Below are 60,948 nucleotides of genomic sequence, written 5' to 3'. Positions count from 1 at the left end.
CCACTTTTTGCTCAGATGTCATCTTGGGTGTGCAAAGTGGGGTCAAAGGTCATATTGTATACTGTACTTCATTCTGTATCTTCGTTACTGTATACGAAATTCGGTACCAAAGATGGCAGGTCTGACTCCCTTTTCTAAATGAGAATCCAAACATCACACAGCCAATGTCCCCTCAACACCGATAAAACATGTATGGTCATGCCTATTTGGATCAGGACTCACATCATTGATTTCCAAACAGATCGGATCACCTAATTTGTCAGTGTTGACAAATTCTAAGTCTAGTTGTTTTTAGGTCTATTTGAAACGTACAATATTTTACATTTGATGTAAGTATGTATTGAGAATGCAAAGCATACAATGTTTTGCATTTATAACGTAAGTAGGGATTGAAAATGCATAATTGTCAAGTAAGAGCAAATCTGCATATGTATGATGTGTATCAACCTCCCCATACCCCTTCCCCACAAGCACACAATATTACTACTGTTGTATCAGACACTACACTCTGTAACCAGCAGAGCCCAACACCATTCTTTTAAAATCGTGCTTAGTTCACTCGAGATATAAATGATTGTGTGTTCTTATGTATTTCTGGTTGTCATGCACCTTAAAATCAGCATTAGAATAAGCATTGAATTAATTAAAAGTGTGCACAAGCAAACTTGCCCATGGCCTAACAAGGTCTGCCTATTTGCCGATAATGCAATTTCCTACATGAAAAACGACGATCAACACCAAACGCAAAATAATGAACAAGAGCTCAGCAGATGTTTTCCAACACAGACAAATGCAAGGTACTGGCTGAGCAACGTCCCCTCGAGGAAAATCCATGAAGTAGGCCTACTTGGTGTAACTACCAAGAAGTGGACCCAATACATCAACAATACTATCAACAAACTATAACCTCAGCCCTAAAGTGGAAATGGTCCACAGAGGAGCTGCGAGATTCATTCTATGAATCGCTACCATAAAACATCCAGTGCCACCAAAATGCTGCAAGAACTTGATTGGACCACTCTACAACAGAATGACAGGCTAGTAATCAACGCGACCATGTAATTCAACATACACAATAATTTTATTCATCTCTCGACACGAAACAATAATATCAAGTCAGAGCTACCAAGTCTCACGCATTCTGAGTGAGACTCAAGCATTTAGGGACCATCTCACGATCTCACGCATGGCACCCATTTTTCTCACGCATAGGGGGAAGTATGCAACTTGGGCCTACAATAATGAGCACAGCCTAAAGGATCAAAGTGATATTTGCAATTGAAGGTATATTTCCCATTTGTCTTTCAAAATAAGTAAAAACAGTCACTTAAATATGAAACTGATTGCACCATTAAGAGCTAAAAATTGAAAAAGCTCCCTTCCGCGATACCGAGGGACGGGTAAAAACCCCTCCCACCCTCACTCGTGCGCCGAGATGCTGAGTCATGAAAATCTCACCCATAAAATTCTTTTGCACTTGGCATCCCTGTCAAATACGTTACCAAGTCGGCGAGAACCACCAGCATCTCATCATCATTCGTTCTTTCCGAGAAAAGTAAGGAGTTGGAATTCCCGGTCCTCGGGATTTGTTGCAGCGTCATCTGTAAGAGCTTTTCGTAACCGAATGACGGTTGATAACAGTCGTTAGTCTTTGTTCTTGGTATTTGCTATCTATGTGCGGGAGTGTGCTTGTAAATATTATTTTGTGGATAAACTGTATCGTAATGTAAATAACACACCAATGGACATAAATTGCAGTAAACGCACACAGTCTGAACGTTCAGTTAATTGAAGATGGCAGACTTAACTAGAAGAAGAAGAAAAGAAAAAGAAAAGAAAAAGAAGAAATAGAAAAAGAAGAATAAGAAGAGGAAGAAGCCATTACATGTAGCCCGGTGGCCCGTAGTCCCCAAATACAAATGGGAGGCTTGCACCTTAAACCCTTTCTGTACCAAAGAGTCTAATGTGCACTCATTTCTCACACATATGTCCAAAAATTAATGTGGCAAACAAAGGGTTAATAAGGAAAGATTCATTTTGTGTCAATGTTCCGCCACCAAAGGAAAGGGTAAGTTCATGCGTTGTAGCGAACCTTAATCCTATAGTATAATGAACGAGTACAATTACACATAATAATCCAGCTTTACCATAAACGACGACATTTCGAGCATGTATCTCAGTCATTGGGGTTTCAGCTATTATGAACCCACTTGCGAGCAGTTGCGTCCGCACAATTGCTTCTCGCTCCGCTGCACACTTTGGCTCACGAATTGTCCGCTCCATGGAAGGGAGTGGTTTTTAAAGTATTATTCAGGGTTCTTACAATACTTGCAAAATGCACTAGTAACGTGCGATGTTCAAGGGAATCACACATTTACGGTATGAATACATATTCTTTCTATACATGTGTACATTACGCTAGTACGTTGTACATGTACCTATTAGTGAATGCAGACACAAACCAGACAAAACCTCACCGTGAGCAGCGAGTCTTTTCCCGTCTTGTTTCCGGATGCGGACTCATTGATCAACGTGGATCGAAACTGTCGTGCCAGATTTCAACATTCACTATTGATACCAGCATATATTCGAAATGTTTCACCACATACTGGATGCGCTCGTATTGCTGGCGAAGATAATGTGGGCGAATTTGAAAGCGATATATCGCCTCTTCGTTCAGCCACCAAAAGTTTCTGTCGAGGGGAAGGTGGTACTGATCACGGGAGCCGGTAGTGGACTGGGCAGGGAGCTGGCTCTACGGTTTGCTGCTGCAGGAGCCCGCCTGGTGCTGTGGGACATCTCGGATTCAGGTTGGCCAATAATAAAGGACTTTTCTATGTTTCTGTGACTCAAATGAACAATGTGGTATACAATTGTATCTACCAAACACGGCTCAAACGTTGTTCAACCTCGTGGTTTAATTCTGCCTAATGAAATACTTTAGGAATTCATTACTCTTAGATACAAGCTGTTGATCATTTTTTTTTCTCCTGTCAAATTACCTTGATTCTCAAGAAGGTACGTTTAGGGGGGGGGGGGGAGAGTTATTTGGTTCAATGCTCTGTTCACTGACAGTATATAATTTACACCATTATTGTGTTAATTTAGATATTATATCTACTTTCAGAATCATATACTGTAAAATCGTTATTAATCGTCCAGTAATGATAAGTCCCCTGTTCTTTCCTTTCCCTATTCATCTGTAAGCCTATATACTTTTGATCTCTTTGTTTCTTCATGTCATTACATGATGCTGCTCTTGTGCTCAGTTATCCCTTTCCAACTTTCTGACGGGTTAAGGTAATCAAGCCACTGCAGATCTGATCAAACAGGCCCACCCCGACAAGGAAGTTCACCTTTACCAAGTTGATGTCTCCGACAAGGAGGGGGTTAAATCAACGGCTCTCAGGTGAATTCTTCAATGTCCTTCTATTGTTGATGCATTTCATACTAGTGCACCATAAGGCGTTTTCACATCAGCCCGATGTTTCGAAATAGCGCGCTATTTTCTGACGTTGGAAATAAAAAAAAAATCTCGAGCTTGGATTTTTATCGGGCTGATGTGAAAACGCCTATAGACAATATAAAATTCAAATTCAAATTCTTGAAATTCTTCAGTCGAAAAGTATTTATTGCAATTGACTGACAAGTTGCCCTACATCGACCTAGATAAGCACTGAATTGATCAGTGTTTTAGTTTTAGTAGCCATGATAAAAGAAATAATGGGGGGTACGTACTCGAGGAGGATTCGAACGTACGACCTCCAGATCTCAGGACAGGCGTCATCTCCTGGACCACTAAACCCCCGAGCTTCCGCGTCACAGCAAGTGTTGGTTCTAATCTTTATCACAAGCAGTGGGTACTGCGTAATTATTCAAAATCGCTAAATAATGAAATTCATGAAACACACCACTGCATCTGTTTTTTTTTTACTTTGACAACTATTTCATGCAAGAATGAAACAATAACTATTTTAATTCAATCCAAAAAAAAAAAAATGATTTTGCTGACATCCTTGCAGATATTGCATACAATGTATTCCTACTCTATTAAATGTTTGTAATGACCTTTGGAAAAGATATAAAGAAAGAACAAACCAACAAATGGTAGATAACCAAGAAAATTGTGAAACATGTTGTTGAATGCGGTACAGTTCTAACGTGCTTTAGAAATTCATTGGATCCAAGGGCATGTTTTCCCTGTTTATTTAATGGAAATAGAAATAAAATTGAAATTGAAATTGAAATTGAATTTGAATTTGAAATGCAGGTGGATTATAGTGTCGTTATGTCAATCAATTCTCAATGGTGTTTACAAAACAATTTAATTCAAATACCTTATACAAAATGGTAAATGGTGTGGCAAGTGCATGATGCTGTTGGGACAGATTTCACAAATAGAGAAAAGAGTTGTGTTCAGTAAAATGAGGTGGGTTAAACTGAGCATCTCGTCTTCCGAGAAATGTATGTAAGGTTAATAGTACGGAAGATTTTCGTCTTCGTCGCAGGCGTTGAAGGAATACGATTAAAGGAGACATCCATATGATTTTCAGACTTTTACATTTGGACAACTATTGATTGACTTTACTGAGTACAGAGTTTTAGAATTCATATTAATTGGGAAGAGGAATAAAAATAATGTTTTCAAAATCTATAACAAACTGCAATGAACAAGGATACTAACATGGCAGCCTCTCTATAAGAATGCATGAGTTAGAGCTCAAGGAAGCAGAGCAAAAGAAGACATGCATAGATTCTACACAGGTAAACTTGTAAAGCAAGCGGTATTGTAATTAAATTACATTGCTTCATTTCTGAAATAATGTAACTCTTGCTTCTTTTTTTTTGCTCAAGGACTACAATAAATTCCACAAATCTGTATTACATGGATCTGCCTATTAATATGTCCTACATGATGAAAAATTATGAACATCGTCTGGAAGGCCCTTTAATCTTTTGTAACACGAAGCGGGATAAAACAAAGAGGACTTGCGAAATTTCGACCACAACCCCTTCTGGCCCTCGCCGTCTGGCAAAGTAACAGTTTTCGAGCGCTGCAGTGAACCGTTTAGTAGCGTTAGGAAAATTGTACTCGGAGTTACGCCATTGTTCCCCTTCGCTGGAGCGGAGGACGCGATATAATAATTGGTCTACGCGTTAGCACTTCAGTCAATCATTGACGTTCCCGCCAGAGAGATGGGCTACATCTATTGTTCTCGGACATGTGTTAGAGGCTGTTGCGGTAATGACGTAGAGGGTGATGCTAATGAAGAAGAGGTATATGAACAAAACGGAGTAAACAATGCGGCATGGCGAGAGCCACAGTATAATATTCTGTCGCTATGGAGGCTGAACAACCTTGTTTCATCGCATCAATAAAGACCATAACGTCATTATTTGTTTTATAAAACACCTAGGTGTATAATTCCATCCACTGTCGTCAATCAAATAATATGACAAACGCTTTTCAGGCCATTGCGACCGGGATATGGGATAGAAAGAGAGCCCGCTGGCGAAGCATTGTACATGGGCCTATATAGTTGGTGGCGCTATGAATTATCATAACCAATCCGAAACACTTTATTCCCATAAATGGATAGACCGATAAGCGTTAGCAATACCTTCTGTCATAAATGTGATGTGATATTCATACCTCTGTCTCTCGGCATACGAGATAACGCAAGAAGCGATTAATAGAGGTTCACATAATGTGCAGCGTGTGTTCATAGTGACGTAAGAAAGAAACTGCTATTAGCTTCTGAGGTCCTGATATCAAAAGGAAAAGGTCAGAGGGTCAAAAAGACTAAAAACAAGCTTAAACTTCCAGGGACTCCATAGATGATCAGATTTTCACTTAATGTGCACGGTGTGTTTATAAGAAAGTCCAAAAGATACTTTTTAATGTGTGTGTGTGGGGGGGGGGGGTCAAAGGACAAAGGTCATGTGGTCATTAAGGACATAAAACGAGCTTGATTTTCCAGTAACTCAAGAATTGGTTATCTGATTTTCATCAAGCCTCAGGGTGTGTTAAAAATGTAGTAAGAAAAATGTTAGGGGGTTATAAGGTCAAAGGTCATAAGAGATATATAATAAGCTTGATTTTCCAAATGCCCGGATGATCAACAGATTTCCACAAAACATGCATGATACGCTTATTATGAAATGCAAAATTAAGATTCAATTTGGAGGTCATGAGGTCAAAGGGCAAAGACCATGGGTCAAAAAGGACACAAAATAGGTTTAATCTAACAAATAACTCCAGAACAGATATTCGGATTTTAATCAAACTTGCAGCGTGTCTTTATAAGGAAGTAAAAAAAGAAACTGTTAAATTTGGGGTCATAAGTCAAAAGACAAAAGTCATAGGTCTTGCGATCTTGTCCTTGTAAAGGACATGAAAAAGTGAGATTAAATGTCAAAGGTTATAGGGTCATAAACGATATGGAATAATAAGCTTATGATCTCCCTATAACTCAACAATGGAAGATTGAATTTTCACTAAACTTGCCTCCGAAATGTATTATGCTCCTATACCTCTTTGTTTGTGCTGAGGAGTGACACAACAATTGCTGCGGTCTTATTTTGCGCCAAGGACTTAGGGTTCATGATAGGGTTGTGATTAGGTTTAAGGTTAATTTTGATGTGAGGATTACGATTAGGGTTAGGCTTCTTTGTAGAAAGTATAGTTGCTTGGCGTACACATATTTCATTGGAACAACTGTCGCGGGAGCAATTGTCATGGAACCGTGTTGAGTGCCTCTGAAATAACAATAATATTTCAGTCAGGTCTTCTTTCTCCGAGTGCTCCTCTAGATTTATAATCATTGTCATACCTGATCAGACTTATCTAACTTACTTTGAAATCAAATTTGTTAATCTAAATGTTAACAAAATACTTTTACAAGGTGCGACGTTATTATGCAAGAAAAAATAAAAATATGATAGTATACAACATGCACGAGAGAAAGGTTTAGAAGGGAACAGAAGTGGAGATGTGCATAGCATAGAGATGTATACTAAGAACACTAGAGGGCGGACTCCGTAAAATCCCTGTGACCGATAGAAGGAGGCGTTCGCCATTTTGGTCCGGGCAAATTTCGACTAGCGACCGTACCGATAACGTGTAGCGCTACGGAGCATTCAGGGAGATCGACGACGGGATGCAACGGCAGTAGGCTGGCATCTATGCCAAGGTCTCCATCGGAGTTTGGAAATCGAAAAATGTTCTTAAATTCGCAAATTCTACTTAAAGTAGCATAGATCTATGTTGCAAAATGCCTGGTTCATGTGCTGCTTTTGGATGTAGAAACAGGAGAAAAGAAGGGGAGCGGAGATTCCTTTCACAAGTAGGCCTAACTAAAATTACATTTATAGTGTGTGTTAAACAGATTGATTCAAGGCAAAAAAAAAGAAGGAAAACGAAAAGAAAAGGTCTTGCAAAATTCGTCAGGGGCACTCCGCCCTCCCTCAGCTATTCTCGATTTATTGCTACTATAATATAGATAGCTAATACAGTACATAACTATATGCAAGGTCGGCGGAACGGGGGAGGGGGCATTTGCCCCATTTCAAAAAAAAAAAAAACCTCCCCTTTTTAAGTTAAAAAAGTGCTCATTTCTAAGTGCCCTATTTGGCCATTGAGCCCCCCCCCCCCCAAAAAAAAAAAAAAAAAAAAAAATCGTTCCTCCACCCTTTGCTATACCAGCAGTTAATTTCACTAAGATAGTGTGAGAAAAGCTCAGAATACGTAATATATGCCTGGTGACAGGACATATGCTCCGGCATTGATATCTTTCTGAAAGTAGAATTACCATCATGGGTCTGATTGCATGGGCTTTTGGTTCTTGTAAGAAAGGCAGGGTGAGGATTAGGATTAGGGTCACCGTGGGTGTTATGATTTGGGTTAGGGTTTATGTAAGCTTCAACATTAGCATTTCGAGCTTGAACATCAATATGTCATGGAACCAATATGCCTACACGTACTTATAAAACTTTATTTCATTTCCACCACCACCAGAAAAAAAAAAGAAATACAATGAAACACTCGTATACACAGATAGGACTATAGAATGCAGTCCCCTCATACAGAAAAAAAAATATAACTGCAAAAAAAAAAATGCAAAAATTGACGCAGTATACTGTATCACAAGGGGCATCCGGCAGTCTAGAGACCAAGAGAACCCTTTGTATTGCATGGACCATGGTCGTGTTGGTCGGCTTGAAAGTATTACCTCGTTGAGAATAAAGTAATTTTTTTATATTTTCATTTTCTTTACCACTCACAATAAGAGATTGCTAGCAACTTAAATTTTTGAGTTGTTTCCTTCTCTCATCTCCGACCCCCTAATCTTTTTGCTGAAAGGCAATACGTGTTTGAGCGCTTGTTGTATACGTGTTCACGTGTCCACCACTACTGCGCTGCCCGGACCGATGCTTGTTTTTGCCCGGACAAAGATGGCGCGCGGCCTCTTCATCTCGGCACACGAGCACTGCGTACGCGCCACACGCAGTCCGCGCTCTAGTATATTATTAGTATACATCTCTATGGTGCATAGTAACACTTTGAGTAACACTCCACTTATCTTTCTGAAGGGCGCAGAATGAAGTTGGACAAGTGTACATGCTCATCAACAACGCCGGGGTCTTGGTGGGTGAGACTATCTTGGAACTGACGGAGAAGGAGATCGAGAGAACAATACACGTCAATGCAATATCTCAATTTTGGGTGAGAATTTAGGACTATCCCTTTTTGTTGTATTATAATGTTTTTTCTTTAGGTTTTATAATATCCACTGGCTTTTTCGTGTCACCTGCATGGGGTTATAAGAACAACTAAAAGGATTATTGTCGTTGTTGTTGTTGTTTTATTTCAACGAGATAAAATACCACTAAGCGACAAAAAGAGGTACAGTACAAAGATAATATTCACAACGAGGGAAAGAACAAGTACGCTTTATCCATCTGTTTCACCCTGAAGTTGTGTGAACTAGCTCACCTGACGAGATTTTCACCTTGTTCTATGTGAGAAGTGAAGTAGGTCTTTTCCATGATGTGGTGTTAGTTGGGATTATAAAATGGGTTCAAGAATGTAGCCAATTGGAAGCGCTGAATTGAGTCACGTGTGCGTGCATTAATTTCTCACTAACATACACGGCCTGACGTCACAATGTTTACACTAGCAGTGAGCACTCAATCAGTTGTTACAAGTGCGTCGCCCGCTACTATACGCGCTGTCAATCCTGTAAACAACTTCTAGTTCGGGCTGCCGGCCGGCCTTTCTTGAGCATAACATGTGGCGTGCGCGTACGTATACTCTTATACGTACAGTACTTATATGTGCGGGATTTCCGAGTGCGACGTGCGTAAATGTTTGGGACGAACATCTTCGGACATCTTGACTCTTGAGCGAATGCTACATGTAGCTGACTGGTATTGACCCACAAAGGTACGTGAAAAATGCTCTTAGTTTTCGACCCATTTCATAAAACAAATGAAGCACAGGATTATTTCGTGGCGTTAGGTGCGCCGAGTGCATGTTGCACCATTGTCAATACTCGAGAGTGCGCCGCACCTTCACTAACGCACTCTAACCTGTGCATCATTTGTATACTATCGCACACATAGAAAGTCCATTTTACACCGTATATCTGAATATCTGTATGATTTGCATGTCTTCAGCAAAAGAGACATCTCTTAAAAGGTAGATAGACGTATGTGAATGATACAAAAATGACACAAACAGGTACACAAGCAATTGCTAAACACAAATACTGAGTAAAAGGAGTAGAGACTGACAAAACAGTAAAGACAGCTAGCCGGCGGAACCGGAGAAGGGGGGGGGGGGGGGGGAAGGTGCCGGCGCCGGGACCCCCACTGATTTTTTTTTATAACACACAGAAATAGGAATGCATAGGGTCTAACTAATTCAACTTATACCCCTCCCCACCTTTTGTGTGTGTGTGTGTGTGTGTGTATGTGTGTGTGTGTGTGTGTGTGTGTTGTGCCAGAGGTGGCTCGAGCTGATCAGTAAACTCACATTGGGTAAGACTTTTTTTTTTAATTTGCTTGTATTAGATGAAACCCGGAAGTGGCACCAGAAATATAAACTTGACCCCCCACCCGTATCATAACAATCATAACAATTTGGTAACTCAAAAGACAAACAGATAAAAAAAGATAAAGATATCTAATGGAGACACTTAGAAAGACATGCAGGAGAAATAAAGTTTGAAACTATGGCAAAATAAAGGCCTGGGGGTGGTATGATAAGAATCAGATAGGAATAAAAACGATGTACTGGCAAAATGATGGTCATGAAAGTGAAAAATAGCTTTGCTTTACCAGTAAGGGTTCGAATGATGTGAGCCCCAATATGGTTTATTTCCATGTATCACATGGTGAGTAACGGACTCGAGAATCAATCGTGCCCCTTAACTTCTCTTTTCAAAGGTTTCATTTTAGTGAACTGCTGCAGTTAAAGTCACTTTTTACAAAGACTGTAAGTTTTGCATTAACGAGTTCTCTTCTGTTGTATAAAAAAAGGGGGGACAAAGGGGATAACAATATGAGGAATGTGTAATCCTGTTGATTATAGTTTAATAACATTGGCTATCATTTAGGGCTGAGGGTCATGAGTAGTACTTGTACGTGAGAAAAACCCCTCCCAATCAACCGTTTGCTTCATTTATTATTTCCACAAACAAGTTTACAAAGTCAAATCAGAACAAACCAAATAAAATACCACCGAATGTTTCATCTATCATTTTAAAACCACTGATAGGGAAAGAGATCCTCATCCCTGGTTTAACCCTCTGCATACAATGCTAATTGTTTTGTTATTCGAAGTTTGCGTATTGATATTTCATCCTTACCACTTCAGCTCTCATTGCAACGTATAATTATAACAAGGTTCCACAATATTATTTTATACTCTTTTCAGTTACTTTGTCTTGCTTATGGAACCTCATTCTCTGTTCCCAAGGAAAGTAAAATGTCTATGGTCTTTTCGAGAAATGAAATAAAATTTGAATAGGTTTCTGTTGTGAAATAGGTGCACCTTTGATTCATTCACTTGGCACATATATATAATACAGGATATATATATATATATATATATCCTCCTTAGAAGATCTTCTTATCTTCCATATATATATATATATATATATATATATATATCTTCCTTAGATGGTGCGAGCTTTTCTGCCAGCCATGTTGGAGGCGGACAGCGGTCACATCGTCACCACCTGTTCCACAGGTGGTGAAGGTGGGATGCATCGAGAGACGGATTACTGCGCGTCCAAGTTTGCCGTCTTCGGATTCGACGAATCGCTGGAGCGTGAGCTGAAGGATGTGTACAAGAAGTCTGGCATCAAACAGACCCTTGTTTGCCCACACACCATGGATACGGGATTGATACATTCTATAGAGCAAAGGTTCGTGACATAGTTTTATGGCTTACGATTCGAGTAGCGAAGTGATATACTCATTTTCTTATTTTCTTCACAAAGATCCACAAACTGTACAAACAAATTTGAATGATTAATCATTTGTCTTAGATAGTTGGATGTAGAAAAACTGCTGAAAAAGACACTTTCTCATTCATGTTGTGACCTCAGACTAAAGAATAATGTAGAAGGAAAGCTGTTTCAGAAAATATGAAAAACTCAGGATTGACTCGCTTGACCCAATCCACCTTTTTTAGTCCTCACGTGAAATCAAGGGGTGCGACTTTTTGTTCGTTTTGTGATGCACGGTCACATATTTATTCTGACACCAAAACTGTCAATCAATCAGATTCCTAGGCTGGAGCAGTGTCACTGAGGCAGCAGATTTTATCGTCGATCAGGTTCTGAGGCAGGCCCGCTTCGTCTACTTCCCTCGGATCTACCGTTACGTCTCCTTGGGGAGAGGGTATGTATCATTGTAGATCGTTGGTCACATGCCGGGACAAAGATTGGTCATGTGACTGACAGACCCTTTCACATTCGATAAAGCAGTAGCTGCATTTTGATTGAAAATCACACGAAAGAAAAACTGTTTCCGTTCTTGTCAATGACCGTTTCACATTTGCAATCTTAGCTGCATATTCATGTTTGAAAACCAAAACATATTATACCAAAGTCAGTAAACAGGGACAGCTTGTTGAACAGTGTCGTGTGGCATTTTGCGCACAGGAGCAAGAGCTTTCCACAAGTGTATATAGGGCAGTTAATCCGCTGACAGACATTTAATTCGTCTTGTCTGCCATTTGCCTCTTTACATTCATGCAACAACACAATTGGATAGTTCCTTGGATTCCAATTGCATGATGTCATAGTCTTCATTCAGTTTCTCCACCAACAGCAGGCAACTTTGTTATCTTCGAAAAACCTAATCAGAGTTTGCAGCCAGAGCAATCAAAGAGACCGTTAGTTATTTTGTTTATTGAAAAAAGAGGGGAATGGAAGAGTTCGCAAAAAAACCGATAAGTCCATCTTTGAAGATTTTGAAGTACGGTCTCTGTCAATAGAGATACAAAATAATTACCTTCTGTATGATATATTGGTCACTACATATAAAGGTACGTTTTTGAAGTTCTGGTCAAAAGAAGCAAAAATTTCCTTATTCTCTCTATTTTTTCTTGATCTTTCCAATATCTCCATTTTGGCAAATATGGACTAATCGGTTTTTGCTAACTCTTTCAATTACTACACTCGATGCACTTATTCACTTTCCTTAAGCATTGCTTGGAGGCAGTATTCAGGCTTGTGGAAATATTTCTTTTCTTTCTTAACTTATTAATTCAATTATTTATGCAGTATTTCATTCATTTGTATTCATATCTTTATTAATATATTTGATGTGAAAGGAACATAATTATTATTGTATTATTGACATTACATTGAAGACGTTGTCATCATCAAGGTATTATGATTGCTATTTTCATCGTGATGTCATAATTATGATGATGATCATGATTCACATCATTTGTACAGCGCCATATATATGTTAGAACATGTATGAACATTCACAGGCCCAGACTCCTCCAAGACAGTTAGCAATTGAACGCCTGATGAAAAATGTGAGTTTTGAGTGAGGCTTTGTCAATTTCACAAAGAAAATATGGGAGGAAGTTCCAATGGCGAGGACCGATAGAGGAAAATGCCCATTCTCCGTATCCCTTGAGATGTGTGATGGGCACCTGGAGAGTAAGGCCAGATGAACGAAGGCCAGTATCACAGTAATCATCGCTTTTCTTATCATCATCATCATCATCATCATCATTTCTAACGTTAATAGGCATCTTTGATAATACTTCATAATCATCATTAGGTTCTTTTGCATGATAGCGGTAGCAATTTCGTCATTTTTCCCCCGTACAGACTTCTTCCCTACGAAGCTCGCATGGCAGTGATGGAATTCATTAACATTCAAGTCTCGTCTCAGAAGGCATCCAAGCCACACAAAGAATGACTAAAAGTATAGCAGGATGAGGAGGGTATAAATAGAAATTTTTCGATCTCACGTTATGGATGTGGACGTCGACGTGATGACGTAATTTTAAGGAACTATTTCCAAGTTCTCCAGCATGTCCAACGCCAGGACCAAGAACACGTGTTCAGATGATTTCACGTCCTCCTAGATTCAGTACGGGCGGGGTTGACGGGAATGACGTCATCGCTTGGCACGCCAATCGTCAGCCCGCTAGAGGAGACGGGGCCATGACATCATAACACTTTTGCCCTACTATCACTCGACTACAACCCTGAGGCAAGATAGACGGAGCTGCACCTTGTCACATGATATGCTTTTCACCAATCAGCGATAAAAATCTCACTTATGAGGTATATAATTGCAGGAATACGCTAAGCTAATACCGTGTACTGAGTACTGTATCCAGTGATGTGCGCCGCACACGTACACACGAGCAAGGTAACCGTATACTCTGCATTGTTGAATGCCTTACGGGTTGTCGCAAAAAAAAAAAAAAAAATAGAGCATGCAATTATCCGATATATAAAAAAAAAAGAACACAAAAAACCGGTTAAACAATTGACAGTCCAGGAAAGTCACACTCATGTGGCTGTGTGGCTGAGTTTCTTCTTCCACTGGGGGCACCATGGTGGGGCTTGACCCAAGATTAAACTAAACCTCGCTATCACTAGTATTAGAATACAAAATTAAACTTCATGTCTAGCTAAACCATAGATGAGTATAAAATGAAGAGCTCAGTTGCAACAGGTACTACATCAATTTTTAATGAAAATTTACTTTTTTGTCTTTATGTACTCATTTTTATGACCTCTTTACACTTATACTAACAAAGAACTGAATTTCCAACCAGAAAGTGTTTAAAAATTACATTAAAAAATCACTTAGGTTTCAAAAGGTACTACATCCACTACGATGACATCTTCGGGAAATTGACCAATCAGAGAGCAGTATTGACTTGACCCTCTACCATTGTCTCCTGACTTAATCTGTAAACAATAGAAGTTGGCTTTTGGCTTTTGGCTTTCTGTTAAAATCACTATGCAAATCTGACAAATATCTAGAAAAAACTCGTCACATTTTGATCAAGAAATGGAGGAAAATGAAGGTGACAGCAACGTAGTCATGTTTGAGAAAACATTCTGATTTTTTTTTTCAGCATAGATTTTGACACTTTATTCTCTATCATGAACTATTTTTTCTGATTGATGATTATTATTTTTTGGTACTGAAAAATATCACTGTAATGTTTAAAATTCTCATAAGATCCTTTGTGGGGATATTTTTGAAAGAGCTCCCTTTGGAGACTTCCGATATGAGCTGCCTCCTGGAGACATTATATGTTAGGCCCCTATATCTAATATCCGTGTGATATCTTTAAGATCTATATTATGTGTGATTTTATGTCAGTGTTGTCTTGGGCAAATAATTTGTTTTATAGGGCCCCCTTTTTCTCTCTCTTCTTTTCTCTAAATATAACAGAACAAACTATAGATTGTATGACAAATTTATAAGTACTTTTCTTTCAAAAGACCAGTAACTGCTGCATCATTGTACAGACATGACAATTGCACACAAAGCTGTGACAGAAACCAAAAATTTACTCGGCTCGCAAACCCAGTGGGGAATATCGCTATTGTCAATCACCACGTAAAATGCGAAGGTACATGTAACAAAATGGAATTGCAACAAACACTTTCATTGTGCTATGGCATTCGGCAATTTTTAATCAGTTTGGGCGGTTTCATGCGCCTTTTACCAGAATATGAGAACTTGGCACCGTTCCTTCGAATGAGTCGGGCGTACGAACAGCTCGGGCACATAACTAGTGATGTTTTAATGGAAATGTAATTCTTTTTTTTTTTGTAATTTTATATTCTGTCTTGTGTAATTGTGCCTTGCGTATGATATATTGTTTGTAAGTTGTTGATGTGTAAGTTTATTAAGAATGATTAAGAAATATAAAGAATAATCTGTTCTCTATAGAGGATAGAACAGATAATGTGTTCTGCTATCAGCAATTCCATACAATTGTATATGTCACTTTCTCGTCGCTTTCAACGCTCTACACTTCTAATATGGCTAATAGTCTCTGTTGGTTTGATCTTGAATGTACCGATTGATCTAGGCTTTTTGTTCTTAGTTGTCTCGTCTCTTTACTTGTATTTCTGCTTCTTCCCTTTCCCCCTTTCCACTTCTTTTTTCATCCCGCATACTTGTAGTTAAGTTTTCACCATTTTTTTCCTTTTATGAGGTGCCCACGTTGTACAAGCATAGTCTTTTGAGTGGATACCTCCACTTTTTTTTTTTCGCAGAATGTATAAATATGTCTGTATGAAAAATGCCTAATTTTGTAATGATTATTGACAAATGTTATTCTTTGCTATCTATGTATCATTCCTTCAAACGCATGTCGAATCTATATTTTTTGTACATTCTGTTGAAAGAAGTGAAAATAAAACCTTTGAATTGAATTGAATTGAATACATCATGGTATGTACTTGTTTTGATTGCACGGGTTAACTGAAAGACAGCCGTAGCTGATGTCTGTACAGTGACTAAATAAATTTAATGAATGAATGAATGAATGAATGAATGAATGAATGAATGAATGAAAGAATGAAGTCTGACATAAATGAAAAAATGTATGTCTTTTTTTTTCGCTTTTACATAGTAAAAGCTATGTTTACAAGGTCATACCGGCTACCACGGAAATTACAATTCAGATAGGTGCGTGTAGGTGATTGAGAGGGAAAGTGAAACATGTGTGTGTCTAATTCAGTCAGACAGACGGCATGCGAGGGGAGTCTTAGCTGTATTTCTGGCAAACGGGGCTATCGTGATGAAGGAGACCATTATTGTAAATCGAAATGTCAATAGAAATTATGGTGTTGGTCTTGTCCGCAAAACTACTAATCAAAGGTCTCCAAAGACAATAGCCAAATTCGAACGTGGGTCGTTTTTGTATTCAAGTTTTCTTATTTACTTTAGAAGGTTACATGTAAAGACATGCAAAGTGATTGAGCGTTTCACTCAATCAAAGTCACGTGCTCATGAAGTTTTTATAAGTTCCTGGCCACCATCAGATCGGCTTTGAAAACAAAACATGGTAAACATGTATCATAGTTGCAACAGGACGCAAACATGCGTTAACAGTAATGATGATAATGAATTTAAAAAAAAAAATACCAAGTTTTGCTTTATACAGGAACTTGTGGAAATCACAGTGTTGGTCTTGTCCGCAAATTTACAATCACATTGAGGAAACAGTGGAGTTCCACTTTGAGAAATCTGAACACCATCCGGAGGCAAACAAGTACAAACACTTTGCTGACACGTTCTAATGGCATTACACGGAGAAACTTCTTGGCAACTTCACGCGCTCATGAAGTGCTAATGAGAAATGACTGGCGCCTTTCAGGTCGGCGGTGAATGCAAAAAATCAACGAAAAAAAACATGGTTTTCATAACGACACCCAAATGAACATGATAAAAACATAGAAAATGTTTTAACCTTTGACGCAGCTTTAGTGACACCTGCTCCATTTTAGTATTGCTTCTAGTTTTGCGATCAGTAAAGAAAGAAAGCTGACAACATTAACAAAACTACACATTGACTTATTCTCTCAAACATTATATTGCATGAATCACTTTTCTTAACTTGAAACTTGGCCTCTCGTAGGGAAGTCCATATCAAACTGATTTTCTTTTTCATATAAGCGAAACAGAGTCGCATAGAATTACAAAGTAAGTATAGTATAGTATAGTATAATAATAATATATTATACAGGGTGATACATTAAAGGTATTTCCCACTTTTGATCCTTAAAATGTTGAAATTTCTAACACTGATAGTGATATCAACAATACTTTAATAGTGTACCATCTCGTTGGAGGTCATATAAATATGAAAGTAAAATTCAGCTGAGTTTCATTATTAAAATTCCAGATTTATTTTTATGTGAGGACTAAGATTTCACTCTGTTTTCAACCCTCTTTACAAAACTTTAACTTTGCACAGTTGTAATGGGTATAAGAGTCTGTGATTAACACTCAGACAATGGTCCTGAATGGCCATGGTTTGAATGTTTTTTCTATTACATATTATATTCATGTGAAATTCCACCATCACACCTAGTCTTTATCAATCCTGATATATAGTGTATTTAAGCACAGTTTTCACCCTTTATCATGAATTCAGACTAACAGTGTCCAGGGAAATCCATCATGAATTATTGATAAGACATCCATAAGCCTTAGATAACAAATAATTGAGAATTTTATGGAAAGAAAAAGAGGACTATTCCTATGCTACCTGGACTTTGAAAAGGTCTTCGACTCTATCTGGCATGAAGCTTTGAGGAAAGCACTTGGCTTCCTTGGATTTTCCGGTATAATCATCAATATTTTGAAAGCACTTTAACATAAATCACAAAGTGCAGTTATAGTAAATGGCGACCTAACAGATCGGTTCAAGATAATAGAGTAAGACAAGGATGTGTAATCTCACCACAACTATTTAACATCCTACTTGAACTTGTCATGCAGTACGCCCTAATCGACATCAAAATTGGAGCTAATATCCAAGGACAAGTCATCAACAACCTATTCTATGCAGATGATATTGCTTTGATAGCAGAAAGTGAAGAAGACCTCCAAACTCTTGTTGACAAAGTACATCTCAGCACCTCCTCCTTAGGTCTGAAGATACATATCAGGAAGACAGAGGTGCAGTATATCAGCAAAGAGCCCAAAGAAATACACATCAGTGTAGAAGGTATATTATTCATAAAGAGTTGACACAAGTGGAAAATTTCACCTACCTGGGTGGAATTACCAGTCAAGATGGATCCAACACTCCGGTAATCAAAAACAGGATTGGAAAAGCCATTGGGGCAGTCCAGAAACTTCACACCATATGGAACTCAACAAATATCAATTTATCAACAAAGACCAAATTATACAGGGTACTAATTCTTTCTATAGTATCATAAGGAGCAGAAACATGTACACTCAGGAAAGAAGATGAAAACCGCCTGATGGCATTAAAAATGACATGCGTGCGGAAATATGTGGCGTAACACGAATATACAAATTAAGGAACACCTCAATAAGGAACCAATTAAATGCAACAAGAAAGGTATTAAATTAAATCTCCCAAGGAAGATTACGATATTTTGGATATGTAATACGTATGCCGGTAAAACGCCTTCCTATTAGCAATGGAGGGAAGAATCACTGGTAAGACACAACAAGGAAGACCACCCAACAAATGAACAGACTGTGTAAAAACTGACTGTAGGAGCAAAAACATATGCTCACTCGTAGTTCTTAAGCCAGTCTTCTAGCCAGCAACCTCCAAGAATGGCAGGACATCATGAAGCGGATGCCACCACTCAACCCTTTGTTAGTCAGGAGCGAAAGGCATAGCCAAAATCCTTGGGGTAAGAGACCAGGAGCCTAGTCAGTAAAGCTCCGAAAAGGTGGTATTCCTCATGGAATTCATGACTTCTGTCCAGGGACATTGAAAGCAAGTAACACTCACATACAAATCATTATTTCTGTGAACATCAGATGAGATCATAGAATATTTTTTGGTTCGGTAAATACATCAATTTTGAACAATTTAGGTACATCTGAGATAGTATGTCATTTAAAAGAGTATTGTAATGATCACTAATTGCGGTCACTTGCCTCTCATACTACAGTGGTAAACACGTTTTATCTGAATTCTTTGTTTACTTCAGTGTCTTAACCATCAACTTTTTTTTGTTTTATTGAATTTGCAAATTTTGCATATTTGTGTCGGTCAAAATTATATCCACCTTAAGAGTAAGCAGAATTACGGACACGTTGAAGAAATACAATGTCACGTTGGTGAATTTCCATTTTGGCTCAATGGGTTACGAAAAAAAAAAGCTTACGTGAAATATTACACGTGATGACATTCAAAGTGAGGGAGCTTCTCACTCTATGAAATCAAGCACTCATGAAGTTCTAATGAGAAGTTCATGGCTAATATCACATCGGCTTGTCATGTAAGACATGGTAAACACGTATCATGTTTGCAACGGCACGGAAACATGAGTGAACAGTACTGATACTAAAAGAAGAAAATAACAAAAATACTTTCTGCTTTCAACCGAAACTCAGAAGCATCGAAAGCATTTACAGCTGGCTTTGAGTTTTGTAATCAGTGCGGGAAGAAATTGCCGATGACGGTAATCAGCTCGAAGGTAGGTTCGCTCGCTGGAGGTATTCTTCGTTACAGCTTCCATTAATGTTAGATGATCCTATCCGTAAGACAGAATACGTGGCCCTACGAAAGGGAGGAGTACAATTATTCTAAATCCCCATTGTCAATTACTCTGTATATCGACGAATATCTGTAATGATGTGATGTGTTATTCTCAGTATGAGTGATATAATAGTATTTTTTTTTTACGTTTCACTATTAATAGCGATTTTTTTCAGTTCCTCTTGTGTTTCCTGCAGTTCCAATAAAGCTATTTGCTATCGAAATTACTTTCAGATATCTAAGTACCTTGCCATTCCCCCTACACCAACAAAAGAGAGGTAAAACAACACATTTAGACTTGCTATTGCAATTTCGATGATAAACAAGTTTATTAGCTGAAATTTACTCTCTCTTGAATATCCAATCCTCTCTTTGAGATTCCAGACGTCCTGACTCCTCGTGTGTTGGATTTGTCTTGTTTTACCCTTCTCCAAAGTTCATTTGGGTACTTTGTATATCATTTGACCACTTCAGAATATGTTCTTCCTGTAAGATATTCGGCTGCATGTAACGTTTACGTGGTAGGTCAGTGTTTTCATTTTTTGTCAGGTTATGATGGCATTGTAGAAATCTGATGTCAAATGATTTGTTATCATAAAAGGCATGCCTGATTAAAAGCTGTGCTGTTATAAAAGGTCTGCTGCCAGGCTAGACCAGGTGATATGTTCGCAGTTTCTTAAGAGATTGCATTTCTTTTTTTCTTCTTGTTAAATTTTCTGTTAAAAAAATAAAAAAGGAAAAATTGGGAAATAATGTACAATTTCCCGTAAGAATCCAGGTTTTTGTCATTACAAAGTGCAGAAAAAGTACTCCGTTCATCATACTGTTGGAATATTGACGCGTTTGAATTCACATGGAGTGCCTTCGAATTTAATACGGAAGCAGCCCCACCATGAGAGCTACAATTTTCCTGGTGATTGCCAGCATTATAGGTGAGTTTCGCACGTTACCTCACCACAGTTCATTACCCACGCCGATGAAAATCGGCAGGGGGTTATGTAAAGGGTTCCGTATGTTTGTTTGTTTGTTTGTTACCCACGCCGATGAAAATCGGCAGGGGGTTATGTAAAGGGTTCCGTATGTTTGTTTGTTTGTTTGTTTGTTTGTTTGTTTGTTTGTTTGTTTGTTTGTTTGTTTGTGTACAAGATAACAAGAGAACGGGTAAACGGATTTGCACGAAATGTTCAGGGAATGTTTGGATAATGACAGGAAAGAATCGATTAGATTTTGGTGATAATCGGTTGACCCTTGCAAATTCTGTGTGACCTTGAAGTTTTGACCCCATGGTATAGTGACCATTCCGAAAATTTCCCGTTTCTCACTTTGCGATTTTCCGCTACCATACGAAGACATAAACTCCCCAACGATCCGACTTCGCTGCTCAAATGTTCGTAAGAATTCCGAAATTTACGTTTAGGCCTATTTGAGGGACTATGTCCTTCTAGATTTATGAAAGTTCGTTCTCCGTCATCACAAACTGGCCCGTATTTTGATGATTTTTCAAATTAACATTGATTGTTTTTTTCGTTGGAGGAGCATTTTGCTCGGTCGCAGTCACACTGCACGATATGCGTGCTCAATGTCAATGCGTGTGCAAGGCCGCTGAAAATGCATCGCGCTCTACGCTGTGGGTGCAAAATTGCACCGGGGACGTTGCGGCGCTCGTTGGTGGCCGAATACTGGTGCAGTAGACATTTGCATTCAACCCTTGCATTGAATAATTCCCGTAGACACTAATCATAGGGGTAATTGCCTAGGGGGTACGTAAATTTTGTTTTTCTTTTTTGCTTTTTGTGGATACCATCAAAGATCGTACACTCATACGACCTTTGATATTTGATGATTTTTCAAATTAACATTGATTGTTTTTTTCGTTGGAGGAGCATTTTGCTCGGTCGCAGTCACACTGCACGATATGCGTGCTCAATGTCAATGCGTGTGCAAGGCCGCTGAAAATGCATCGCGCTCTACACTGTTGGTGCAAAATTGCACCGGGGACGTTGCGGCGCTCGTTGGTGGCCGAATACTGGTGCAGTACACATTTGCATTCAACCCTTGCATTGAATAATTCCCGTAGACACTAATCATAGGGGTAATTGCCTAGGGGGTACGTAAATTTTGTTTTTCTTTTTTGCTTTTGTGGATACCATCAAAGATCGTACACTCATACGACCTTTGATATCATCACACTCTCGGCTTGCTATAATCAAAATATCCCGCAAGAAAACGGCGTATTTCTCGATTTTTAGCGCTTTTTCCGCGACCCGTCGCGTAGAGAATACTCTTAAAACTGGACTTAATTCGCGCGCGCTTGGAAAAGTTCCGATTCTGCACTTTTGACGGTGGAATTTGGGATTTTCGATGGATTTTTGGAGGAGACTTAAGGACTTTCCTGTACGTGAATGAGTGTTAATACCGTATGTGTAATTATGTGATTTGCGTGTGATGTGACTGTAGAACCAAAGATCGTACACTTCAGTGTACGATCTTTGGTAGAACTCACTGGCTGGTGATAAAGCACACTGGCAATTAAGTGGCCGAATTCTGGTAGATGACCGAATGCACATTATGTTTACCCCGACTTTGTACTTAGGCGTGGGTCTGCCGCCTTTGACGGCCCCTCTCTAGTTTCTTATGTTTGTAGTTGTTTTGATTGTCAGCGAACAGTTCCCCTCCTCATCTCAATAGACATAAACCAGGGGGGTGTTTCATCAACGTTTGTCAGAGCTGACAATTTCAGCAAAATCCTTGGTTTTGATTGGCTGAGATGCTCTGGTCACTGACTGTTACTATGGTGATTCAAGTTGTCAGCGCTGACAAACGTTGATGAAACACCCCCAGGACATCACAGAGGACATTCAAATTCACTATCATTATCTTGATTATGGATTGTGTTGATGCACTTTTGAATAACGTCAGTAGACATCAGCCAAGTGCGTATGCATGAATACCTTTGAGGGTCAAAACTGTTCAAGACAGAAATGCCTTTTGTTTGAGAAGAATGAAGTATTGCGACGGACAGACTATCTACTGCTTAGTCATTTAGCACATTTACCGGGGAATAACACATTTGCTCGATATTTTTATACTTCCCTCTTTTTCAAGCTCGGCCAGCCTTTGCTAATTACGTAAGTCATGCACACAAACACATTGAGAAAAAAAAATGATAAAAAGTAGATAGACGTGCAGATACTGTCCATTTACGTTAATGGTACTTTACCTAAATATCTTTGAAGAAGGTTGGATGACACGAAAGAGCCATGTAAGATATCATCTCTGTAATATCTTTGACTGTTTGTATGTTTTCACCCTCCTGTAAACTACATATATTGAACTCACAGTGGGTGTGCGGTAACTCTTTGTGGATTCTGCCTCATGCCAACCTGTAATCTGTTCAGACGGTAGTAAGATTGAATATGAACCCGTCGTAACGCGCATGAATCGCCCGCCCTTTCGAGAACTCGTCTCTTGCCAGGCTAGACGGAAGAAACCCGCAGGTAAGACCGACACAACATAATTATGAAACATGATAGAACATGTCAGATCATGACAAAACATGAACCGAACAACATTACTACTGTATGTGCCCGGTGGTAAATAATCAAACAATTATTCGGTGAAAACCATTAACGTAAATGGTTCAAATAGAGGGCGCACGCCTGACAGGCAGCCGTCTTACGAACTTTGTCTATTAATTGTTTGATCTTAATGCTACGACCTTGCTTATGTTAATCTATTCCAAGAAGTAGATGTGCAATATTTTTTTTCTTAATATTATAGTATGGATTTCAATCATTCGCTTCTTTGTGTGTTGCCAATTGACCGTCTTGTTTGTTTGTTTCTCTCTTTCTTTTCCCTCTCCTTCTCCTTCTCCCTTCCTCCTTACAGGGTCCGATTACACAATTCACAATTCACAGTAAAGCTTTAGCATATCAATCCCAATGGTTTATTGGTCACACTCTGCTTATGTTATTTTTTTTCTATAGATGTAAATGTGCAATATTCATTTCTTAAGTGTTGCATTGTGTTGTATTGTGCTATATTGCAATGCATTCACGTTGCGCTTCCAACATGGAATCGTCTATGATCAAGCTGTTATTTTTTCTTCACTCTCTCTCTCTCTCTCTCTCTCTCTCTCTCCTTGTCCTCGTGACAAATACTTGTACTTAGTGTACATGTACTTAACCTGCAACATTTTTGCATTTTTTTCTCATTTGAGGTTTATCAATGTCTTTTGAGCAATACGTCCGTTTAAATATGTAATGTATACGTGGAGGTTTTTTTTTTCCATATTTGCACGGTCCGTTGTTGTTGTTTTTCCCCTATGTCAATACTGATGTTTGAAACTCATGTTGGTATTATGTGAATGGTTACAAGGCAGACTGCTATGTTTCTGTTTTCGGGGTATTTTTGTAAGTCTCTCATATCTTCCCTCGCATCCGCTATAGTTTTTGGTTACACTTTCTCTCCCACCCTCATTAATTCCTCTATAATCCCTATCAGTACCTCTGTCTTTCTTCCCTTCCTCACTTTCTCTCAAGTCCATATCCTGGCTAAATATGATGTGTTCATAATGAAAATGCTTTTTTCTTTAATTTTGTAATCATTTTATCTATATTGGGTATGTGTTATACTTTTTAGTAACATCGTGCAATTCGGTCTCTGACTGCAATGCGATTGTAATAAAACCATTATTGAATTGAATTGAATTGATTATTCGGGCAAACAAGGGGTATGATATTAGAGTTCTTTCTCAAGAACGGGTGAATGTTCTGACGTAATATCTAAAATAGCATTTGTGACCGTGCACCTCAAAACGAACATAAAGTCGCACACACTGATTTTGCGTGAGGACTGAAAATAAGTGAAATGGGTCGACCTAGCCGAACTTGACTTTTTCATATTTTCTGAAAGAGCGGGTCTTCTTTTACATTATGCTAAAATTTGGTATCATGAAACGGGCAGGAAAGTGTGTTTTTTTAGCAGTTTATCTCGAACATTTTTGGCACAATAGTGTGATTAGGTGCGTCTTTCGAATCCCCTTTTCATTTCTGAAAAACCTTGTCCACACTCTTCACTTTCAACTCTAATAACTTTTGAAAGGATAGTGCTACTGCTTTCAAAGCTGGCATTAATTATGGACAGAATGTGTTAATGAGGCATGCTAAATTTCAGTTTAATCTGATAATCCCTTCATTGTTCTTACTTTGGTGGTTTACTTCCTGTTTTTTGTCCCATTCATCGCACAGCCAGCACGGTTTGGTAAAGATTAAGCGCTTGAATAGACACTGTACTTCAGAGCCTCTTTTCTCAGTTCACACTTTTCCTGAGTTTGTGCTTTCTTTCCAATATTTAGATGGGTTAGGAGAGTCCATTTGATCTGAGTTATACATCATTTTAAAGCTTAAAGTCTGGTCTTTCAGAATATGGTCTTAACTAAAAATTCATATCTGGCGACTTTTTGTTTGTTTTGAGGTGCACTGTCACATTTGTAATCTTAAAACGAGGGTGTGCACAATTGTTATTGAAACTATTCAGTGGATGCTTGATGTGATTTGCATTCAATGTAATACTGCAGTGCCAATTAAATCAAAGACACATTCAAACTTTCTTAACTCTTGTCTGGTGTAGGCCTATCAATATACTTTTATTAAAATGGAAAAGAATTCAAATATAGCAGATTAGTCAAGTGGATTCTAATCCCAAAGCCGTCGACATTTGTCGGGCGTTTATGATTGTCTTTAAAACAAACATAACAGTTTCCACCTTTTTAAAATACAACTAGTTAGAGATAGCTATCGAGTATTGTCCGATACTTCAGCTACAATGAATGCAAACTGATATTGAAATGTTTTTGATGTAAACAAGTAAAGTAATTCCATTGCTATGGAATGTTTTTTTTTTTTTTGGAAAAGAAAAAGAATAATAACTTCCTATATGTCCCCGTACTGGATATATCCACAATTGGCAAAAGTAGATAGTATCAGAGGCAGTCACTCCTTAAAAGAAAAAAAGTAATTGAACAAAACAGAACATGACACAAAAAGGAACAATAGCAAAGCAAAAAAAAATAAATAAATAACACCTGATTCTCCATTAACGATATTAAACAGGTTTTAATCCTATGTTTTATTTTACCCCCATAACTGTTACACTCCCTTTGTGTCTCTTCATTTTTTTTTCACGCATACAGAAGACACCATTGTAATCATTGGTAATGGCAGAGCCATATATGTGGCAAAAGGGACGAAAGTGAATTTTACGATATACCGTACACTTCCAACGGTAGGCCTGTACATAAGAGATCTAGCATATGATCGTCAGGATCAAGTAGTCTATTGGACAACGGTTATCACTGCAACAGCAGCAGGCCACATCCTTCGGGCTGGCATTAGCACCGGAGAGCCAGAAACGGTGTACACTAGTAAGTGTAAGTGTTGATAATGCGATTAGATGATTGCATGTGGGCAAATTCGGAACGCAAACAGTCCCCTCTACGGATATACCATTATTCAAAGAACCAGCATTAATCATGATTGATAACAGTCTATGTCTATTGGCAACAAGTGTGCGCCATGATTTTGGGACTGGAATTAACAACGGAAAGTATAAAACGGTATGCTTTCGTAAGTTTGAGTTTTGATTGGTCACTATGTGGTCACCAGTAAAGAAGGCAATCGGGTGCTTGTACACGCAGATACGGAACTAACGGCAGTAGTCCCTGCTACGGATATAAGACTAAGCAACTCTACTTAAGTGGGTTTTTGAGCACATTTGATTGCGTCCCATATCGCATTTCTGTGAAAACATGTTATATAAACGTGAGGAATTTAATTTAAGTCAACTTGTTACAAAACGTCTTGGTTCTGTTCGATTGCTTTAAGTTTTACCTACTTGTATAATTGGGACCAAATACAGCATGGTGTGGAGTCGAGTCGAGCTTTATCCCATTATTCACTGAAACGCCCGAAACCGCTTGTCCGTTTTTTATCCGTTTTTCTTTTGCCATTTTTTCTATATAATACGCAATTTAAAAGAGATCAAAGGTCAAAAAGGCATATGAGAAATACTTGTGTGACACACCATTCTCTTGGTCTTTACAGGCGTTCAAATAAGCACAACCTTGTTATAGACAAAAATAAACCATGACGAAAGTTTGTTTTTCCTCATTTAGAAAGTTGTCGAAATGTAAGCAATATTGCTGTACCTTCCAGTGAACCATTGGTAATTATTTAGACAAACTTAAGTTGCCGAAGGATAGATGAACAAATGTGACGATTCCATCAAAGAAGGAAGAAAGTAATTCATTCAATGTCTGACTCTTTTTTTTTCTCTCTCTCTCTCTTCCTCTCTCCGTAGATGATGATTGCTACCATCTTGCCCTTTCTGAATTAAAGCGCGCCCTCTTCGTTAGCGTGGAATTGCAATGGCGTGGTTTGGGTACGAAATACGACATCATTGTCGTTTCTCTTCAAAACTCCACCCTTTTGAAACGCGTTGTCAGGGGTACTTTCGACATAAGGGGCATCGCAATTGACGACGTGAAAAAGTGAGTGTGTGTGTGTAGCTTATGTTTAGCCTATTTACAATGATTATATTTCTCAAGTTATACATTCCTAAAACATTGCTTATACATTGGAATGACAGCTTGCATACTATCGGGTGATTGGATAAGTACTGCAGAAAGAAGGTCTAACAGTACGGAAACATGATCTATGAAAGATTGAATTGTCATTGTCAAAGTCTTTGGTACTCATGGGAAGCTATGGAATTTATTTATTCTCCATATCATTATTTCATTTCATTTATTTCCACATTACAAAAACAATCATTACATTTTAAGTCATGGTATAAACATATTCTTTGTGGAGGACCAACTCAAGCCTTTAGGCTTGTTGGAAATAGGCCCCAAAGTAAATACAAGACGTTCTTAATTTAAAATATAGGTACAAAACATATAGAACACAAATGGTAGGCAATCAAAGCAGGCTGAAGAAGGAAAAAAATGGAGAGCAAAGTACTGGCAGAATATACAAAATTATGTTGCTATTAGATACTGAAAATGCGTCTGAAGTTGTTTCTAAACTGCCGTAATAATTTGCAGTTTTTAAGTCCCTTTGGTAAAGTATTGCACAAAATGGGACCTTCATAAAAAAAAAAAAAAAAAAAAATGTCTACTTGCCTAATTCGGTTCGGTAGCGGAGAGGATGAACATTTTGTTGGTTTTCTTGTATTATTAAAATGAATACTGCTGTAAATAAGATGAAAACGATGCTTAACCCTATAAAGCCCAAGGGGGGGGGGGGCACATTGTGCCCCCAACCAGATATTCGTTTGCCACTCCTTCGCCCTTAATCCGATTTCAAGTAAATTTGGCGACTTTTCCTACAATCTTATTGCAAACATTTTGATGTATAATTTAGCTATATTTGATGTTGTTGGTTGCCATGGCAACCATAAACTGACAACCGACCATGTCAGATTTTGCATCTTTTTTCTGTTCCCATTTCATTTAAAAGCATTACAGTGTATGAAATGGTTGTTTTTTGGCTAAAATTTGTTGAATTAGCAAAATTCAAAGTGATTATGGTCCTGGAAAATTTGTCTTATTATTTCCTTTGTTTTTATGTGACAAAGGCATAAAACAATAGATATAATAGAGATAAACGAAAAACAATAATATTTTCTAAAGATTGCCCTTGTATTTTGAGTTATTTTGATTCCTTCACCCAAGTTATGCCTCTCATATCATTAGTTTATCATAATATCAATATGCAATCTCAAAATTCCAGCATTATGCAAATATGAAATGACATAACTATACATGTTCCCATCCCAAACATTTCATCTCAAGTCTCATAATGTATCACTATGTTGATATGAATAGCGCCCCCATGTGGTGACCTTGAGAAATTTCAACCATAAGATATGATGATAAAATTCCACGTGCTTATCATTTGTGGCAAATGTGAAATGATTGGTCTATAATAACACATATAATGGGGATAAAGAAATACAGAAAAATCATGTTTTTGACATATTTCCTATGTATTTTTGTATATTTTGGTAAATAGCGCCCTCCATGGGTGACCTTGTGAAAATTCAAATGTACTGTCATGTAGAGTATGAGTTACTCTACATATGTGCCAAATATGACGATGATACATCAAATAATAAAAATGTTATATAGGGGCACAATGCGCCCCCTCCCCCCCCCCCCCCCCCCCCCCTTGGGCCTGCGAGGGGTCAAATTAGCTTGGGCTTAATAGGGTTACGGGGGCTGGTAATGCGTAAGATGTATACCGTTGTATAAAACTTCCTGCTTGGAAGTAGTTGATATCTTGAGTTGGTCATACATTAATATTTTTTTTTTTTTTGGAATAATGCAAAAGTTTGCGACAAATAATGTGAGTGAGCTATGACACTAATAGGTTTCTTTTGCAACAAATGAATTTTTTTCACATTCTTTTTAGTTGAATGGCCACAGGCGAGAGTGAGATGACTCAAATGAGATGAAATGAACGAATGATACAAGAATTGCAACACATGTTTAGCATCTTTACGTAAAAGTGTCCTTTTTCGCAGTATACCAATATTTCTTGACAGTGTGTTGCAAAGCATATTAACATGACTTTTCAAAGACAGTTTATCATCCGTCATAAGGCCCCCAAAACAGTATATTTATTACACGTTTTATCATATCACTATTGTAATATAGGACGAAATAATAATCTATCAATACACTCACGAGTCCGAAATGAGTATCATAAAATTAGTCTTTCCTGCATTCAAAATTAACTTATTAGCGTGCATCCATACATTTAATTTCTTCAATTTTATATTCATGTTGTCAAATAATGATATATTATAAATGTCACTCATAAAAATATTTGTATCATCAGCAAACAATAGATTATAATGTAACAATTGAGAACAATATGGTAAATCATTCAGGCAAATCTAACAAAGAAGAGGACAAAGAATGAAACAGTGAGGGACTCTACATTTTACCACCTTATAATTGAATTACAGTATATTGTATCCCATTTTAATATGTAAATAACTTTCAATCCACTGTAGAGGCATACCCCGTATACCATAATGACTAAGCTTATGCAATGAGATGCTATGATCAATACAGTAAAAGGCTTTTGACAGGTTAATGAAGACGGATAAAGTAAATTCTTTGTGTTCAATTCCTTAAATGATATTTTGCATAAACTTCAATACTGCGGAGAAGTGGAGTGCCAATTTCTGGAGCCATACCGATTTGGAATGAGTGTATTTGAATCTTGAAGGAATGCAGTAACTCTATTGTAAATGCATCTTTAAAATATCTTAACAAATTTATTAAAAATAGTTATCGGACGATAATTACGATATGACTATGACTTAAATATTTCTTTTTTGATTACTCGTGCAATTTTCACATTATTTCGGAATTTGCAAGCTGATAAACTAATGATGAAAATGTCACACAATGTTTTCAATATAAATTGTATAACTTGTTTCACAACCCGGATACTTTAAAAAATCAGATCCTGCACTAGTGTTGTAGTTTTTTCTCGCAAACTATAGATACAATTTGATGACATGTGATGGGCTTAAGGAATATTGATGAATACACGGGGGTGCCTCAAAAGGAACTAAACGCATCATCATCTTTAAAACCTTCATTAATTGACAAATTATGACTAATGGTTGAGAAATAATCATTGGACATATTTGAAATTTCAGCTTTATCTGTGACCAACCCATTGTCTATTTTTGTTCAGTGTGAGCTTAAATGTCTATTCGCATTATTTTTCATGAGCCCATTAACACATTGCCATATTTCCAAATATCAATTTTCAGAATATCAAATTTGTCAGAATAATATCTACATTTAACTTTTTCAATTTATTCGTAACATAATTTCTGTATTGATTATAAACATTTTTTAAGCTATTCAGTTGAGTTTCTCAAATATTTCTTATACAAACAGATCTTATCCGAGATAATTTCTGTAACAAATTATCCTATTCTTTTGTTTGAAATGTAAAATACTCATCATATATATCTATTATCTCTTGCCAAAAAAAACCCATAAGATTTATGCACATAAAGTGTGATTTCTACTGATATACACTGACTTTCATCACAAAATCTATGACGAGTTTCATTGTTGATGCATTTTGTGCAAAAAAAAAGTTTCATAGACATCCTCTGGAGGTAGAAATTCAGTCATAATGATAAAGACCGGCAGGTGGTAACTTACGTCACAACGAAGTATACCAGGTGTTTAATAATTGTTTGTTATACGAGTTGGGGATCTTATGACTGGATAAAATGAGAAACATGACAAACAATCAAAGCAGGCATTAACACGTGGGTTTTGAGTAATCTGAGAAAGGTCAGTATTAATATTTCACATAATACAACAGCCAAACTTATGAATATCAATTTTCTCAAACACTTGCATTATTTCTTTAAAAAACACATGCATGGAAGCATATAGTGGACGATAAACAATTACAAATAACCTTTTCTTGCCTTTACGTGGTATTTCTATGAGTAACTTTTAAAACTATTGTATTCTCTTGTTAAGTGTAATCTAACAACATATTGAACAGATTTGAGGTTATTCAAGCCTGTTCCACCTGTTCCATAAATTCTATTCCAAAAGAATCTTGCAATTGATACATTTGAAAAGGAAGTGACTTTGTTTGCCATGTTACAGTCAATCCTATTATTTCGAATTTATTTGTCAAAATATAGATATATGACTCAATGCTGTCCATTTCTATTTTCTAATAAGACTACGACAATTAAAATAAACAAAAAGTGATGCTGATATATCAGATCAAATTTTGGTTAAAGATAATAAAAAGTTTTGGTACCTCAAAAATTTCCCTGAATTTCCTTGTCTTAGTTTGTGTTTCAGATTAAAGTACGTTGTCTGTGAGACTTACTCGCCCCAAAGTGCTCTCATGTCTTAGTAATCATGCAATAATGGTTTCGTACCAAAGCCGCCGCCGTACGGCGGCGAGGTAGTATTGTACGAAACCACTGAAAGCGACCAGCATACCCCCATACGCATAGCGTAATGGGGCTTCGCTTTGTAGCATTCAGGATCATGACGGATTTAGTATCGCGGGTAAATGTCAACTTAATATCCAAAAATTTCTTCAATTTGAAGACTTACCAATTAAGTTGAAGTATTGAAAACAGGCTTCGGACAACGTTTGGTTCTGCCAATAGTCCCTTTCTGTTCGAATTGATGACTGAATGTGACTCGGTCGAGAGGACCTTGGGAGAGCTACATACACTGAATACTACGGCCAGCGCATGCGCACACAAACATCTTATCCGTTCATGGATTTGAAATTTGTGCGCATGTGATGTGTTCGCATGCACTGGGTAAGAAAAAGGAGAAACTTATACTTTTTATTACCTTTTTACAGGTATCTTTACTGGGCAACTCAAAATGAAATACATCGTCAGGCTATCGATAACATCTTGGCAAGTGATACTGAAGTTCAACTTGGGAATAGAGGACATGCCCCTGATTTCAAAAGCATTTCCGATTACGAAGAAGGTATGAAATATTATTACCATGACGGTGAAATGAAAATGTGTTAAATGCAAATTAGAAGTCAAACCGAAAACAAAAATAATCAATGTCTACTCTTATGAGAACAGCACGAGGGAAAATATCGACGAATGACTATTGATATAAATGTCTGGGGTACATCTTATACTGCATGTATTGAGAATCGAAATGCCGTTCCTAATCAAATGATTTTGAATATTAAAAACATTAATTTCAGGTATATCATTTCTCCTCAAAATAAAGATTGCGTTGAATCTTTTTAATTGCTAGTTAAAAAAGAATCAGAATGCACTAACAGAAAAATTTATGTATTTCGTAACCTGATTTTAAACTTTGTTTTTGATATACCAAATATATGAAATGCAACATCTATCAAGACCCAAAAATAATGACGTTGCTACTCATCACTCCCAGCGATCAGAACTATTTTCTCGCATGAATTTCTCTAAGTGAATTAGTTTTGCAATTAATTGGTAGAATCCTGTTACTCGCAACATTGCTAGAATCCTGTGACACCCATGCTTTGACTGTAGTCGGGAAGAAACGTTTCAGAAACGGAAAAGTTATCAAGTTCAAGTTATTTTTGTTGTTGTCGAATCGTGTTCTAGAAGTTTTTTGACTCATTTTGGTTGCATCTTGGCAACTTTAAGCATTTGCACAATATGTAACAAATGTTCAGTTTGAAACCGGGAAGCCAGCAAACACTGTTAATCTAACCTGTCAAAGTTTTTTTCTATGATAAGGACTGAATCTATAACAAAACTATCCATTCTGACATGATGTAAGTGTCTAAATTATGAAATTAGCACTATGAGCTCATTTGCATGATATTCCTTGTCCAGTTCAGTTCAGTTCAGTTCAGTTCAGTTTTTATTTCTGCATTTCAAAATCAATACAAATCAACAAATCAACAAAATACTTACATAGTCATTTGCACAGCTAATATTCGTAACGTTTGGATCTTACATACATTTTCTTTCTTTTTTTTCAAGAACGAATATCATATATGAAAGGAAGCAATAGGAAATGATAAAAATGGAATGCAGGGGACCATCATCATAAGCTAAGCTTGACGAGGAAGATGGCCCCAGGTGAAGAGATACATAAAGAAAATCTTGCCACTCACTGAGTGGGAAGTAATTGTTGATGGTAGAGTTGATGGTAGAGTATGGTAGAGTTGATGGTAGAGTACCATGTATCATGCATAATTATGACCTTGAAAAGTTGTTAAGAATAGACGATTTATTGTTAATTTATTGAACTCAACTTTGAAAGTCTAATTACAGTTGTAGCATATATTCAGCTAATTAGCAGAATATGCAATATATTGCTACTTCTAATTCAGCATACCGCTAAACAAAAATAAAAAATTCTCAAGGACTTTACTTGAAAAGGAATCTATTTATAACAACACTTTCCCTTTTAGAATGATGCAAGTATTTAAACCATGCAAAAAACTAGCACCATGAGCAAATTTACATACATGCACTATAGTGCAGTAGATGGTACCATATACAAGGTACATGACATTGAATGGGTTTCATTTGAAGAGGAATCTATTTATAGCAACACTTTCCCTTTTAGAATGATGCAAGTATTTGAACCATGCCAAAAACATTGCACCATGAGCAAATTTACGTACATGCACTAGTGCAGTATATTGTACCGTATACAAGGTACATGACGTTGGATAAAAAAAGTTGTGTAGTAGAAGACATCCCCTTGATTCAGCCTTGGACAATCGTTTTCCTTCTTAGATTGTGATTTCAAAGCTTATTTGATTGTTATCAATAAATGTAATTTGTCTTATTTTGTAATGTTGACATATGAAAGAGTGTGTGTTCATTTCTTATGAGTAAAAAAAAAGTGCATGTAAAAGTTTAATTGGAGATGAAAAAAAAAAATGTCATGTCTTAAAACACCCACAATATCAATGAAAGGCCGTGAATGTCGATATCAGAAGAAGTCCATCGGTCCGAAAAAAGCCCTAACAATATCAAATCAATCTGTGACGTGCCGTTTTATTGCTCCTGTTGTTTTTATTATTGTATTCGAGTTTATGGCTTCTTCTTTGTGAACGAAAAACAGGGCAGCGCCTCTTCGGTCTGGATGATTCCATTATCAGGAGTTATGAAACAACAAGCTTTGGATGGGATAAAATAATTAATCTCAGGAAAGGCTTGCGTCGACGAGACCTTGCTGTCTCGTGCCATACGCTATTTGTCGTTGGTGTCGACATGGGTAATGAAAAGACCTTAGTGGTGGAGGTCTTTACCAAACCAACATCTGACGTGCCGAGTTTCCTTGTGACCTTTAAAACTGGTGTATGGTCCAGTATCGCTCACATAGCCGTCTCATGTGAATGATATGTACCCGGTACTGGCATGTCACCGAAAGCTGGGTAATATCTCAATGATCATCATAATCACATGGTTAAAGTTACAAAATAAGTCTGTAAAGCCGTATTGGTGAGTATATTGTACGGCATTAGAAAGTCATGTCGGATCATCTCGTAATCACGAATCGAGTAAAACTAGGATCCTTATCCACGTAGATGAAGATAATTATTCATTTTTTTCTTGTAATTTTTCATGAGACAACTCAACTGAAAACAAAACAAAAAAATTCCTCGTCAGTTTTCATTCCCGAAAGTGGGAGAATCCACTGTGTTTATTTGCGTATCAATCTGTCTAATATGTACATAATAAGAAATCGTTATTACATTGAGGTGTGATGACATTGTAAATACTGTTCTTACAATATATAAGTTGCAACTGATTGAAAAATTGCCCTTTACAACGATGTAGATGAGCAATGTGTTGATCAGTAGCCATGATAAAAAAATCATGGGCGTCTATACCGGAGCAAGATTCGAACTTACGACCTCCTGCTGGAATAATATTTATGTTTATGTATGAGCATTTGAATAAACTTTAATTTTGCCACAAAAAGCTACTGCCACGCTTCTTACATAATTCGCTGACGGATTAAGCATGGTCATAATATAGAGAGGTACACGTTCTTCACGTTTGAAGTTGCAGAGGGAAGCGTTTTAAAATCTTTGAATTATATAACTTGTATATCTTATGTAGCTTATATTTAGTTACATTATATTTTTAGAATTATTTTCACTTCATATTGATGGAATTTAGTCATATAATAAACCAAAAAGTCAAGATTAAAATTCTAACACAAAATGCTTCATGAATTAAAGTCTTTAATATCATGTCCCTAAAATACTATATTTATGTTTTGTGCCTCCTTAATATTATTGTTCATGTCATTTTACAACATTGTATGGACAACTTTAAAGACATCACATTGATCACATTTCATATCACATTTATATAAAAAAAAGATAAAGCTATGCGTAAATTCACCAGCTCAGGTGTTGAGACCACTCAGATCGTTTAGGCCTAATCGCAGAATTAAAAACTCTCAAGGTAAATATGACCGTGCATCACAAGATATACTAAAGTCGCAGCCCTTGATTCTACGTGAGGACTCATAAAAGGTGAATGGATAAACTGAGTCAATGTTGACTTTGTCATATTTTCTGAAAGAGCTATCCTTCTACATTATTCTTTAGTTTGGGATCATACCATGAATGAGAAGTGTGTATTCAGCAGTTTTTCTACAGCCTTTTTTGGAGGGAGATTAGAATGATCAGGTATACTTTTGGAGGCCCCCTTTCACTTCTTCAAATCCTTTGCACACTTTTCACTTGCAAGTCTTATAATTTTCGATTGGATAATGCTACTGCTCTGAAAGTTGGCATTAATTATAGACAGAATGTGTTAATAGACCATGGTCACTTTTTGCTTAATGTGATGATCCCTTCATTTTTTTTTTTTTTTTTTTTTTGCTCCAGTGGTTTACATCCCCGTGTTTTGTCCCTTCATCACACAGCTAGCACGGCCTCAATACACCCTGTACTTTAAAGCCTGTTTTCTCAGTTCACACTTTCCAGAGTGTTTCCTATCTTTTCAGTATTTAGATAGGTTAGAGGAGTCCATCTGAGTTGGGTTATACATCATTTTAAAGCTTACAGTCTGCTCTTTAAGGATCTGCCCGTAACTAAAAATTCATGTCTGGCGACTTTTTATTGGTTTTTTACTCTTTTCATTTCGCTTACGTACTGATCAGTTGCTCTTTTTTCTTCTCATTATTTCAATTAAACATGAACATACATTTTTTGATACCACAACACAATCTGGTAAACGTCTTTTATATAATCCTAAAACGGTGATGGCTCTGATATCTATCAGAAACACCGAACCCGATGTTTGGATCTTTCTCTCCCTTCTGATATTCGAAGTATAAAGTCACTGTACTATTTTAGGAAAGCAGTAAAACGTTTTGCTCTCTAGATATCAGTAATTCCATTATCACAATTGGTGTATCATACATGATATTTTCCTCGTAGAAATATCGTCGTATATCATGTATTATGTAATCATGTAACTGACCATGACCTGTAACTGTTCACCTGTACGTCGATGGAAAAAAATCGTCATGCCTTGCTGATCAGTGATCAAGGTGCACTGAATTTGTATAAACTTTTAGTGAGAACATACAGACTTTTTTTATTTTATTTTATCCTACCTCTACACAAGTCATCTCTCCCTCCTATTTCTTTTCCTAATGAGTATTATGCACGAGGACTGAACGCAAATCAAGCCTTGCTGCGTTTTACTGCACATTATATAAGAATAAATACCCTGTGGAATTGGTTTTGAGACACTTATAGGTACCGAGTAATTGCAAACTTTCTGAATTTAGAAAGGGGACATAGAAATTGTTTTGTAAATAAACAGTGTGTCTGATAAATCAATGTTTTAAGCATGCTTCCATGTTTCACATTAATAGATTTGATCAAATTATGATCGGCAAAGTTTGTTTCTGAGAGAATATCCTGTCATGCTTATCGTGTCTTTGGAGAATAAAGCTATGAATATCATAACAGGAAGTCTAGTCTCAAGTCATTTAATACTTGTATTTGTGTTTGTGTTAATGTGTGTTTGAGAGAGAGAGATTACGAGATGAAATTTTTGATATTAGTAATTCAAATTGTTAGATAGCACATATGAAAATTCTCCCAACAAAGTCAAATTGAGTACTGTCACAAATTGATTACACGTATCACGAACTTCGATTGGCACATCACGTAAAACCGTTTTGTTTAATACAAAGTATGAAATTCACAAATCCAGTTTGTGATATCACAAATTCGAATATCGTGACTGTACTTGGCTCAAGGAAGTATCCGTCTGTTGATTCTACAAGGTTTTTCTTTCATAAATTTTTTTTTTAAAGCATAAGCAAGAGTGGAGTAGACCCGTGATCTAATACTCATAGCACAATTTCCTGAATACAAATGAAAGAAAACTTTTGCTGCCATGTGCATTAGTCTTCTGTTACAGCCGGTATTCCATAATAACATGCACTCAAAAAATAAATCGGGTCAGAAGTGACCCGGAACTGGGTCCGTTGGGGTCACACACCGTTTCTGGACGGTAATTACAAGGAATAGCGTCACATATGACCCCATCCAGAGTCATGAATTGCGTCAGGGTGACCCCATTCCGGGTCTCCATGACCAAATTTCAAGTCATTTGTGACCCTGCACCACAAAACAAAGAAAAAGTTGCCAGACATGGAATTTTAGCTATGGGCATATTATGAAAGAGCAGACTTCAAGCTTTAAAATGATGTATAACTCAAATCAAATGGACTCTCCTAACCTATCTAAATACTGGAAAGCAAGCACACACTTCGAAAAATGTGAACTGAGAAAAAGAGGCCCTGAATCACAGGGTCTATTCAAGCGTTTAATCTTCACCAAGCCCTGCTACCTGTGCAATGAATGGGACAGAAAACAGGTTTGAAACCACCGGTTTAACCACAATGAAGGGATTATCAGATTAAGCTGAAATTGGGCATGTTCTATTAACGCATTCTGTCCATAATAAATGCTAACCTTCAAAGCAATAGTATCATCCTTTATGAAGTTATTAGAGTTGAAAGTGAAGAGTGTGTACAGGTTTTTTTTTTTAAGAAATCAAAGGGGGACTCTAAAGACACATCTAATCAAACTATTCTAAAAAAAAAGTGTTTAAGATTAACTGCTAAAAAAACGAACTTTCCTGTTCATTTTATGATCCAAAATTTTAGCATAATGCAGAAGACTTGCTCTTTCAGAAAATATATAAAATTCAAGATTGATCAAATGAGTTCGATGAGGAATAATTGTACTGTGCCTTCACTTGAGAAAATCAACCGTTATCCGGCGTTTAATCATTATAAATAACATCTGAAAAAAATCAATCACAAAAAAGAGAAGTTTAAATTTGTGAAGTAACATCGGGCATGGATGATAGTGATTTTGTGTAAAGTGCGAAACTTTTTGATGAATCTGTATGTAAGTCATGTAAGTGATTTGTAACCAAAATGAAGAAAGCGGTGTCAAAGGTCTAGCAACAAGTAGCCAACATATTGAGAAGGAGGCTAAGTCTTGGCCTTCGATTCCTTGGCATGGCATATTGATGGGAGCTGATATGAGATGTGAAGTGAAGTGTGCAGGTAGTAGAAGCAGAACTGACCAAGTGGTCGACGCTCCAAGACAAAATAAAATAAATGTATAGCCGTAACGTCAATGGATCTCTGACGTTCGATGTACGTCTCATGCGTCACCTATGTATTCCTTGTGCGTTTTGTCCTGTGGGCAAGCAGATCATATTCGTTTTCCATTAATTTGCGCTCGTTTCACTGTCCTGCACACAATCGCCCCAGGTTCGTCGTTTCTTCGCCTGGTTCGGTCCCTAATACCTTGCACGTACGCTCCTCTAAAACGGAAACTTTGCACTTTGTCCGCCGGATTGATGATTTGAACAACGGATGTCGCGATGAGTAATTAAAATATCGCCAGTTGTTTTGTTTTTATTTCTATTTTTTTGACCGTTGGGTATCCGGCAAAGTGAGACAGAAATGACGAATCCATTCCCAGGAGGGGGTGTGGTAATAGTGCGATGATCAAGTGCGATGCATCGTGTTCTGTAGACAAAGACCTGCAGACAAAGGCCTGAAGTCTGCACTAAATATTGTGAGGAGCCCTGCCTTACGTGCTTCAGGCATATACGGACGCACATATCAACTTGGTCAGAAATTGATCATTGTAAGGTCTCGTTGTACTACCATCTATACGACATGCTACACCACATATTAGCTGTGTTTATATTGCTGGCAAAGATATTGTGGGCGAATTTGAAAGCGGTTTATTGCCTCTTCGTCCAAACGCCAAAAATTTCTGTTGCTGGAAAGGTGGTGCTGATTACGGGAGCCGGCAGTGGGCTGGGTCGGGAGCTTGCAATACGTTTGTCTGCCGCCGGAGCCCGGCTTGTGCTGTGGGACATTTCGGATACAGGTTAGCCCAAACGCCGTTTAGTACTGAATAAGACCTATTTCATACTTCAGTGGCCATGGCATTTTTAAGTTACACGCTTTTTCTTTTGATAAACCTGCAACCACAATGAACAATATAGATTGTATTATGACCCAGATAGGACGCACTTATAGTTTTAGATTCTGCCTCATTAAACCTCGGTATACTATGGAAGAGCAATTGATAAGAGAGCAGACTTTAATGCAAATCCACCAGCAATAAATAGATGCGTACCTCCTAGGGTCAAACTGTAGAAATATACTCTCTAAGGTTATCTGTAGGTTGCTGTTACAGGTTTAAGGATATGCTAAAAGAAATTCTTTGTTATGGGCGGAGGATTTTAATATAATTTACAATACATTCGCGGGGAACTCCTGTCCGTGATTGGTTTATTGATTGTGTGTGTGTGTTTGTGTGTGTGAGTATTCGTGTATTCTTTAACATTAAACCATAAGATGTAAGCTTTAAAGCGTGTGTGCATTTTTGACACGTTATCTTGATCTGGGGTAATTTTAGCTGTCATTAATACAGGAATCATATTCATGATATTATGAAGAGACGGGATGGGAAGAGAACGAGAGGCGAAAAAACATAACCTACTTATCTTTTTTTTTAATGCAAGCATATATCACATCCACTATTATTCTCAGCAATATCCTCACATATTTCAAAAAATGCAATTGACGTAGTTTGCTTTCTTTCATTATGGTTCGAAATAACCGGAATACCCAACTTTATTTCTCTAAAAAAGAAGCAATACTGATGTGCGGCTCCAAATATCAATTGACTCTCGTCTTCTTAAAAATTATCTACTTGTTATCTTCACACCATGTAATCAGTTTTTCTTTCTCTCTCTCTCTCTCTCTTCCCTCTCTCTAGCTGCATAACAGTGAATTATAGTGTAGGGTTTGATACTGTATTTTGTCGCGGGTGTTTATTTCGGCTTAGTTGGTTTCCATATCTTAGTTTGTTTTGTAATTCCGCTTCTTATACAACAGCATATCAATCATATGATTTGTTGTATTAAATGTAAAGAAATTGACCCTATGCACAAATGCTCCAAGCATTGCTTTTCAGCTTTTCTTCCATTTGCAGCATTTCCATATACTTACAATATTCTGCAAACTAATATTTAATTATGTATTGTGATGTAATTCATGGATTGAATTTCTGTAAAATAGTTTCTGTTGGAGAAGATGGAAAAAACGACACATAAATGAAATGAATGAAAGAATCAGGATGTGTACTTTAATCTCTTTCTCACTTTCCCTGTTCTGTTCCCTGTTCTGTTTTCCTTATTTATTTTTGACCCTACGTTACAAAACCAACAAAAAGTCACCAAGCAGAGATTTTAATTAATGGGAAGATTTTAAGGTAAAAAAAAATGATGTATAACTCAATACACGTGGACATTCCTTAGCTATCAAAATATTGGAAAAAGAAACACCTTGTGACTTCTCATTTTCATTCATTAATTTATTCATTTTTCTGTCTGTTTCTCTTTATGTTTTTTCGTATCGTTACATAACGCTAAGCATGTCTTGTTTTATCCTCTCATAATTTTCTTGATAAATTCAAGGAAATCAGGACACTGCAGAACTGATCAAGCAAGCACACCCAGACAGAGAGATTTATCTCTACCGAGTGGATGTTACTGATAAGGAGGGAGTTAAATCTACTGCTCTCAGGTGAAATTATCTCTGCCCATCTCTTTTTGTTGTAGGTCACACTCATGCACTGAACACAGACACCACCATAAATATCTTTCTTTCTTTGACAGCTGTCCTATTCCAAAATGAAACAAATTAATCAATACAAACTCAAGAAGTTGACTTGCATCACGGATAATCTTTTCTGTAATGACCTTTAGAAGTGCCACACTTAAAATTTATCACAAGTTAAAAATCAAGAAACTTTTAAAAATGTACGTGGAATGCTTTACAGCCAGAAAAAAAAAAATAAATGTAACATAGAAATCCACACAACACAAAGAAATACAGGAGGTAGGAGATGTTGAAAGTGTGATTGTATGAAAAACACCAGAACACACCAGAGATATTAACAAGAGGAGCAACATAAATAGGTGTGGTTATATAGGAAAACTTTCTTTATATTTTCTGCAGGGTGCAATATGAAGTTGGACAGGTGTACATGCTTATCAACAACGCTGGGGTCTTGGTGGGCGAGACTATCTTGGAGCTAACAGAGAAAGAGATCGAGAGAACGATGAACGTGAATGCGATTTCTCAGTTTTGGGTGAGAAATATTTATATTTTTTCTTCTTTTTTTCGGGAGGGGGATGTTATGCCACCTAGCTGTTTATCTCATTGGCTAAATCACAAGGGGTATGTTTTATTCACCTGCTTGCCTTAGGAAATTGCGTGAAGGAGACCACTTTACACGGTTTCTAATAAAAGTGGGAATGGGCGATGTCACCTGTGAATCTATCAAACAGAGGACATCCATTAAATTTGTACTCGGTCCGATTATCCATGTGATTTGCAACTTTTCATGGAAAAGGACATCTTGATTTAACACACACACACACAAATTAATAACACATCAGCTGAACTATAATCCCATTCAAGGTGGGCCTTAATCCCCTAAAATCTCTGTTATGAATAATCAGACAACATTTTGACTGAGACAGCTTCCACTGCTGCAGTCAAAAGTGAGTTAACTAGGTCCACTTGCTTCTCGAATTACCTCTGTAACGTAGATTGGCATCCAATCAAGCAATGAACAGAGTTTGCAGTAGAAAGAAGAAGTGTGCCAAAAGGAAAAAATAAATGGTACAAATTTTAAAACACTTGACACTTTCAGTGTTCTACATGTAGATTTTCTGCATATTGCATTGACCTTTGATCTTCTCCCCTCCCAATTGTACCCGTCGTTAATTCGAAGTCACTATACCAGTTTACAGAACTCCCTGTCTTCCTCCTAACCACTTCCTCACCTGTTCTGTCAAAGTGCATTTGTACAATAAACAAATCATAATGCCCCCTTTCTTCTTGAATGACTGAGTCTATAAAAGGGAAAATAGTATTGTTCATTCAAAGCAAAATCTAGCAAACATGTTCACAAAAATAATAACCCCATCCAAGCTCTCATCTCACCATTGTTTAATCAATCATCATTTTACCCATTAAACTCTCCCGCAGATGGTACGAGCCTTTCTGCCTGCCATGTTGGAGGCAAACAGCGGTCACATCGTCACCACCTGTTCCACGGCCGGTGAGAGTGGGATGCATCGACAGGTGGATTACTGCTCCTCCAAGTTTGCCGTCTTCGGATTTGACGAGTCGCTGGAGCGGGAGCTGAGGGATGTGTACAAGAAGTCGGGTATCAAACAGACCCTTGTCTGCCCGCATATCTTGGATACAGGATTGATACACTCTGTGGAGCAGAGGTTTGTGACGTAGTTTTCTGCCTTACGATCGGAGTATTGAAATAATTTGTAATTTCCATAAGCAGAAACAGACAAACAAGCAATGAGGTTATCATGGATCTCAGTACTGAACTTGCCATGCAGTGATGTTCACAACTCCTGATACAGTTTTACCTCGTTGAAGACCAGTCCCGAGTATACTTTGACGGGTGTCCCTTTTGAAATTGCATGTTACAGCAAAATCAGGGAATAGGTTGACATATATAATATACTTATATACTTATATATCTATATCTTCAATGATGACAATTGTGTGTCCAAATCAGAATATGTAATCAGTACGTATTCCTAAAAAGGCTAAGGGGTATTCCAAAAAACTTATCTTCTTCCCTTCCTTTTTTCTTCTTTTTCTCACTCTTCCCATTAGCTGTACCTCATGGACTAACTATGACATTCAAGGGAAGCATGTAAACATAATCATTATTCACTCTTCCTTCACAACGTTGATTATTTAGATTTTTGGGCTGGAGCAGTGTCAGTGAGGCAGCAGATTTTACCGTCGACCAGGTTCTGAGGCAGGCCCGCTTCGTCTACTTCCCTCGGATCTACCGTTTGGCATCATTGGGGAGAGGGTAGGTATCATCTTCGGCTTCTTGGTCATGTGACACGGGTAAAAGATTAGTCGGACATGGTTAGGTGTTACCATGGATCCCTCGTCGTGTGACTTGCATGAGTAAAAGAGTGGTCGGGTGGTGGTAGGTGCCACCATGCAGGGGCATATCCAGGAGTTCCGGAAAGGGGAGGCGTCTTTGCCAAATTACAGGGGGGGGGGGGGCGCACGCCCCCCCCCCCCCACATTTTTTTGTTTTTATTTCATTTTGTTTTAACCAGAAATAAAGAGGGGCGTGCGCCAAATGCGTCCCCTCTGTATCGCCCACTGCCAAGGATATCAAATGACCTATATAGGTCAAAGACTGATTTGGCAAAGGTATAAATGTCACCATTTGACGTGGGTCAAAGACTGGTAGAGTGAGGGCATGGAGTACGTGTCACTATGATCCCTAATCATATGGGTAGGATTTACCATGGATTTCTGGTCAATTTAAGTTGGTCGAAATAAACATGTCTGTTCTCCGTATAATTTCACGCCTATAAATTCGGAAACCTACAGTTTTTACAAGCATCATTGCTTTTATGTAGGCCCCATCATATTTCTGACATTGATTTGTGATATCCTCAGATGATAATGACCATTTATATCGTTTGTAATGTTTGTTTTTTTTTTCAAACATAAGATATGGATGTATATATTTTGTACTTTTGTTTTATTGTCAATCGTTTTGTAATCCCATCACTGAGAAAGTGGAAATATGAAATAAACTTCAAACTTGATGTGACGTCGGTCAAAGAGTAGTCAGTTGATGATGGGTGTCAACATAGATATCTGGTCATATGACGTATAGATCAAAGACTGAGTTGGCAAAAGTATAAATGTCACCATGGTCGAATCCCTGGTCATGCAACATTTAATAGTCAAAGACTATGCATGCATAGTCAAAGACCGGTATGCATGTAATTTTTTTTTTAACCATTATATATCATGTAAAATCGAATACATGACAATGTTATGTCTTCTGATTCATTTTGGGATATGTTTGCTGAAAAAAAGTTTTAAATAAATGAAACAAACGTAAAAAAAAGACTGGTAGTGTGAGGGTATTAAGTATAGGTGTACTCATAGATCCCTGGTCATGTGACTTGAGTCAAAGGCTGGTCGGGCGAGGGTAGATGTCGCCGTGGATCCCTGTTCAGGTGATGAGGGTCAAATGCTGGTAAGGGAAGGGTCGATGGTATCACCATGGAACCCTGGTCATGTGGCATGCGTCAAAGATTCGTCATGCAATTGAGAGACCCGTTATTCACACTTGCAAGCTCAGCTGCTGCATTTTGTTTGAAAATCAGACTGAAGAGATAATGCACCAGATCTTATAATTGAATGACATTTTTACATTGGCAAGCTCAGTTGTTTTCTAGAGTCACTAGTGGTTTAGATTCTTGACTTTCAATCGGAAGACTTACCTTCGAATCTTGTTCGGTGCTCACGTCCTTGAACTGGATTTTGTTGTTGTTGTTGTTGTTTTGTTTTACCAACCATGTCTCTCTCGACCCAGGAGTATAAACGGGTGCCTGACAACACTGCATGGGGTAGTATCAATGGTAATGCCTTCGGGTAGAACAGTTGCAACATTAAAGAATACCCCTGATGAAGAAGACAAACATAATATTATCATAATACGGTTGTTTGAAAGCCATCTGCAGATGTAAGCCAGTAATCAGGGACAGTTGAACTATGATATGTGACATTTTGCACACAGGGGGCAATAACTTTTCATCAGTGTAAGGCAGTGTACCGACAGACATTCCAATTCTTTTAGTGAAGGTGTCCTTACTCTTTTAGCCATGCAACAAAGCAAAATAATGTTGAGATTGAAATTGCATGATGACATCCTTCTCCTTTCTGTTTCTCCGCCAGCATCAGAAGTTTGATATCTCAGAATAAGCCTGATATCACTGTGTGCTACACCAACTCTCAAAGAAAAAGCTGTTTGTTTCGGTTACAGCTCGTTATTCCGAAGGTTCATTATTCTGAAGGTTTTTTAGTCCGAGGTTCGTTATTCCAAAGTTTCGTTATTCCGAAGGTTCGTTTATCCGAAAATAAAACAAAGCTCGTTATTCCGAAGGTTCTTTACGGACCCTACATCTTTTCGGATCAACGAACCTTCGGAATAACGAACCCTATTTCATTTTCGGATTAACGAACCTTCGGAATAGCGAACCCTAATTAATTTTCGGATAAACGAACCTTCGGAATAGCGAACCTCCGGAATAACGCCACAGATGTTAGAATTAACGATCCTTTTTTTTTTTCATTTTCGGATTAACGAACCTCGAGGTATAGGGAATTTGTGTGTTTCGTATTGACGGACGTTCGGAATAACGAACCTTCGGAATAACGAACAGCACCCGTTTGTTTCATACATTAAAAAGGGGGAATCGCGTTTAATAGGGCAGTTCGTTTTCCTCAAGCCGCGGAAGGGCTAGTGTACAGACTTTAGGAAATATTTCATTTTCTATTTCTTTATACAATAAGTATTATTTAATTTATTTCATGTCTTTCATTGTAGTGGGATGATCCGAAAAAAACTTTTTGATTAGTGATACTATCATTATTGTTTTTTACTATGGTTATTCTCATCTTTATCATAATTGTTTTCATCTTATTTATCATTATCTTTTATCATTTCTATTATTGCCAGATTGAATTTACATGAGAAAGGTATTTCCATCATTACATGATTTTTTTTTTCTTTGTGTGTATGTGTGTGTATGTATATTTTTATTGCAGAATTCTTCCCCATGAAGCTCGCATGGCAGTGATGGAATTTGTCAACGTTCAAGTCTCGTCTCAGAAGGCAACCAAGCCACACAAAGCGTAACTAGAATGAAGGAAGGATGCAGGAAAGGATCCTTTTACCGCAAAAGCGAGATAATGTCATTGTGGACCAAATGTCTGATGTTGGCGTTTGTAAATTGGTCAGATTTCAAGCCATTATAATGTGTGCAAATACATAAACAAAAGTCCGGGGGATGAAGCAGGGAACCAGATAAAAAATGTACGGCAGTAACCCTCTGGACAATTATCCCAGACCCTTTCCTGACTCTAATCCTAATCCTTATCCTAATCCTAATCCTTATCCTAATCCTAATCCTAACCATAAATATAACCATAACCCTAAACCTAACCCTAACCCTAATCTTCATTAATCAGTATTTAGCTTACTTTCATTAAAAGAAAAAGACAGGGTTTCCAAAATGTCTAAGCGTTTCCTTTCCTTGAAATTCAGACAGGAGTTACGTGTGATATCAAAGTTTTGAACAAGCATTTGGTAATAAACGTGCAATCAAATCATTTCAGACTGAAATTTTCTCATCTGTAGTGTATTAAACTCTATTATAAAATGGGTTCAAGAATGTAGCCAATTGGAAGCGCTGAAATGAGTCACGTGTGCGTGCATTATTTTCTTCAGGTAAGCACTAAGAAGAGTCTCTCTTCCACCTCCCTGGCCTGACGTACGTCACAATGTTTTACACTAGCAGTGCGCACTCAATCAGTTGTTACAAGTGCGTCACGCGCTACTATACGCGCTGTCAATCCTGTAAACAACTTCTAGTTCGGGCCGCGGGCTGCCACAACAGCCGGCGGCCTTTCTTGTGCATAACAGTACGTGGCGTACGTATACTCTTATACGTACGTACAGTACTAGGTGAGTGTGCGGGATTTCCGAGTGCGACGTGCGTAAATGTTTGGGACGAACATCTTCGGACATCTTGACTTTTGAGCGAGTGCTACATGTAGCTGACTGGTATTGACCCACAAAGGTACGTGAATAATGCTGTTAGTTTTCGACCCATTTTATAAAACTAATGATGCACAGGATTATTTCGTGGCGTTAGTGAAGGTGCGGCTCACTCTCGAGTATTGACAACGGTTGCAAACATGCACTCGGCTGCGCCTCGTGCATGTCGCACCATTGTCAATACTCTCGAGCGCGCCGCACCTTCACTAACACACTCTATCCTGTGCATCATTAGTATATCAGCGTAACATGGATGCAGGTTGTAAAATGAATGAGTATTACAAACCTGACACAAAGAGTACTGCATATATCAGTCCATTCAAATTGTGTCTGGGATTTACAGATCGAAGATAAAATTAGCAATTAGTGAATTAAGTCACTGACATCATTTTGGTGTATTTTTAAAGCAAATTTATGATATGGACATTTTCCGTACAACATTTCACACCGAGTTCACTACATTTAAAGTGTATTTTAACACTATATTTAAGTTGGCTTTCGAGATATCGAGTAAAATCAGATCATTAAAAGCAAGAAGTTTCATCAAACTCACATAAAATGATATAAAAGACATGGAATATCCAATGCTTTACATGCATGCTCACAGGACATCACAAGACTGCAATAATGTTATAGAACTTGTACAGCTTTTTTTATTTTTTATTTTTTTTTTGCATTGAATGACTTTGGCCATGGTGACACACAGACTTGTCAGGTGGTGATTTCTGTGAACAAAAAGGGTAAATTTGCCAGCTTTTTGAAACCCTTCGTAACAACATTTTAACCTGGTCACCAAATCAATATTTGGTGATTTTTTTTTTGTCATTTCATAATTATTTCATTACCAACGAATTATAATAAGAATAAATCAAAAACGAAAATGCATTTTCTCCCTAAGTACTCCCAAAAATGCATTGCAATTTGTTTCACAAAGATAACATATGCGCCGTTTGTCACTCAACACACACACACACACACACACACACACTTACATATTGAGAATTATTCATACAATACACATTTGTACCCTTTCTGCATTTGGTGTGTATAACTACGACGTGTGACTGCAATAAGTTGCACCAAAACTCGCCCAATCCAATCATGCATACAGTGTTTCATAGCTGTTACTGACGTGATCGGTCGTGAATCGCTTCGTGTTTGTCTTGACATTGAAGCCTTCACTACATTTGTCAAAATTCGGTGATTTTGTTATGATCTTTGTTGATTTTTTACCTGTCTTTTGATGATTAAGTTCAGTTTGGACCTGGTAACATGGGCATGCAATGCTTGGATTATAAGTTTCAGTCATCTCTATACAGTGGACTACCATTATAATAAAGTCCTCGGGACCGGCAGCTTCCTTTCGCTTACTTACATCGAAATTTCGTTACAACCGAACAGATAAACAATAAAAATACACAGGCTTGACAATGTTGCGGCCTGATTTTTTTACTTCGTTGTAACCGCAATTTTGTTATAACCATGTTTGATATAACGGGAGTGCACTGTATAGTCTTCCGTGATCACAAAACCCTGACTTCTACGACAGTTGAACTCAAGTGTGCATGCCGCCAATGTAAAACACAGATAGAGTTAACCTTCTTGAGATAAGAGGGGAAGTATCAGCCCTCTAGTAAGATAATCTAGTCAAATATGGACTAATGCCCCCTTTAGATTAATTTTATGAACAATGACTCCACTTCAGTACAAGTTTGTTGGGTTACAGACAAACGTTGAAATCATACCGATTGTTTCATTCTCAAAATTAGCAGCTCAAAAAAAAATGAACGATGACCCCACTTAGGTATAAGTTTGTTGTTTTGCAGACAGACTTAAATAACACTGATTGTGTCTTTCTCAAAATTGGCACCACAAAAAAAAAATACATGTCTTTGACAATGTATTACAGAGTGTATTTATGCAGATTCCATCTTTTTTTTTTTCGCAGACAGACTAAAATAATACTGATTGTGTCTTTCTCAAAATTGGCACCTCGAAAAAATGTTTGTGTACAATATATTACAGCGTCTAATGACGAAAATTCCATTTTTTTTTCGCCTTATTCATTTATCTATGCTTAAGGATAATTATGATTCTGTGCTATGAGTAGCACATGCCACTCCAGGTGCCGATTTCAGAAGTCGTTAGACTCATTACATACACACCACCACTGCATTGCGCGAAACTGCAATAAATGGTGACTGCAATCAATCGTACCGGCATAGGAACACTTCCATGGTCAATCGAAGCCAAGATATCACGAGAGTTACGAGCAAAATTTTAAAATCACTGTAGAGTTGAGCAAAGGAATCATGATGTTTTTATTCATATGTAATTCGGTTAATTGTTTAAGCGATATGAATTGGGTATGGTGACCGTGAGTATCTTCCTTTTGTTTCCGTATGAATCAAATCACTAGTTTTGTTGTATGAGCTATTATTTTCAGGTTTGGGTTGGGCATCGCTCGCATTCAGTGATAGTACTAGTTCCATTGGGGTCATCCCACCAGACCGACAACCACAAGTCATAAAGCCCACGAGTTCGACATTGGAAACGGGTTTCATGAGTCATACAGCCCCTGAGTTCGTTCAACACTAGGTAAAAAACAGCCCATGGGTTCGACAAAGTACACGGGACTTATATGTATACATTGCACATGGTTCGAATTGATAGCAATGGTCCGGTTGCTCGGAGCCACCGACATTGGTGTTCAACTGTTGGGCCACCAAATTTGTCTCTGATAACCTGTTCAGCCAACTGAGATTCAAAATGGATTGCTGATTTTGCTTTTATTTTGCTTACTACAATTTAGTGATTTCATATTTCTATGTATCATTATTAACATGTGCGTCTAAAGATTTGAAATGGAAAAGCAATCTATCATCTTTAATCGTGATCTGCCAAAAGAAATATAATTATATTTTCTTGGAATATATCTGTTGTTGCGTGGTGCATGAAATAAGCGTTTTGTATTCAATCCTAATAGCTTCGCGAACATTGGCGATTCTGCTCTGATTCGGGACCTATTCGGAACCTATTCGTCTCTGATTCGGTTTGCTTCCCGAATCATAGGCGAATAGGTTCCGAATCCACCGAATCCATCCAATTTTGGCCATATTCGGGCAGAATCGGCCCAAATTTTTTTGGTGCAATTCGGTTTTGGTGTAACTCTGGCTTAAGGGCCATTTTCTCACCTGTCCACCCACATATTTGTATACACATTTATGTCTACATCATTACAGCATTCGATATCAAGTTTCTTCGTCTTTCTTCTCCTGGTCTGCCTCCTTCAATAAGCTGGAGATTCTTGCAGACTGTGCATGTTTTTTTTTTACTTTATAATACAGTTTATTTACATATATTTACAAGCAAAAGCCAAATGCTCGGAACGAAGACTAGTCACTGTAATCAACCGTTAGTCGGTGACGGAATGCTCCCACAGATGCCGCTGCAACAATATCCGAGGACAGGAAATTCAAGCTCCTTATTACTCTCGGAAAGAACGACTGGCAATGCGATTCAGTTCTCGAGTATAATCTGATAGGAAAGTGGTCGGATTGCTCTCGTCGATTGAGTATTAGTAACCTGTTTGGTATTACAGTTCTCTGTCGAAAGATGAGTAAGATTACTGTGTATTTTGTATCATGGTTAGCCTGTCATTCTCTCTGACCTGTACCAGAGTGGTGACATCAAATTCTTACAGGATTCAAGTGAAACTTTAGATATTATGGTAATGATTCAGAGTGGATCTCTTCTCTAGACCATTTCCACTTTTTGGATGAGGTTCTTGGAAGATGGGTCACAAACTGAGGAACCGTACTCTACAATAGGTGGAAGTAACGTTTTGTAAGCCGTGGCTTTGACATCGAAGGACTTTTATGCGAAGATTGCGTTTTTAGTAGAAATGCAAGGACATTATTGGCCGTATTGACAGTATTATTTATTGATGCGTTTGGTCCACTTCAAATCAGAAGTGATGGTTACACCCAAGTGCTTCACTGATTCAACTTTTTTTTTTTCCGTGGTAGTCCGTTCGGGCCACTAAACTATTAGATATTGAAAGTTGGATGATCCGATATGATAGGAAATATTGAAAGAAAATCATTTTGGATTTCAACTGACCGATCACGTTATCAAAAGAAAAGAATTCGTTGCCGAACATCAATTTTTCTTGGCGATGGGTCATCGCACCACCGCAGATGTCAGGCTTTGTATAATAAACACAATGCATACTCTACTTTAAAAGATAAAAAATAAAAAGATTTAAAAACAACTTGATTGACGGAGGATATCATTTTCATAATGAAATGCTCTATTTCAAGTTGACTGCAAAAGTGGAAAGCAAATCTAATCAACCTTCCTTTAAGATTGTCGGTGTGATCTCTTAAAGAAATACACTGGTGTCGAGGGGGGTCAAATTGGGTGCACGTCACGAGACCGACACCCACGAGTCATACAGCCCACAAGTCATACAGCTCACAAGTCATACAGCCCACGAGTCATACAGCTCACAAGTCATACAGCCCACCAGTTATACAGCCCACGAGTTCGACACTGAGTAATTGAAGCCAGTGAGTTCGACATCAAGTAAAATAAGCCCACGAGTTATACAGCCCATGAGTTCGACATTACGCACAAAAGGCTCACGAGACCGACACTAAACAAAGAAAGCCCACGAGACCAACACTAAACAAAAAAAAAAAAGCCCACGAGACCGACACTACACTTCAAAGGCTCACGAGACCGACACTAGGCAAAAGAGGTTCACGAGACCGACACTGGGCAAAAGAGGCTCACGAGACCGACACTGGGCAAAGAAGGCCCACGAGACCGACTGGATGAACAGCGCCACCTATAGACCAATTAACTGTATAGGGTGTCCAGATAATGGCAAAAAGAAGGTATAAAAGATGGAAAAGGAGAGTTGCCCCGTCAATTGTCCTCCCTCACCCCCTGAACGGTTCAAGATCTTTAATTGTGTTTGCGTATGTGAGTGTTTGTGAAAAAAAATAAACAAAATTCAGTAAAGTGCATGAGATGTTTCAACATTACTTTCGAAAATGCCAAAACACCCTCGTTTCCCTATCTGCAAAGCCCATACCAGTATACCTACTGAGAAAAAAAATAAAATGATGTGGACATTCAGATCAACTAACTAGAAAAATACCCAGGTATGAAATGAAGTTCACTACAAGAAAATTATTCACAAAATGGTCAATGTTGTAGTGCACACCTGCTTATATGATATGGGGGGGGGGGCGAGGGGGCTAGTCATCTGCAAAGGTGTTGAAATAACAAAAAAAAATCACAGAAAATCATGTAATCGTCAATTAAGGCAGCATTAAAAATTCGAAAAAAAGAAGATGGATCCATGAAAGTAATTTTCCTATTTCATAAAAAACGTAGTTTTTGAGAAGAATGATTTTTACAAACACAATTAGCTACTGAAACACGTTTTCATCCGTTGAATTTCACACATTAAAGTTAAAGAGAAAATTTCAAATTGAACTCTAAGCAGGCGGGTAAAGGCAGGATATTTAATAAGGCCTACTTAACTTGTGAAACGAGAAAGAAAAGGGTGAAAAAACTTAGATCCTGTCCACCGTCTAAGTAGAAATTAGGAAAGCCTATTAAATATAGCATGATGGCAGCTACAAGTAAACCATGCATTGTTCTTGTCCTCTATCACTTTTTCATTTTTTTTTGGAGGGGGTCCTATGAAGAGGACAATTCTATAAAAAAAAAAGAATTAATCAATGACGTTGATATGTAGATGGTGCTGTTATTAGTTAGTAACAATCTTTCGCTGGACAGCGTAACGAATTTGCACCCGCCAGTATGTAATTTTCCGCTTTAATGGAACACCCTGTACAAGTACATATTTGTAATTGACATGTAGGTGGCGCTGTTCATCCTGTCGGTCTGCCTAGTGTCGGTCTCGTGGGCTTTCTTTGCCTAGTGTCGGTCTCGTGAACCTTCTTTGCCTAGTGTCGGTCTCGTGGGCTTTCTTTGCCTAGTGTCGGTCTCGTGAGCCATTTTTGCGTACTGTCGGTCTCGTGAGACTTAATTGTGTAGTGTCGGTCTCGTGGGCTTTCTTTGCTTAGTGTCGGTCTCGTGAGCCTTTTGTGTCTAGTGTCGAACTCATGGGTTGTATGACTCGTGAGCCGTATAACTCATGGGCTGTATGACTCATGGACCTATTTTTGATGTCGGTCTCGTGGACCGTATGACTCGTGGGTGTCGGTCTCGTGGGATGACCCCGTCAAATTGCCTCACCCCCCCCCCCCCCCCCCCCCCCCCATGTTAGAATAGGGTTAACTATTATGAAAATACAGGTCTGGCGATTTTTTATGTGTTTTGTGGTGCGGGGTCACATATGCAAGCAATCTTTATTCATTTCATGTAAGTATTAGCAATGCTTCAGGAATGTTGTTACTCGAGAAATATGACAACAGTACAAATAATGAGCAAGGCTAAAATGCATAAGCTACACACACACTCGCACGCACACACACACACACAAACCTTTCCACGTCGTCAAATGCGATGATCATCATATACTCTTCGTAACCAATGACAAACCGTTCCAAAACCGTGAAGTTTTGAAGAGAAACGACAATGATGTCGAATATAGACCTATATATTCCTTGTCTCTTCACGCTAACGAAGAGGGCGCGCTTTTGGTCGTCAAGAGCAAGGTACCGGCAATCATCATCTGTTTGGCGGGGGTGGGGGGGGGGGGGGGGGGGAAGAAAGAAAGAGTCCGCCATTGAATAAATACATTTCTTCCTTCTCTGTGTACATAGTTACCTACAATTCTTGGAAGGTACAGCAGCATTGCTCTCATTTCGACTACTTGTTCAATGATGTAAAAAAAAAAAAACTCAATTCATATTCTATTGTTGGCTATCACAAGGTTTTGCTTATTTGAAATCCTGTAAATACCACGAAAATGGTGTGTCACATAAGTAATTCTGATAATAATGACTTTTGACCTTTGATTCATTTCAAATTGAGAACTTATATATTCTATATGACAAAAAAAAATGTGGAAAAGGATAAAAATATTACAAAACGGACGGGTGGTTTCGGGCGTGTCAGTGACAAATGGGATGAAGGATTACACACCATGCTGTATTAGGTCCCACGAGCGGAATCACGACCTTTTGTTACAAGTCAAGATGAATGGATTGCTTTACGTTTATCTTTTACATATCATGTTTACGCAGAAATGCGATATTGGTCGTAAGAAAATGTGCCCAAAAGCTGAATAAAGTATAGAGTTGTTTAGTTTTATATCCGTAAAGGGAACTACATCTGTACTGTATTGTCGTTAGTTCCAAACCTGCGTATACAAGCATCTGATTGCCTTCTGATAACACACCGTTTTAGGCTCTCCGTTGGTAAGTTCATAGCGTGCACTGATTTTCCACTAGACATTGAATGTTATTAAAGCTGGATTTGTTAATAATAGTAATAATAATGATGATAATAATAACAATAATAATGATAATAATTATATTAATGATTGACAGTGCTTATTATAGCGAATAACAAAAGTGAAAATGTCCCTATGCGCTCAAAAAAAAAAAAGGGAATGAAAATATTATGCAAAAACATATGATTTTAAATACTGTGATGGTTCCGAGCTTCTGTTAGTTTATAAAAGAATGCGTTTTTCAAGACAGACTTGGATCTATTTATATCTGTGATTTGTCTTAATTTCTGAGGTAAATTATTCAATAAGGCAGGTGCATTAAAAGCAAAGGCTCGTTCTCCTTAAAAGTTGATTCTTCTGTTTGGAATAACAGATAAATCTGTAATTATATATTTTTTCCTTTAATATAATTGTATTATCCGTAGAGGGGACCTATTCGCGTTAGTTCCGCATTTTCCCACATGCAATCATCATTTTCACGCATAATCAACACTCTCACTTACTACTGTACACCCTTTCTGGCTCTCCGGCGCTAATCTCAGCCCAAAAGATGTGACCTTCGTCTCTCGTTGTCCAATAGACTACTTGATCCTGTCGATCATAAACTAGATCGTTAACGATCCCTCCTACATCTGGAAGTGTACGGTATATCATGAAGTTCACTTTCGTTCCGTTTGCCACATAAATTGATTTGCCATCGCCCAAGATTACAGTGGTGTCTCCTGTTTCGTATGCATGATAAGATACGAGGAAACACAAAGGGAAAGTAGAAGTTATGGTGGGGAAATTAAGCATATTCCTTGTTAATACAGTTAATGAAGTCGATTTGCTTTGTTGTTGTTGTTGCTTGTCTTCTTCCTGTTGTTTTGTTTTGTTTTGTTTTGATCTGTTTTCTTTTCTTTTATTTTCTTTAGAGGTGACTGTCTCTGATATTATCCACTTTTGCTGATTATGGGGATAACCAGTGCGGGTGCAAAAGGATTAATTATTCTTTGTTTTTCATACACATCCCATAACAATGGCTTTATTTCTGTTATTAATATCTAAAACATTTTAATATCACTTTGCCTTCATTGCAGCTGAATTACCGGACAATACTCAATTGCTCTTTCTTACAAGTTGTAAGTAAAAAGTTGGAAACTGTTATGTTTGCTTTAAAGGCAACCATAATCCCCCGTCAAATGTCGACAGTTTTGGGAGAAGAATCCACTTGATTAATGTGCATGCTATTTTCAATTCTTTTTCATTTTCGTATATTGATATACACCAGACAAGTGTTAAGAAAGTTGTTATTCGAATTCAGTGTCCACCAGTATACGGGAATTTGAAAGTGTCTTTGTTTTAATTGCCACGGCAGATTCATTAAATTGAATGCAGATCACATAAACCATCCTCCAAATGGCTTTAATAATAGTTGTGCATACCCTCGTTTTAAGATCACAAGTGCTACAGTTTTCAGACATTATGTCACAACAAGGACTCGTTCATAAGAAGTAACTAATGTTCCTGGTTTGTCCAGAATAATCAGACGGTTTTCATTGAATAATTGTTTGATTATTCACCACCAGGCACATACAGGAACAATGATGTTCGGTTCATGTCCTTTCATGTTCTGCCATGTTCTATCACGTTTCGTAATTGTGTTTTGTTAGTCGTACCTGTGGGCCTTTTTCGTTTGGGTTGACAAGAGACGAGTTCACGAAATGGCGGGCGGCTCATGCGCGTTACAACGGGTTCATATTCAATCTCACTACCGTCTGCGCAGATTACAGATTGGCATGAGGCAGAATCCACAAGGAGATACCGCACACCCACTGTGAGTCCAATATGTGTAGTTTACAGTATAGGGTGAAAACCAAATTAAGATAATAGAGAGTTAAGAGTCTGTGGGTGAGAACATACGTCAAAGAAATGCTGAGATAATGTCTTACACGTCTCTTGCGATCGTGTCACCCAACCTGCAGGAGAAATTCAAACTTGCTGCAAATCTATATCGTGCTCTTCGAAGGTATGAAGGCAGAGTAAAATTTTATTCTAAATAGCAAGTATCTGCGTCTTTCCACTTTTTAACCATTTAGCAAATTATTTGTGTGCATGAGTTACCTAATTAGCAAATACCAGCTGAGCTAAAAAAAAGGAGGGTAAAAAATAGAGAAATTGTGTTATTCCACGGTAAGTATTCTAGTCAACTAAACAGCAGAAAGGCAATCCTTTGCAATACTCCCATGCTTTCAAACAAAAGGCATTTCTTTCTTGAACTATTTTGCCTTTGCATACGTATTTAGTTGATGTCTACTGACGTTATTCAAAGGTCTCTCATATCTCCGCAATGGAAGTGCATCGACATAGTCCATAATAATACTGGATCTTGATCTGAATGTCCTTTTTGATGTCTTGGTCTATGTCTGTTGAGCTGAGGAGGGGAACTGTTTGCTGACAATTAAAACGACTACAAAATAAGAAATGGATTGTGCTGTTTGAGGTAAAGTGAGAAACTCACCTATAATGCTGACAACCACCAGAAAAATTGTGGCTTTCATGGTTGGACAGCTTCCGTATTAGATTCGAAGGTACTCTATGTGAATTCACATGCGTCACTATTCCAATAATCATACGATGGACGGGGTACTTTTTCTGCAATGTGTATTATGACAAAGATGTTGATTTTTCAGGGAAATTATACATTATTTCCTCTTTTTTCGTTCTTTTTCATTTTTCACGGAAGATTTAACAAGAAAAATTAATCATGCAATCTCTAAAGAAACTGTGAACAATTATCATTGTCTGGTCTATCCTGGCAGCAGACCTTTCATAACGACACAGCTTTTAAGCAGGCTTGGCTTTTATACAACAAATCATTTGACATTTTACAATTCCATCATAGCCTGACACAAACATTTGAACACAGTGACACTCTCACGAAAATGCATTATGAAACCAAATCTTTAAAAAGAAGAACACATTCCGAAGTAGTTGTAGAACTTCATACAAAATACCCAAAATGAACTTTGGAGTAGGGTAAAAGAAGACAAATCAGCCACACGAGGAGTCAGGACTTCTGGAACCTCAAAGACAGGACTGGACTTTCAAGAGAAAGTAAATTTGAGTTAATAAACATGCTAATCATCGAATCTGCAATACAAGAAGCAACTGAAGAGTTTGTTCGCAAAAAACCGATAAGACCATATTTGCCAAATGGAGATATTTGCGATTAAGGTCAAGAAAAATAAAGAGAATGATAAGGAAGTTTTTGGTTCTTTTTGGCCTTAACTTCAAAACTGTACCTTTATATGTAATGACCAATACATACTGTATATAATTTAAAAGGTATTATTTTGTACTTTATGACAGAGACGTTACTTCAAAATCTTCAAATATGGACTTATCGGTTTTTGTGAACAAACTCTTCAAGTCTTAAAGTGTTGTTTTACCTATTTTTTTTTGGGGGGGGGGGGGGGGGGTGGGTAGCAAGGCACTTACACATCCCAAAGTAATTTCCAAAGCAAATGACTCAATTGAAACGAAATGGCAGGAAACATAAAAAGAACTGGACAATCACTTTTAGTAGTGAAACGTGTGAAATTATCATATCATATCATATTAAAAAAGACATGACATAATCACATATATTCCTTGATATATATACGGAGTAATTGAACATGGGGATTTAGAATTGTTCTCCTTCCTTTCGTAGGGCCAAGTATTCCGTCTAACGGACTTGATCATCTAACATTATGTAAGCTGTAACGGAGAATACCTCCAGCGAGCGGACCGGTCCTACCTTTGAGCTGACTACCGTCATCGGCGATTTCTCTCCTTACTGATTACAGCACTGAAAGCAAAGCTCTAAATGCTTTCGATGCTTCTGAGTTTCTGTAGAAAACAACATCTATTTTGTTTCGTTTATCATCATTACTGTTAACTCATGTTTTCGTGCCGTTGCAAGCATGATACGTGTTTACCCTGTCTTACATTAAACCCGATCTGATAGTAGCTAAGAACTTCTCATTACAACTTCATGAGTGCGTGATTTTCATACAGTGAGATGGTTCCTCTATTGTAATGCATTACGTGTAAAGTTTTGGGTAAAGTACAACATAAACTTTTTTTTCTAGTGCGTATCCCAATGGACCAAAATAGAAATTCACCTTCATGACATTGTGTTTACTTGACGTGTCTGCTATTTAGCGCTTCTCTTATGATGTTTTTAAAAGACTACGACAGCTTGTGATGTCACATGTCTACAATTATAATACAAAGAAAATATGAAGGAAATTCAACACAATATTTTTCATTTTTCTCGCATAATAAAAGAACACTTGACTTCTCTCTTTCAGAATGCAGGGGGAATGATATTACCCTTGACATATGTCAGTGACGAGTCGAGCAAATGTGCACCTTTTTTTTAAGTTAGATTTTCTGAATTTCTCTTTATATTTTCCCCATAGCGTTGTACGCATGCGACGTCATACGCTGTAGTAGTCTTCTCATCCAGCAGTGACTGTGCAGATACTTAAAATATTCGTAACTTTTGAACGGATTGCCCGATTTCCCCCAAACTTTCCCTGATGCGTTCCTCTAATATTGCTGCATACACTTAATCCACATGTGTATAAAGGTGGACTTGTCCTAGACGTGTTTGAGACTGTAGTACTGAGTGTTAAAAAAACACACATTTCCTACTTTTGATCCTTAATAGTACAAAAAAACTGTGCATCAGATAACGCTGACATTGATATTAGCAATTTATGAATAATGTGCAATTTTGTTGGAGGGGGTAAACAATGATAGCGTGAACCATTTTCATGAAATTGAAGATTTATTTTGAAGTTAGGTTTCAGATTTTGCTCTTTTTAAACCCTCTGTGGAAAATTTTAATTTTGGACAAGGGTCAATAGATGTAAATGGGAGTGTGTAGTTAACACAATGACAACGGTCCTGAACAATTGCCATGATCGAAATGCTCCATTACATATTCATAAAAAAGTCCACTATCACAGCTAGTCTTTATTCATCCTGTTAATGTAGTGAATGCAAACACATGCAAACATGTGCGTATTTTATTCATGTGCACGCATTTTACCATTTAGGGCCTACCATGAATTCTGACTAGCAGTGCCCAGGGCAATCCAACATGAATTATTGATAAAGCATCCATGTGCATTGGAGCAAGAGTCCAGAAGTCTAATCAGCAGAGCTCTGTAAAGGTTGGTATTCGTGATATTCATGTCTGTTGTTCATGGTCATTGTATAAGCACACACTCACATACACATCATTGGTTCTTGTGTAAAGTTCAATTTTGTACAGAAGGTTCAATTTTGACCAAAATCTGAATCTTGAATTTCAAATTATTTATTGGTCTAACGAAATTGATTCATGCTCTCATAATTATTATCATTCATTCATTCATTTTTTATTTCATTTCCGGCCAAAGCATATAATATGACATTGCACTGACTTTGTGTATATGCAATGTCATATTATATGCTTTGGCCGGAAATGAAATAAAAAATGAATGAATGAATGAATGAATCATTCAAATCTCCTCCAACTAAATTGTACACAATTTAGCTATATCTCATATCAATGACAGTGTTATCTGATATATAGTTTTCGAACTATTAAGGATCTAAAGTGGGAAATGTGTTTGTAACACCTAGTATGAGAGACAAGTAACCTCAATTAGTAATCACAATACTCATGACATTCCATCTCAGATTCACCTAAGCCGTTGCTCAAAATTAATGTACTTACCAACCGCAAGAATATTCTATGATGAGCAGCAAGTTTTTGATGAGCGTATTAAATGATACTAATGGTTGAATAAATCACATCAACAGTGTCAGGAGAGAAATTTATATTTGATTTTGCCAGTGAAGTGAAATCGAATTTGTTTGAATTT

General features: G+C 37.7%; 2 protein-coding genes across 2 annotated transcripts; both read left to right on the top strand.

The window, feature by feature from the left end:
• Positions 1-2,593: 2,593 nt before the first annotated feature.
• LOC139734370 (short-chain dehydrogenase/reductase family 16C member 6-like) lies at positions 2,594-13,452 on the top strand. The gene is made up of 6 exons (XM_071645164.1): positions 2,594-2,810; positions 3,301-3,409; positions 8,593-8,725; positions 11,185-11,432; positions 11,794-11,910; positions 13,362-13,452. Exons 1-6 carry the CDS (start codon positions 2,594-2,596, stop codon positions 13,450-13,452), a joined length of 915 nt encoding a protein of 304 aa, XP_071501265.1.
• Positions 13,453-39,566: 26,114 nt separating this feature from the next.
• Positions 39,567-46,686, top strand: LOC139734528 (short-chain dehydrogenase/reductase family 16C member 6-like). Its single transcript, XM_071645308.1, has 6 exons — positions 39,567-39,783; positions 41,381-41,489; positions 41,925-42,057; positions 42,963-43,210; positions 43,705-43,821; positions 46,596-46,686. Exons 1-6 carry the CDS (start codon positions 39,567-39,569, stop codon positions 46,684-46,686), a joined length of 915 nt encoding a protein of 304 aa, XP_071501409.1.
• The last annotated feature ends 14,262 nt before the right edge of the window (positions 46,687-60,948 follow it).

Source organism: Diadema antillarum, unplaced genomic scaffold (genome assembly GCF_040938485.1).
Source record: "Diadema antillarum isolate AM-2024a unplaced genomic scaffold, OU_Dant_1.0 scf00000026, whole genome shotgun sequence".
Classification (NCBI taxonomy): domain Eukaryota; kingdom Metazoa; phylum Echinodermata; class Echinoidea; order Diadematoida; family Diadematidae; genus Diadema; species Diadema antillarum.
This window is presented reverse-complemented; position numbering and strand designations above follow the sequence as displayed.

What these genes read in the sequence shown, in the direction of transcription:
- LOC139734370 (XM_071645164.1), top strand. Translation starts at nt 2,594, where the DNA reads ATGTTTCACCACATACTGGATGCGCTCGTATTGCTGGCGAAGATAATG. An exon ending in GTTAAATCAACGGCTCTCAG is followed by an intron (nt 3,410 to 8,592) that starts GTGAATTCTTCA and finishes ATCTTTCTGAAG; the next exon opens with GGCGCAGAATGAAGTTGGAC. An exon ending in ATGCAATATCTCAATTTTGG is followed by an intron (nt 8,726 to 11,184) that starts GTGAGAATTTAG and finishes TATCTTCCTTAG; the next exon opens with ATGGTGCGAGCTTTTCTGCC.
- LOC139734528 (XM_071645308.1), top strand. Translation starts at nt 39,567, where the DNA reads ATGCTACACCACATATTAGCTGTGTTTATATTGCTGGCAAAGATATTG. An exon ending in GTGGGACATTTCGGATACAG is followed by an intron (nt 39,784 to 41,380) that starts GTTAGCCCAAAC and finishes GATAAATTCAAG; the next exon opens with GAAATCAGGACACTGCAGAA. An exon ending in ATGCGATTTCTCAGTTTTGG is followed by an intron (nt 42,058 to 42,962) that starts GTGAGAAATATT and finishes ACTCTCCCGCAG; the next exon opens with ATGGTACGAGCCTTTCTGCC.